The sequence below is a fragment of the Cupressus sempervirens genome, chromosome 3 (assembly GCF_028749045.1).
Source record: "Cupressus sempervirens isolate cs-2001-9-10 chromosome 3, ASM2874904v1, whole genome shotgun sequence".
Classification (NCBI taxonomy): domain Eukaryota; kingdom Viridiplantae; phylum Streptophyta; class Pinopsida; order Cupressales; family Cupressaceae; genus Cupressus; species Cupressus sempervirens.
In genome coordinates, this window is record NC_143120.1 from 147,242,348 (window position 1) to 147,314,436 (window position 72,089).

At 33.2% G+C, this 72,089-nt stretch overlaps 2 protein-coding genes and 1 pseudogene across 5 annotated transcripts; 1 reads left to right on the forward strand and 2 right to left on the reverse strand.

Annotated features, from left to right (window-relative positions):
* The first annotated feature begins 25,227 nt into the window (after positions 1-25,227).
* Positions 25,228-26,338, forward strand: LOC149565181 (protein LURP-one-related 10-like; annotated as a pseudogene).
* A 2,450-nt stretch (positions 26,339-28,788) lies between these two features.
* Positions 28,789-30,198, reverse strand: LOC149565182 (protein LURP-one-related 12-like). Of its 2 annotated transcripts, none has more exons than XM_089817043.1 (3): positions 29,928-30,197; positions 29,605-29,844; positions 28,789-29,118 (listed from the first exon to the last, which is right to left on the reverse strand). In XM_089817043.1, exons 1-3 carry the CDS (start codon positions 30,165-30,167, stop codon positions 28,870-28,872), a joined length of 729 nt encoding a protein of 242 aa, XP_089673169.1. In that variant the 5' UTR covers positions 30,168-30,197; the 3' UTR covers positions 28,789-28,869. The 2 variants fall into 2 exon arrangements, with proteins under 2 accessions (XP_089673169.1, XP_089673171.1); XM_089817045.1 differs by lacking the exon at positions 28,789-29,118 and adding an exon at positions 29,270-29,437 and having other exon boundaries at positions 29,928-30,198.
* A 15,283-nt stretch (positions 30,199-45,481) lies between these two features.
* LOC149565183 (protein LURP-one-related 12-like) lies at positions 45,482-47,079 on the reverse strand. 3 transcript variants are annotated; one of them, XR_016361484.1, is made up of 4 exons: positions 46,732-47,024; positions 46,409-46,648; positions 46,124-46,241; positions 45,590-45,917 (listed from the first exon to the last, which is right to left on the reverse strand). XR_016361484.1 is itself a non-coding variant. In XM_089817046.1 (3 exons), exons 1-3 carry the CDS (start codon positions 46,969-46,971, stop codon positions 45,669-45,671), a joined length of 729 nt encoding a protein of 242 aa, XP_089673172.1. In that variant the 5' UTR covers positions 46,972-47,079; the 3' UTR covers positions 45,482-45,668. The 3 variants fall into 3 exon arrangements, 2 of the variants coding, with proteins under 2 accessions (XP_089673172.1, XP_089673173.1); XM_089817046.1 differs by lacking the exon at positions 46,124-46,241 and having other exon boundaries at positions 45,482-45,917; positions 46,732-47,079; XM_089817047.1 differs by lacking the exon at positions 45,590-45,917 and having other exon boundaries at positions 46,122-46,241.
* Positions 47,080-72,089: the final 25,010 nt, after the last annotated feature.

Genomic DNA, 72,089 nt, shown 5'->3' on the forward strand with positions numbered 1-72,089 from the left:
AAATAAAAGTAGAGATTCAAAAGAACAACACACGTTTATAATCCACTTTTCAAATAGAGCAATAATTTTATTAATATCAAATCAGAGATAAAACTATTTTTTTTAACAATGCAGCAGCAACATTCTTTTATAAACAAACATTATTAGAATATGAACAGCCAAGAGGTTTGGAGGGAAAACTTGATTGTTAGATTTTATATTAACTGTTGAGTTTCATATCTTTACAATCCCCCACTTGAAATCCAACCACCAAACTAACAGTCTAAATCATGACATCTTAAGAGAAAATGACTTTAGGTTTCCCTGTTCAAGAACACTTCTGATTAATCTCTCCAAACTAAATCAAAATTAATAAAACTTACGATTTTCAGAATGTCAACACCAATAAGACCAAACCTCTTAAACCTATTTTTGTCATCTATATAGTCTAGCATATGTTCTTTCATTTTATCTTTTATTAGACCTGTAACTACTGCATCTGAAATACTCTCCTCATACTGATATGACAGAGGCTCTGTTATTGCCTCAAAATTAATGCTATTATACTTCTGTAAAACCCCAATTCGCTCCTCAAATTAAGCTGTTGTAATTGCATTTACCTCTAAGAATTGGCCATTTTCTTTCTCATTTCTCAAAATCGTTTCAATATATTCCTCCGAACCCTTGTACAATGCCCATTCTTTCTTCCAATAACACCCACAGCCTTCCAACATCTATCAATGCACTGTAAGCACTGAGCGCTGGGATCCAAAGAAAATATAGGAATGACATACCCAAATGATCTTACATCACCAAAATTTGAGTTAGGACTTGACCAACACAGTCTTGCTGTTATCAGGATGTCTGCAGACGAGCATACTATGATTAAAAATATATTTCTCTCCTTTAAAATCAACATACTGTCCAATTGCTAGCGGCTATTGTACTTGCTTAACCTCCTCCTGCATACCCAACACCTCCATCGTCTTATTTCTCTGTTCATACTCGTGTATATCAATGAACTCCAAAGACTTAAATCTTTCTATAGACTTCCCTCTCCTTCATGCCATATCAGAAATCAAACCCTGCACTTTTGAAAGCTGCAGAATTAGTGAACTCAAATCACTAATTAGTTCATTCTGTTTTTCATTTTTCTTTAATGGTTCAGTTATTATAATTTTTCATTTCTCATTCTCTACTTTTATTATATTTTTATCAGATTCTTCTAGAGGAGGCTGTGATAGTGATAAAAAACAAGTCTGCATTGGATGAATAATTCCCGCTTTACTCGGACTCTCTACTACATACGCGCCTCCCCTTTGGGATATCGAGGAGGGTTACAGCCAAATGTGTTATGGTCGAAAGGGGTAAAGACATTATAAATAGGCCAAAAATCAGTTTTGGAGGTCATTTGCATTGTTGGGGATTTTGAGGAGGGGATTAGGGTGTTTCGGCCGTAACCCTATTAGTCATACATGCATGGCACTTTCCCATGTCTACATGGCTACCAGGGCCGGAAGAGTTACTGCCAACACACTTTCAGCCGAAAGGGTACAACACATTATAAATAAGTCAAATATTAGTTTTGGAGGTCATTTGCATTGTTGTGGAATTGAATTCTGAAGATCATTATTTTATTTTATTTTTTTGTTTTGTCAAGTTGTTTTTATTTATTACATGTTAGTATTAGTTAAATTAATTGTATTTTAAGTGTTTTAGTAGTTAAATTAAATGTATTTTAAATATTTTAGTAGTTAGTTATTTAGATTAGTTAAATTTTTTTTATATAGTTAAATCATAAGTTAGATAGAGTACTATATAGTATTTTTTAATTAAATATCTACTTAATCATAAATGTAGATTTTACATCAAACATAGAAAACTCAAGTTGAGACGTAGATAACTAAATTAATTACATTTCAAAAAATATTAACATAGTAAACCTATATAGATAACTAATATGTAGTGAAATATTAGGCAGAACTAAACTATAATACCTTCTAGTTGTTCAAACTTGAAAATTTAAAATTTAACCAATTTCAAACTTAGAAAACGGAAACTACAATAACCTACATGTACATGAAATTTAGAAATCTTGTTCAAACCTCAAGATAGCTAAAAATTAGTTACATTTTAGAAAACATTAACATAAAAAACTTATGTACTTTAACATATAGTCAAAAGTTAGGTAGAAGAAAGTTAATTTCAAATTAGTTTTTTATCCCACATACACACATGCATATTTTTTATTCACATACATGAGCTATACATTAAGTTGATGTATATTTAATATGTATGTTAAATAAAATGATCTATATTTTTTAGTTACATTCAACTTTGTGTTTGTGTGTGTGTGTGTGTGTGTGTGTGTGTGTGTGTGTGTGTGTAGGGAGGCTACCATTCAAGGAGGGGGTTGTAATGCTGAGCCAAGTACAACACATAGAATGACATCATCTTCTGAGGAAAGACAACATTTATCTAGAGATACAGTTGCTACTTTATATCATGTTATAGAGTTTCTTGATTCTACAATTTTGGCTTCTACCACTCTCCTTAATAGGGAGAAGAATGTTTCTATGAGAGATGAGTTATTTTTTATGATTCAGATGATAGAGACATACAACCCATATGATGATATTAGTATTGCGACTTTTTACTCTTCCCTTTCTTACAATGTCGCTGGCACTGTGAAGTATAGAAAAATTGATATATAGGTTCCACTGCTATGGTGAAGAGTATATTTCCCTTTAATATAGATAGGTCTAGGGCTGGACGTTATTTGGCTACAAAGTGTATAAATCAACTTGTTGCACCATTTATATATCCTTGTTGGTTAGATGCACATCATAGGTGGCCACAGAAGGATGAGTTTCCTCTTTATTTCTACAAACAATTATTTGCATAATTTCATTTACATCATGATGTAGTTTATATAGATTTTCCAAGTCATGCTAAATAAGGCCTCGATAGATTATCAGAGAGATTTAGACTTGCGGACATGCCTACACCCATTAATAAATAGGTATTGGTGGGTACAAACCTTTTGGTCATGCCAAGGCTCCACATATGGTTGATGCGGGTATGACTATTCTAGATGATACAGTAAGGACTCAAATCTATTCTAGCATTTCCACGGTTGCTATGCAATTATAGGAGATTTCTTCAGATCAATGTGACAGATATATGTTACGATCTTGTGGTACCATTTGAATAGATGCATCCTCTAGCACAGGAGTTGATAATGTGTATGGGATAGTAGGTATACCATCTCCATGAGAGGTTTCTACTATATTAGATGTGGATGCATTGTGTTGTATGGCATCCTATTTAGCATCTGATCTTCTTGGTTTAGATCAAACATTACCAATAGCCACAAGGACTCCTCTTAGTGACATTGGTGAACAAATCAGCCATATTCCCTCATGCATAGCAAGATCGCAGGGTTCACAGAGATAGGAGGATATTCTTACACTTTCTACAACACTTGCTCCTATACATGGCCCTATAGCACCCACCCCCACACCTACTTAAGATCCTATAGCACCTGCTCCTACACAAGGCCCTACAACACCTGCCCCCCCACCTAATGAGGATCTTGTACCACTTCATACAACACCCCCCATACTTAGGCCCCCATAGTACAACAACATCTATTTACCACTATGCCTTCAAATGAGACAGTCAATTCGGACTAGGCTACTTTATCACTAGACAATTCAAATATTAGTCAAATTGGCAGAGCATTACATGATGCTATGGTAAATATAAATTTTTATGTTTAAATATATTTGTTGCTATAATTTACACTTATAAGTTTAACATACTTGAGCTTAAATACATGTACTTAGAGACATATATATATTCAAGTGATTTAATCTAACTTGTGTACATACATGTGTCCTATAGGATCTTAGTGATAATATGTTGCATTTTGGAGATCTTGAGACCCCAATAGATCCTGCATGACATGAGTCACAAGTATGTTACATTTTTAATATATATATATATATATATATATATATATATAATGTGCATGTACATAATTTTATAATAACAAATTTCTTTCATTTGACATAGGGTTCAAACCTAGATTGTAGAGCCCTTTGGGGTCATGGATCAAGAGGGGGATGTGGTTGATCTTACACACACACACGCGCACGTGCGCAATACTTTGATGTGGAGACCTCGATGTTGTTTATATGTTATTGGATACATTTGATGTGGTATTTTAGAGACATTTGATGTGGTATTTTGGAGACATTTTATATGGTATTTTGGATACATTTTACATAGGTCCATTATTTCATAGATGTGTTATTTTGTAGTTATGTTCATGTCTTATGTTCATGTTGAATGTATGTATGTTTTCAATATTCATATTTTTTTTTCATAGATCATGTGTTATTTTGTACATGAGTTACAACATTTAATCAATAAATTTAATACATATTTAAGAACATAAAGAGTACTAGTAAAGAATACATTTGTTACAACATTTAATCAATAAATTTAATACATATTTAAGAACATAAAGGGTACTAGTAAAGAATACATGTGTTACAACATTTAATCACTAAATTTAATACATATACTTGAACACAAAGAATACATATGAACATAAAGAATGTAATACGTGCTATAGAATCTAATACGAGTGCATTTAATTAGTAAAGGGGTTGTCTTAAGGGGAGCTCATAAAGGGAAGTCATAATGGGATGTCTTAAGGGGTTGTCTTAAGGGGAGGTCCTAATGGGAAGTCCTAATGGGATATCTTAAGGGGTTATCTTAAGGGGAGGTCCTAATGGGATGTCTTAAGGGGTTGTCTTAATGGGAGGTCCTAAGGGGAAGTCCTAATGGGATGTCTTAACGGGTTGTCTTAAGGCTAAGTCTTAAGTAGAGGTCCTAAGGGGAAGTCCAAATGGGATGTCTTAAGGGGTTGTCTTAAGGGGAGGTCCTAAGGGGAGGTCCTAATGGGATGTCTTAAGGGTTTGTCTTAGGGGAAGTCCTAAGGGGAAGTCCTAATGGGATGTCTTAAGGGGTTGCCTTAAGGGGAGGTCTTAAGGGGAGGTCCTAAGGGGAATTCCTAATGGGTTGTCTTGGGGGGAAGTCTAGAGGGGTTGTGTGTGTGTGTGTGTGTGTGTATCAAAGTATACAAAAAATATAAATAACAATGCTTGTTCATAATTTGTACCATATATTCAAGATTCATGATCAAATGTATATAAATTTATAAAATATATATCCAAAATGATGTGTATGTAGTAAATATGAAAGTATGAGAATTATATATACAAAATAAGTACAAATCGTTGAACTAGAGCTCCACAAACATTATATTGTTAGGATCCTCTCTATTTTTTATTATCACTAGAATCTTTTCATGTTCTTCAATAGAAAGTTTCCACTTTTGATTTCCACAATGTCCTCTTCTTTTTATTGCATCAAATTGAAACTTTGTCACTATGACATGGTTACTATATTGTAAAACCTTTACTCTAGGCATGTATTCAATAAATTCAATGCTACTATCGGTTATCTTGTTTTGTTGATAACATTTTTCTTCAAAAACAACTAATCCAATTGGATATGATTGTCCATTAGCATCTATAGTTCCTTCTAGCAACTTGTGTTTTTCTTTTGTTCATCTTAGAAGATAATAGTCTACATTTTCTACATTATCTTCTAAGGTTTGGATGGAAAAAATATCTCCTGCATGTACATAAAAGTAGATGTGTTTATAAATTAAAAAATTAAAAAAAATTTTAAAAATATATATATATATATAAGTTTATTTTCATGAACATACATGTATGTCATATATATATGTACATATTCGACAAACCTACCATAACTAAATCAAAAAAATGCTCATAATCAGCTAAATATATAGGATCATGAATGTTAATGTCAATGTCAATGTCAACATCTTCAAAATGAGGCTTTCTGACTATGTCCTTCAAATCCCAATATCAAACATATCCATTCACAATATTTTTATATACACTCATTGGATTCTCCTTCGTGTAGTCATTACAAAACATGATTTCTCTCATACTTTAATCACTGGAGGTTTGTGGTGTCCTGTAGTCACCACTTGATGTAAACTTCTAATACCAAAAATTGTTTGGCAATTGTAAGGATTAGACCAATCTATATCTATTACAAGTACAGATAATTTAATTAATGATCATGTTTTAGAATAAATATATAATTATAAACTTGAATAATAAGAATATACACATGCGTATTATATCAAATAAATATATATATAATAGTTACCTCACTTTACAAAAATAATGCTTATTGTATTCAATATCTCAATCTAGCAAAATGATCTTTGCACCCTTCAATAGTTTCATTCGCACTCTCTATCCTATTACGTCAATGTGTAACATAAATGTATATATAATTTAAAATACATTAAATCTGTGTGTGTGTGTGTGTGTGTGTGTGTGTAGATCTCTAGAGAGAATCTATACATATATATGTTATAAGTAGATCAAGAACACACTAAATGTATGTACATATGTACCTGCACATTCATGTTGTCAAAGTGCGCACTTTATGCATGCTCCTACCCCATTATGCTCCCCTTTTGCATGTCCACTTTCAAAGAAGTTCCACAGAAACCTAACATTGCTGCATGGCTAACCAATTAAATGCTTTTGTAGATTTAAATTATCCTGTGAGTTCATGAAATGAGATTAGAAATAATTATATACATCAAATTGAAATACATGTACAAATCAATATAAGTTTTAAATTTAAAGTTAAATAAAAATGGACACATGTACACTAACCTGCACAACCATCAGACCAGATCCATTGCTCTAAAATATTTATTCCACGATTTGTAAAATCTTCAGAGAACATTGGAAAAGAATGAGAGATATAGCTCGTATCATGAACTCTATAATCACTAATATAGAAATGAACCTCCTTTATGATAATGTGTTCATTTTCCTCCAAACTTTCTATCTCATACACCTCAAATTGTGCAAATCTATAAGTCACCTACACAAATATCACAACTTGTTTAGAATTTAAATTTTTCCCTTCAAGCTCTATTTGAGGTGAAAATCTATAGTTCTCAAAGAAATCTACAATTGAAAGAATACAACGACGTGGGAAACAATTTTTTAAATCACAAAATTGTTTAGCTTTTCATCGTGCGCCATGACAATGTTGGATATGTGGATATATCAATGGATGGAACTTGGTCATAAACTCATCATACCGCAATTCACTCTCCTTCAATACATTTTTTTTTGGATTCAATTCATGTCTTATTTTATATGTCTCATATTCATATCTCATCCATGAAACTGGTGTTGATTCATCAATATTCTCAATTTGTAGTAGAAATTTACATAAATCTCCACAATCTAGACATTGATTTATGATGCATTATACTTTGAACTCATCTAAATCTTCTAATTTATCAAATAATATAGACTTCACAAATTGTGATGTACTGCTAGGGATGACCAAATTTGGATCAAGTACTGCCATAAGTTATTTATATAATTGCAAGTATAGACTAAAATCAACATGGTTTCATCAACAACAAGTTTCGCGCATGTTATTTATGTGTACAAAGGAAGAACATAGTCTCTCAAAAATTCTCTGACATATTTTCACATTTGAAAATTCTTGCCTAAATGTTAGAAATAATTCACTTTGTGTTATATCTATAAAATATTTTGAATGTTCAATTTTCACCTATCTCTTGATCTTTAATTGGTACAGTATCATGTCTATTGGAAGAAACAAGAGATAGAGTGGTCCAAAATTCAATAACCTGTCTTTTTACATCTTCAAAAAATTTGTCTTTTCAAGGAACTCTGCAATTATTCACCCAATTATTCTCAATATTTTCATCTAGCATATTTCTTCTCCTATAGTAAATCAAAAATTGCATGTACTTGTTTTCTATGTGTCAATTTTCTACTAGATATAGTAGTCATCAACACTCTATGTACAGTACTCAAATCACCTCCTCAAGTTGTGCTATCAATTTTTCTATAAGTAGTTTACAAATTTTCAACTATTGTTTTATTAGCATTATGCACATGGTTTTTCTTGTTGTCAACACCCAACAACTCCAAAACAAGTCTCATATCTTTTCTCCTAAATAACTTGACAAATAATAGTGCCTTTCCAAATATACTTTTATTTTTGAAATATTCATCCCACATATTTTGGCAATTCCTTTTAATAGTGTTCTCTTTTACCATTTGTGTAGATGAAATTTGACTAAAAAGTAGGTCCTCATCCAAATCCATCAATTTTTCTACACCTAATAATATGTTTCTATCATTAGAACTACCAATTTGTTCATCTTCTTTAATCTCATCCTCTTCATAAATCTCGTCCTCTTCATGAATATCATCTTCTTCATTAACTTCAGTAGGTCAATTTTGATTATGTTTTGTATGACCTTTCATTTTGTCATCTCTTATTCTATCATATTTTCTTGATCTAGCATTTTTATTACCCATTCTATACTTTGACCTGTAGGAAAATATTTGAATTTAGATTACACTAGAAATATAATTCAATACTTCAATATAGAGTACATAAAAGTAACTAGGTGAAAAAAATACCTTATTGATGATCCTTTGTAATTATCGTTAAACTCTAGGAAACAATTGATAAAAAAAACTACAAAAAAAATTTATTTCTAAAATGCTCCTTTAAATTTTGCAAGTTAATGTGTAGTTATTATAAATTGAAATAAAAATTGAATTATTTTATATAAAACCACTAATGTAACCACTAATAGTTTTTCTGGGCCAATAGGAGTTACAGCCAAAAGGGTTTTGACTGTTACTGTCTATGTGTCATCCTAAGTAGTAGGCACACAAGAAAAATATGTAATTTCTCCAAAAAATTCACTTTCAATACTAATTTCTCCATGCAAAATGAAGTTTTTTCAAAAACTAAAAATACCATTTTGCAGATCTTGGATTTAAATTATGGTCATATAAATTTTGTAGTATTTTGATTATTTATAATATTCATATTTATAAAATATTACAAGTAGGTCTTTTAAGATACAAGAAGATGGTTGTTCAATTTTTTAAAAAAAGAAATAGTAAATCATGTTCAAAAAATAAAACCTTTATCTATACCTCTAGAGGAGAGAGCCATCTTTAAGAATATGTAATTTTTTTTTTTAAAATGTAGATTTGATAGAAAAAAGTCTAGCAGGAAAAAAATAGTCAATTTCTAACAAATTTGACTTTGAACACTTGAAACATATAAGTCCAAAATCAGATTTTTTTGGTCCACTAGGTATACATGTCAACTATAACATAGTTCAAAATCAAATCAAAATATGATCATTTGCATAGATTTGTTTGGTGGGAACAAAACTCTATATTTTAGCATTTAAAAAAAAATTAAAAAATAAACTTTTAAAATTAAAAAAGTGATAAAATTTTTACTCAATTAAAAAAAAAAAAATACAGGCATAAACTTCATCCAATTTTACACATTTCATTAGTTTACATCATCTTCAAATTCTAAACACAAATGTCCCTTTTATGTCATTAAAGTTGAGTAGTTTAACTTCTAATATCATTTTCCTTTATAAAATGTGACATAGGTTTGTGCTTTTACCCACCAATAACATCATTGAATTTCAAGGTATTTGAACTAAAAATAGAATTACTTACTTCCATAACCACACTATTCCAACTTTTTGGCAAAGAGGACAAGATTAACAAAGCCCGAACTTCTTCATCAAAACTAATTTTTATAGAAGGTTATCAGCTAGTTATAGTACTATAATTATTCAAATGTTCTCCCACAAATTTAACTTCAGCCATCTTTCATATTAACCAACCACTTAATAAGAAAAAAATTGTTTGATTATGAAGATTTTTCACACAATTTATCCAATATAGTTATCAATTTAGCAGCTACTTTTGATTTAGATATATTAAATGCCATAGATGGAGACAAGCACAATTGAATGCTATTAGTGATTTTTTATCTAAAATATCCCAATCTTCATCAGTCATGGCTACAAGTTTCATAGCCTTACCTTGTAATGGTCACCATAGATCCTTTTGGTATAAGAAATCATCCATCTGCATTTTTCATAATGCATAATTTTTCCCATTGAACCTTTCAACCTTTATTTCTTGAAGCACCATTGCTCCCACTGAAACTTGAATCACTCCTACTAAAAATGATCAAGCACAACATGCTCTAATACCAATTGTTAAAATTTTGAGCAACAAATAAAAAATAGAGATTCAAAAGAAGAATACAAGTTTATAATCCACTCTTCAAATAAAGCTATAATTTTATTAATATGAACTCAGAGATAAAACTTTTTTTTGACAATGCAATAGTTGTTAGAAACAATAGTCCACCAAGATAACTGAGAGGGGACAGGGGGGTGAATCAATTATCTGATAATTAAAATATTTAGCTTCTTTAAAAAAACTTAATCATTCAACCAAAGTAAACAACAACCATAATAAGATGTACATAGACAATTACACTAGATATGCTAACTAGGGAAACCCTTGATCAGAGGGAAAACCCCAATGGGAATGATGCCTGCAAGATGATGTACTGATATAAATATTCCTTGTTAGAGGATAGACCCTATTAGGAGTCTATTACAACATTTAGTACATAGAGTCCCTATTAGTATACTTTGAATCTCTTTTTGGAGATTCCAACCCTGTTAGGAGTTGTGCCAACCTTGTTAGGAGTTGTAGTACAATGTATGCAAGATGAACCTAATGCCCAAACATGCAATTTCAACTACGAGAAGAGCTCACTAGTCAAACATGCAATTTACTATTATGTTCTTCTTTCCTTTGTTATATCAACTAAATCAATCACTGTTAGACCTTATAGACTAGGTCATGAACCTCAAATTCAAATATCAAACATTTGAACACTCAGTAAAACCTCGACAATGAAGTTTCCTTCACTTCCACATTGCTCTGCATAAATTTGCATTCTGCTCTTACTGCTACTTATCATGAATCATCAACCATGAAATTCATACATACTTGATAAAGTAACATATCCTTCCTTTACACTAAGTCTTCAAAACAATTCCATGAGTGAGTTTTTATACTTTCTCAATTAATCATTATAGGACCACATTAAGAACATGTTACACTTAGTGATATCATCAATCTTTTGCCTTGCAACTTGAATAACTTTTTGTACACACAATATTATAATGTGAAAATTTAGCTACACCATCATCAACATGTCATCTTCATTTCCTCAACCTTGATCCTCAGAATATCAACTCTATTAAAAGATATAACAAGTTTACTAGAATATGCCTCTATAAAATCTATCTTAAAACATACATCACCAAATCTTACATAACTTCTTCTAGACTTATTATTTATTCTTATGATGTTAACTATGTATACTAAATACTCATAAGTATCTCCCATAATCTTAGATAGTTATAATACTCAACTAGCCATTCATACCAACTTGATCTTGTCATTGTTCTTTTCTTAGATACTACAATTTTTTTTTATAATGGCATCAATGACAAAATCAATCATGAATGTAACATATCTACAATACTCCCCCATAGGAATATCATCAGTATTCATGCTTGCAATAATCTACCCCTTAGGCATTGATGGTAACATAGATAAAAAAAAAATCTAGTTCCAAGAATACCAACAAAAGATTGTTCATCTTTTCAAATCCTCTTCATCAATCATTCTCCCCCATTGATATACCTCAATGTGCTTTCTATCAAACTACCATTCCATGTTGTACTTCTTCCAAACATATAAAATTTATGCCAAACTTCTCCCCCATTGACATCAATGTCAAAGGTTTTAGAAACAAACTTTATTGCATCAAACTCCTCAACAACTAATTCTTACTTAGCTCAAGTGTCGAAAGACACTATTCAAAATGACATCCAACAAGAGTCCTAGATGAATTTTTCCATTATAGATACTCCCCCATATAGGAATCATCATCATTCAATCCAGACAACAATTGTGCTCTATTACACTGGACGGATGCACTCTTGCATCTTCTACTTTGATGTAGGAATGGACATAACCCCAAACATACCTCATAAATACTCAAAAGTCTCTTTGGGAAGAGGCTTAGTGAATACATTTGCAATCTGCTATTTAGTGCTCACATATTCCAATCTAATTTCATTTTCTACAACTTTCTCTTTCAACATATGATACTCAATATAAATTTGGTTGGTCTTAGAATGCAACATTATATTCTTAGACATATTTATTGTTCTTGTGTTGTCACAATGTATAATAATAGGTTCATTGATTTCTATCCTTATATCTTTCAACGTTTGCTTCATCCAAATGATTTGGTTGCAATTTTTTTGTTGTTGTAACACATTCTACTTCTATTGTACTTTATAATGTACAATCATGTTTTTTTCTTATCCAAGAAACCAATCTTCCTCCAAGAAAGAAGGCTCCACCACTAGTGCTCTTTTTGTCATCTATACTACCTGGCCAATCTGCATCAATATAAGAACTTAGAGTGAAATCATTAGATTTTTCATACCATAATATGAACTTAGATGTTCCCTTCAGATATCTAAATATTCTTTTGATTGCTGCATAATGTGCTTCTCTAGGATCAACTTGGAATCTTGTAACAATTCCAACTACATTTTCTATATCTAGCCTTGTGTAAGTAAGATATTGTAATCCTCCAATCATAGATATGTACTTTTTCTTCTCATCAGTAGGTGTCTCATCCTTTGTAGATAACTTGCATCTAATTACCATAGGTGTTCCAACAAGTTTGCATATTTCCAAACCAAACATTTTCAGTAAATCCTTCAAGTACTTAGTCTAAGAAATAAAGATTCCTTCTTTATTCTATAGAATCTACAATCCTAGAAAATATTTCATCTCTCCTATCATACTCATTTCAAATTCTTTCTTCATCTCCTTAGCAAAGTTCTCACTCTCTTCATTATTTCATCCAAATATGATATCATCAAAAAATATTACCAAAATCATCAAACCATTATCAATTTCTTTTCAATAGAGATTACTATCTCCCATACCTTTTTTATATCGAAGCTTTATCAAGTGCTTGTCCAGCCTTTCCTACCAAGTTCTAGGTGCTTGTTTTAAGTCATACAATGCTTTCCTCAATCTGCATATTATGTCCTTGTCATCTATCAAAGAACATCCTTCAGGCTACTTAATGTACACTTCTTCTTCAAGTTCTCCATTCAGAAATGTTGATTTGATATCCATCTAATATACATTGAATTTCTTCTATGTTACATAGGCTAAGAATAATCTTACTACTTCTATTCTAGCCATTGGAGCATAAGTCTCCTCATAATCTATCCCTTCTTGCTATGACTAACCTTTGCATACCAATATTGCTTTGTTCCTTACAACTTCACCTTGTTCATTCATCTTTTTTCTAAATACCAATTTAGTTCCTATCATGTTCTTTTCTGCTAGTCTAGGAACCAATTCCCACGTCTCATTCTTTACTATCTGATCCAATTCCTCTTTCATAGCTTGTTTCCAATATTAATCATAACATGCTTCATCTGCATTCTTAGGCTCAACTTGAGATATCAAGCATAGTTCTTAATTGACTCCACTTCTTGTCATCACACCTTTGTGCTTGCTTTTGATGATCTACTTGGATGGGTGATTCTTTATCATATTCTTTCTTAAAGTAGGAGTTGTTATCTCAACTCTTGGATCTACTAAAGGTTCCAAGCTTTGTTCCTAACTTGGGTCTCCTTCATTCTACAAATAATTTTTAGTCTCAAGAAATACCTCATCATTCCTTGGCTTAGTAACAACATCATCATTAGAACTGTAATCAATTGTTCTCTATTTTATCCTAAATTCCTCATCAATTCTCACATTTTCACTTTCCATAATAGTTACCAAAGTTGTTTCTTCTGATACATGCTTTTCATTAACCAATCTAGACTAATTAACATAGTCTTTCAAGGATCTTTCCATAGTTACTCTAAATTCTTCAACTTTATTAGAGAGTAGATTCTTTCTATATTTTTTCAATTTCTTAGGACATCTACTTGAAAAATGACCAAACTCTTTACATGTCCAACAAACAAAAATTTTCATACCTTCTAGCTCTCTCTTTGTAATTAGATCAATACCTTCCTTTATCTTTATGTCCTTTTTTGATCTGGATCTATCTCCACATGTGCTACTATTCCATTGTATACAACAAAAGGATTTTGGATCTAAAAACTTAATATTTTGCTCTTTACACAAATCTAATAATTCACCAAGAATTTCCATCATTCAGGTGTTGAAATTTACTCTGTCAGATGTAGGACTATCTTTCCTAAACATGTTCACCATGGATCTCCTAAATTTGTTAAGATTTATCTTCAAGGACTTGATGCTCTGATACCAATTGTTAGAAACAATAGTCCACCAAGATAACTGAGAGAGCGGGGGTGTATCAATTATTTGACAATTAAAATATTTATCTTCTTTAAAAAAACTTAACCATTCAACCAAAGTAAACAAAAACCATAATAAGATGCACATAGAAAATTACACTAGATATGTTAATTGGGGAAACCCATGATCAAAGGGAAAACCTCAGTGCGAATGATGCCCACAAGATGATGTACTAATATGAATATTCCTTGTTAGAGGAAAGACCCTGTTAGGAGTCTATTACAATATTTAGTACCATAGAGTCCCTATTAGCAGACTTTGAATCTTTGTTAGGAGATTCCAACCCTATTAGGAGTTGTGCCAACCTTGTTAGGAGTTGTAGTACAATGTATGCAAGATGACCCTACTACCCAAACATGAAATTTCAACTACAAGAAGAGTTCAATACTCAAACATGCAATTTACTATTATGTTCTTCTTTCCTTTATTCTTTCAATTGAACCAATCATTTTTAGACCTTGTAGACTAGGTCACAAACCTCAGATCCAAATATCAAACCTTAGATCACTCAACAAAACCTTAGCAATCAAGTTTCCTTCACTTTCACACTGCTCTACATAACTTTTCATTTCATTCTTATTGTTGATTATCATCAATCATCAACCATGTCATTCATACATACTTGATAAAAGAAAATATCCTTCCTTTATGCCAAATCCTTAAAACAATTCCCTTAGTTGGTTGTTAGACCTTCTCAATTAATCATAAGAGGACCACATTAAGAACACATTATGCTTAGCAATCTCATCAATCTTCCTTAATATATGATGTTTAAGGGTGGTAAAATATTATACTCATTCCTTTTAGAACTTTTTTTGGACATGGTTAAATCTTCCCTACAAACTATACATTGACCAATTTTCAAAACTCAAAAACAACAAAAATTTTGGAAAAAAATCATTACATTTTCATGAATCTAAAAAAAATGTTTGACTTTGTTTTGTCTTTAGTGAATTTTATCTAGAAATTAGTTTGTCCCTTTGTTTTTTCCCCTTCTTTTACAAAAGTTGCCTTACTTACTCCTCAACTAAAATGACAAAAAAAAAAACATTATGCATTTTGTATACAAATGTAAATTTACAAAGCTTGGCAGGACAAAAACTTGAGAAAACAAATTACAGACAAATGAAAATATATTGAGTCTAAAGCTCATTCATAATGACATGGTGGAGGAGAGAAGGTGGAACCAACACAGCTTTATTTCCTTTCCAACATTTTTTATTTCAAATTTCAAAGGTTTTATTCTTTTTGTTTTTGTGGTAAATAAGGAGTGTGTTAGTGTAAATAATTAATTATTATTACAATTTACTTAAGTTTACTTAGGAATATGCATGGTCATATAAGTTATCTTGTTGACAACACAAGAGATAGCAACTTATTAGAGCACATGGTGTCTACAACATCTCTTTATGAGATACACCTATGTAAACTTATCCTTTCATCATCACACAAAATTTTGTGCTCAATGGAGGATAATCCACCTTTGGTGGACATGTGCTAAGTTGTAATCCTTATCTCTTGTGTGACTTCTAGACATATTGGTTGCCCTTATATATATGCACTCTCTATGATGTATTCATCCATTATCCAATATTCTTATTATTGTTATTATGATCATCCATTATTGGTCCATATTGTGCTAGTGCTTGAGCTTCTTGACCTTTGCATCATTTTACTCCAAGATAAATTCTTACATGGTATCAAAGCTAGAGGAGATCTCTTCACATAGCCATTGGAGACTATTTTTGCTTCACCTCTCGGAGGGCCACGATTTAGATCTGGAGTATCCATAGAAATTGGGAGTGTTTTGAGCAAGATCTGACCTCACCATTGCATCTGGAGGATCACCTCAGCAAATTTTGACTATAAATTTGCCTAGGCTAGGCTATAGTCAAATCTTAGGCAAAATTCTTTTTGAAAACCAGAACCTAAAGGCCCGATTTGCAAAATTGGTATGATCACTACAGATCTGTGCAATTAATTTTTCAAATATACATTTTTATTTGCTTCTCTGCATTTTTTTTTTAGATTTGCATTTTATTTCCAGAATTTTGGAAAAAAAATTGGCATTTTAGGCCAGTAGGAGAGCATTATTTTTGCAAGCAAACTGGGCGGTCAAACCCTGGCCACCTGTGGTTAGACACAGTCCACAAACCAAATTGACACAAGATCTAAATTAATTGTAGAGGCTACCGGTCAACACAAGAAGTTTACCACTAATGGCTCAGCAATCAACAAAGACCATGAATGACATACAAACTACTAGTAGCAACCACCGAAGATCAATTGACATTCATCACAATCCAACTAGCTCACAAGCCACTACTCTTACTAAAGAGTATGTTATTTAAGTACCACAAAGAGCATAAATACCATGCATGTGGGATGAAAATCTCACACCACCACCTGCACAACCACCTAGCGGTGCCTCTGCCTTCATCCAGTGACACCACATAGCTACACCTCCACCTTCCTTCCACCACATGGCTAGCACTCTGCTGCCACCAACATGGACCTCCACTAAATGCATCACATGGCTTCCAAGCCCAGTCAACAACTGCATGCGGTGACATAGGATTCGTCGAAGGACATGTCAACTTGCCTTATCATCTTGCTAGCAAGATAGCCACGCATCAAATCTATAGTTGATGAAATCATCTACCACATCATCGGCCATGTAAGGAGGCACATCACCATCCATACCATACGAACTACCATGCCAGTTGCATGGTTAGTCTTTTTGTTGATGGTATTAATTTGTGAGCCTAAATTTGATGGCCATATGATCGTCACTAGTAGGCCAAATTGCATTGCAGAGACAACCATTTGGATGTCAATCTTAACATAGTGTTTTGTTGGCGTCATTAGGGTAGACCCCTCACCATATGTAGTTTTAATTTGATAGTCCAACTTTGGGAGGTCATTTCTTAGTCATCCAGATTCTAGATCAGGTGTAATTTTTTATTTGTTTTGGGATAGAATTTTCTAAACTTTTTAGTGGTGTTTTTATTATCTAGTTTTGATGCATGGATTTGTCAAAAAAATTAGTTTTTAGTGACTGTACCTATCTAATCCTGCATTTTACAACTTTAAATGCTACGTACGAGCTCATCTGAACACATATTCAAGTGCCATTTTTTTTGAAAGTGCATATTTTTTCATCTAATTTCCAAATCTACGATTAGATTATAGGATTTTGTGGATAGAAACATCACTTTCAAAAATAGTTCTTTTTTTGCATTGTATTGCTTTGATCAAAATTCAAAATTGTTGTATATCTAAGATACATTGCTAAGTACCAGATTTGAACTCCAAGAGGAGGTTGTAAATTGAAAAATTAGAAGTTCATTTAGGCCCTAAATTGGCAAGTGGCTATTGTAATTGCACTAAGTATAAAGTGCCTAAAGCATTCATTTGGGGGGGGGGGGGGTTTCTTTGATTGAGTGAAAAGGGGAAGGTGTCTCTTGCTATTGTGTGCCTTTCTTCTTGCTATTATCTTTCTTTCCTTGCATTAAGGGAAACATTAAGGTTCCAAAATTAACACTACATAATTATGCCACATGGTTAGTTAAAAAATGACGTGAGCTAATGAATGAAGAAGTTTCTCAATATGTAGATGGATCTCTTCCTAAACACACATATGATAAATTAACTCAAAGTGATATATGTGCTTGGGAATTGGCAGACAGAAAATTCCTAGGAATCCTTAGGTTAGGGGTTGATGAGAAGATCTTTTATCAGATTATAAAATATGATACATCCAAGGAAACTTGGGATGCCCTTAAACAACTATATAGGAAAGTGACTGAGGAGGATGTCTACAAGATTGAAGATGAACTTATCTCCCTAGATCCTAAGAAATTTGATTCCATCCAGGATTTTATCATTAAGGTGAATGATTTGAGAACAAAACTTGATGAATGTGATAGTCCCATTAAGGATGAGAGGTTGATTTATCTATTTCAAAATAAGATGCCATCAAACTACTTCACATTTGTCTCTACTTTCAACACCTCAAAAGAAACCTTACAGACTTCTTACAAGAAACTCACTTTTGATGAATATGCCCAGTTGTTGGAAAATGAACAATCTAAGTTGATAAAAATGGGGATTCTCAAGTCTTCAAATTCTATGGCATTGGTGGGTAACAATGAGAGCTCAAAAAGTCCAACTAGTGAAAGTTCAAACAAAGGTAAGGTTTAAAAGAAGAATAGGAAAGATAACAAACAAGGGGACAGAAAAAAGTCGCCAACTAAATCTAATCAACAACAAGTCTTCTTCTAATACCAAAACAAATGACGGACAATAGTCAAGAAAAGAAGTGTGCCTATTGTAAAATAATTGATCATGATGAACATAAGTGTTATCACAAGCAGATTGATGAATTGAAAAACATCATAAAGAAGCACAATGTTCCATTTCCTAATGCTTATAATGAAAAGGGGTCTTCATCTTCATATTCTAAGAGAAAAGTGCAAGCTTTGCTCACACACACTATCATTCAGGGGGAATGGATTACTGACTCAAGTGCCATACATCACATGGGGGCTTCAAAGAGAGATTTTTCTTCAATGACACCTTCAGAGGTATCTCACATCTTTGTAGGGGATGATACTAAAGTGGAAGTTGAAGGAAAACGTGAAGTTGAGATGGAAAGTGGAGTGCTCAAGGATGTTCTCTATGTTCCTAATCTTACCTCCAACCTTCTTTCATTCTACCAAATCACTCACTATGGAGGTGAAAACAAGGTTGAATTTCTTCCATATTCAGTTGTTGTGAAAAGCATCAAAGATGATTTTATGGTTGCAATAGGTGAAGCTAAACATGATTCAAGGCTTTACACCTTTTCTTCCTTTGTGCCTAAATCTAATGCACAACCCTTGTTAATTCATTCAAATATAGAATGTAAACTATAGCATGAGAGATTTGGACATCTCAACTCTAGGTATTTTCAACAGCTTAGCAGCAAGAGCATTCTTCATGGTCTATCTCAAGTCTACTTCTCATATGATGTTTGTTCAAGTTACACACTTGGGAAGAATCTAGAAGAAAATTTTGACAATGGGAAGTCTTGAAGAGCACAAAGTGTTCTTGACCTAATTCATAGTGATGTGGCAAGCCCATTTCTAGTGCCAACATTTGGAAAGTCTCACTATGCACTCACCTTCATTGATGACTATTCTTTCTATACTTGGGTATTCTTCATGGCTCATAAGAGTGAAGTGTTTGAATTATTTCTCACCTCCAAGGATCAACTAGAAAAGCAACAAGAGAAAGCCATCAAGGTTCTTCAAATAGATAATGGAAGGGAGTATGTGAACTCAAGACTTATAGATTTTTGTACTCAAGGGGGAATTGACCTTCAGCATTTAGTACCATACACTCCGTAGAAAATTGGTGTTGCAGAAAGGAAGAATGGAACCCTCAAGGAGATGACCACTTGCATGCTACTACATAAGTCTCTTGATTAAGTTTTTTGGGTTGAAGCAATGAATTGTGCAAACTATATCCAAAATAGGAGTCCTCATAAAGATTTGGATGGTTTAACTCCTTTTGAAGCTTGGAATGAAAGGAAACCTATTGTAAAGCATTTTCAATTCTTTGGTTGTCTAGCATCGGCAGGAACACCTCCACAGAAACACAAGGCATTGGAACCTCAAAGTAAACCTTGCATCTTTGTTGGTTATGCAGACTCTCATAAACCCTACAAATTGATGGATCTAGAGAGACATGAAATTTTCTATGAGAGGAGTGTACACTTTGAAGAAAGTTTTCCAAGCTTTACTTCAACTCATCCTTCCTACTTCATTGAATAGAGTGACAGTGATGATAGTGACTTAGAAGATGTATGTCCATGACCCAAACAGAGGCAGCATACAAATCAGGTTGAGGAAATCCCTTATAATTCTACATCTTCTTCCACTAGACCAAAATGGGCTCAGCAAACATTGGATGCAGTAGGACCATTGGTAGGGAATCCTTACGATACTAGGAGGACAAGATCACAACACAACTCACTCCCTCATGCTTATATTGCAATTGCTTCCGATCCTCAATCATTCAAAGAAGCTTTAGGATTTTAGAATGGGATAAATCAATGGAGGAAGAATACAATTCTCTTATGAGAAACAACACATGGGACTTAGTCTCTCTTCCTAAGGGAAGAAAATTGGTTCAGTGTAAGTGGATCTCTAAGACCAAGTTTGCAGTGGATGGAAGTATTGATAAGCATAAGGCAAGACTTGTTGCAAAAGTTTTTTCTCAGGTGACTGATATTGACTACATTGAGACCTTTCCTCAAGTTTCAAAAAAGAACTCCATTCATTTGATAGTAGCTATAGCTACAGCTTAGAGATGGATTGTTCATCAGATGGATGTGAAGAGTGCATTATTGAATGGTGATCTTTATGAAGATATTTATATAGAGCAGCCATAGGGTTTTATTCAAGATTCTACTTTGGCTTGCAAGTTGCAAAAGTCTATCTATGGACTAAAACAAGCTTTAAGAGCTTGGTATGTCAAGATGGATTCTTTCCTTCTCTCAACATGGTTCACCAGATGTCATTCAAATTTGAATGTCTACATTCTTCACTGAGATGATTCTCACTTGCTACTTGTGTTTTATGTTGATGACTTAATCATTATAGGGAGTATAACATCCATCATTGATAGTGTCAAGTCTAATTTGAAAGACAGATTTTCCATGATAGACTTGGGTCTACTTCATTATTTCCTTGGTATTGAGATACAACAATCATCATCAAGGATCACGTTATCTCAACCCAAGTATGTTCTTAATCTACTTGCTCGATTTCACATGAGTGACTGCAAGGCTGCATCTACTCCATTTCTTTTAGGTGTTAAGTTAGAAGCAAAGTGTTCCACTCCACTTGTTGATGCTACTTTATATCGACTATTGGTTGGTAGTCTCATCTACTTGACACATACATGCCCTGACATATCATTTGCAATTGGCATGGTTTCTTGCTTCATGCAAGAGCCACATGAACTTCACTAGAAGGCAGCCAAACACATCTTACACTATATCCAGGGTACAGATACATATGGGATATGTTATGCAGCTAGTACTAGACTACAGTTAGTGGGTTATACATACTCAGACTATGCAAAGGATCTTTATTCTCACAAAAGAACTTCAAGATACATGTTTCATCTTGGTTTCAACCCCATTTGTTGGCAAAGTAAAAAGCATAACACTATTGCTTTTTCATCTACTGAGGCTAAGTATCGAGGACCTATCATTGTGGCTACAAAAGCTATTTGGTTACAACATATTCTAAAGGAGTTTGGTTTTGACATACCTAGAAACATAGTCATACATTGTGATAATCAGAGTGCCATTGAAATCTCAAAACATCTAGTGTAGAATCAATGCACAAAACACATTCAAGTTCATATGCACTACATCAAAGAGCTAATTCATGAGTAGGTCATTGCATTATAGTATTATCCTACTGAATAGTAAATTGTAGATATCTTCACCATGCCCTTTATTGAGGTCAAGTATCTTCATTTGTGAGATTTATTGGGGGTGTGGGATTTTTCACCAAGGAGGTCACATGACTCTTCCCTTATTTATTATAGTTATCTCTCTTTTTGGAGGAGGTTTTTCCCATGAGGTTTTCCCTCATCCTCCATTTTTAGATAGATTGAATTGCATTGTATCACATTGTATGTAGAGCGTTGTATTTGTAAATGGGTACCTAACATGGCCTAATAGCCAAGGCCCACATTGCATCTTGCATTTAGCTTTGTGAGCTTAAGTCCATTCCCCTAAGTTGCACTTAAGGGGGGGTATTAGTATAAATAATTAATTATTATTACACTTTACTTAAGTTTACTTAGGAATGTGCATAGTCATATGAGTTATCTTATTGACAACATAGGATTTAGCAACTTATTAGAGCACATGGTGTTTGCAACATCTCTTTATGAGATAGACCTATGTAAACTTATCCTCTCATCATCGCACAAACTCCTATGCTCAATGGAGGATAATCCACCTTTGGTGGACATGTGCTGAATTGTAATCCTTATCTCTTGTGTGACTTCTAGATATATTGGTTGCTCTTATATACATGCACCCTCTATGATGTATTCATCCATTATCCAATATTCTCATTATTGTTATTATGATCATCCATTATTGGTCCATATTTTGCTAGTGCTTGAGCTTCTTGATATTGGTGTCATTTTGCCCCAAGGAGAATTCTTACAGAGTGACATAAAGTTTGCTTTCAAACTTGACATTTACTTTTTATTCTTCATTTGACTACAATGTAGAAATATTGAAACGTGCTATCCAATCATTTATTGGTAGATTTTACTTTTGTTAGCAAAATATTTTGAGTTGTGATATGTATTGCTTCAGTGAATGATGCTAAAAATTCTTATGATGTTTTAAGATTTCTCTGTGTAAAATAATTTTTAAAAGATAATTAAACATATTTTATAGTAATGATAAGATATATTCTCCTCACCTTTTCTTGTGTTATTATGTGTGCTAGGAGGGGAACAAAATTCATCCATTACAATCCAATATAGAAATGGACATATTTCTATGGATGTCAATTTGTTAGAAATGGATAATTATATTAGTTAGCTTTTATTGTTAAGTTGCCTTGTGTCCTCAAGTTGTATTAGAGTGTTTGGTCCCATTAGAGTCTTTTCCATAGCATTGTGATGCTTATTTTATGTTTACTAAGGCTAGGAGTCTTTTGGAAGTACTTTGATATTTTTTAGAAGGTTCTAATATGTTAAAATTTTGTGTTTACATCATTCACCTTTCATGAGTAGTTATATCTATGTCACATAGCCACTTTATGATATTCTCAAGTAAAACATCCATGTTCTTCCATGTTCATTCAAGGAAAAATAGTTTGGTGTAAAGGTTTTATGTTTAAACTAACAATATTTTTTATTTCTTTGTATTGAATTGATTCTAGAGGTTAGCTCACTTAGTTATACTTTATTACTGAGCTAGACATAGGTTTTGTGCCTAAGAAAACATAGTTTCTTCAAGCTTATTTTTGTGGCTTCATTCATATGGTTAGGACTATTTCATGCCCTGATTCAATAGGTATGATATATTTTTAAACAAGTCCAACTTCATCAAATAAAAATTCAATATAAAAAAATTATTTATATATTTTAAGGTAAGAAATCTCATAAGAAGATTTGTAGAGGTAGTCATGTCCACATTATTGATGCATCAGTTCCTAATAGGCCCACAAGTAACCCACAACTTCACCTTGCTCCTTAATTCAATGACTCAAGAGCAATGAGGAACACATCCTCAAAAGACTAGCAAAACATCTTGACCTCTAGAATTCTTGCACAATAGAGACACCCACTTTCATTTGAGGATCTAACATGGATACTTGAATTCCTTGTATCTCTCTAGGATCATAGGTATCTTTAAAAACTTTCCCCAAATCCATTAAATGAAAAAAAAAAAAAAAAAGACATTTACTGACAAAAACCCTATGTACACAAAAAACCACAACATAAGGGTTATGCCACAACTTTGGATTAGTGGCTAAAGAGACCATGGAATATTTATTGAGACCTTTTCTAGTGATTTTATACAAAAAAATAAAGAAATTTTTTTCCCATTTATTCAACCCCAAAACATCATTTTGGTTAGATCCTTCAATTAGTCCTTTATTAACCCTAGTAGCCCAAGTAATCTGATCCAGCGAGACTTTGGATAATAAAGGTGACTCACTAATCATAGGGAAAACTAAGAACCATTTCAAATATTGATTTGGAAATTACAAAACATACTCCAATACCATGTTTGGGTCTCTTTAGTTGACCAATTGACCTAGTCGGATTGCTATGACCTAATAGGATAATTAACCTAATTTGTGAAACAAATACTCTTCAAATATTTCAAACAACCCATTATCCACTTGGAATATTTTTGGTCTCTAGACCACAAAATGTAACTAACTTTAATGCCTCAACCTCTTAAATTTAGTATACAATTCAATCCTCTCTCAAACACTTACTACCAATTTTGACACATAGGGATGTCAAATAGCAATTTAAACTTTTGGCTAAGGAAACCACAAAAGTTCTCTCTACAAGTTTAGATATCTTAAATATATCCCCTAAGTCAAACATTTTACTAAAATTTATAATTTTTTACCAATGGAAAGAAAAATAAGGGTATTTAAATGTCAAAACCCTAGGTAGTTATATTTTCAAACATATAGGCACCAATTGGCATATGAGTGTTAGTCTCACTAAGGCAATTTATATTGAAGAGATGTAATGGTATATTTTTTATGCATAATAAATTTCAGATCTTATGTTTCCATTGATGTCAACTTGCATGTTGGGTTGATAGGTCATTGGGAGTATTGTTCTAGCATATGGAGTGTGGAAATTAATAAATCTTTTAGTAGGAAATAGGATGTGTAGTTTGTATGGAAGATTCAAAGATGTCTCTTAACATGCTATGATCACACACATTGGAAACATGTTTGGACAAAGTTATGATTGACTTTTTGTCAATCTATTAAGAATAAAAGTCCTCACAACACAACTGAGAGAGAAGGTGAATTAATTTTGTAGTATTCATAAACTTTAAATTATACAACTATCCACAACTTCCCACACTCCTAGGCTCCCAAGGAAACAAATTGTCCACAACTTTTGTCCAATTCATTAATTAAACATATGCTTGTATGCTTTAAAAATAAAAGTTTATCATGTAGCCCATTGTGTGAAATTAATTGTACAAGAAATAAAAATGGCTTAAATTCATCCTCATCATTCCCCTAATGCTACTGAACTATACATTCTGGTAATGCATGCCCACAAGTACTAACAGTTTGGAAAAAGGCCTTATTTTTCAGTGGCATTGGTTTCATGATATACAATTCATTGTGAAACCTTCTTTTTAGAGTTGAAAATTGAACTTTTAATGTCACAACATAGCTCATTTTAATGGATGCCACTAGAAATCCGCTTATAGTTCTACGTAGGAATGTATATGTTTGGATTAATGTTTCTTGTTTTCCTTTTTTTTCACCTCTTGAAATTTCTTAATGTGTTTTTTGTTGAGAAGGTTGTAAGTCTCCACTTGAGATGGGAAGGTTTCATATGCAATGAATTTGATAGACCCACAAGGAGAAGGGTGTTTAACATAAAGTGTTCATCTATTATATTAGCAACCACATTTGTAGATATATTTGTGGGTTCCCCTTTGAAGGAGTATATGAGGAGGCATGTTGATTATCACATTGAGGCATATTTTAGAGAGAGGGCATGTGCAATTTACACTAGGAACCGTAGTCTGGTTGCTTAGGTTAGTTCATATGTTTTTTTTCAAATTTTACTTCACATTATTTATATTAATTTTTGAAAATTTAGATTTTGTAAGAGTTAATGTTTAATATTTTTAATTTGGAATATTTTTTTGATAGGTAAAAGGTTGAAGTCAAGATTAATTCTTATTATGTGTTGTGGTTAATTATTATTATTAAGATACTTGAAGACCTCCAAGGTAAGAGATTCACAATTTTTATTTATTTTATAAGCTCTTGTCTTTATTCACAATCTAACTTAATAATAATCCTAGTATTTTGCATACGATGGGGTCAGTGTATGCAGGTTAAGAGAAAATATGAAATTACAACATGATAGTGGACAAGGGTGTGTTTAGCTTGGTAGTTTATCCTGGTTTTGACCACACTTTGATTACAAGCTAGATTGTAATTTTAAATCTTATTAATCAATAATTTCTATCTAATCTTCTACTTTCTACACTCAATTATACCTTCAAATCATCCAGCTTTCTTGGGAAACTAGAGAAGGGTTGGAAAGGTGGGGATTCTAATGTAGACAAAAGCTCTTCCTAAAGGAAAAATTTGTCTTCTAGCACACTAAAATTGTAATTTTTTGCACAATTCACTCTAGTATTATATTATTATTAGTACTTGCTATAAGGAAATACTATTCTATTGACTTGTGCACTATTAATTAACTAATCTCTACCAATCATAACAAATTTTTTTTTTTTTTTCTCAAATTAAACATACTTCTATAAGACCACTTTTTAAGGGATTAAAAAAATCATTCCATAATAGACTTTGTTTCTTATTAGAAACATTTTCTTTGTAGAATTTACTATATTGATAATAAAATTTTTAGAATAGAAACTTGTACTTTTAATATTTCTCTGTCTCTATTATAATATCATGAATTAGAAATGATATTTATATTTTATTTTATCAATCATCTTATTGACTAAAATAATTAAGGTCTAATTTTCTCATATTCAACTTTTAGGGCAACTCTTATTATGATAAGAGATATTTATGCATAGTATTTATGATAATAATTATGAATAATTTATTTTATTTTATTATATATTAAAATTAATTGTTATAATTTAATTTTAACAATAATTATTGAATGATTTTATGATATTACTAATTGTCAAATTAAAATTATTAACCCATTAATATAGTTTTACATTATATTTTTAATTATAACATTAGTATAGATATCTTAAATAAATCTATCTAAAAAATGATGATAATATCCACTACAAAATAATTATAATTTAATTTGCTAAATCTAAAATTATTTATATTTCCTTTATATCCATTTATTTAGTTATTTTACTAATTTAAACTTTTTATTTTAATTTCTTAAAAAATAGATTATTTATATCTACAAATATTATGGATATTTTATGTTCTATTTATTAAATTATTTGTAAAAGTATATTCTATTTATAATAAGATTTAAACTTTTGACATGTAGATGGTTGTCAAATTTAACCTAGAAGAATAAAAGTTAACATTAACACGCTCACACCATCTCATCACCCCATTCTACCATTGTAGAATGCCTATCGAATTTATATTATAATTTAAAAAAATTAAAACATTGAAAAAATTAATATTTTAAATAATTAATTAAATAGTGGCACTGTTTTATTTTATTTTGGCTCTATAAGTATTGTATATTGGGCAAATTTTATAATCTATTTATTGAACTTAGAATAGAACTTAGTGCTACAAGAGCAATTTTTTTTTTTTTTAATGGAGATTCAACTTTTTGGCCTAGCCTCTTTGGTTAAGAACTAAGGTAATATAATATGATTGGCATTATTGTAATATTAGCCATAGTTTTGTTTTTTTAATCATACACCAAATTTGATGGTTGTATTGGTTGTTTTCCTACTTTTAAATTGTATATACTGACTAATATATATGATACTTAAGTTTATAGATCTATAAACTTTAAACAATATTTTTAAAACATATTATATAAAATTATTTCTAATTTAAAATATTATTATACAAAATATAAATTTAACTTTCTAAAATTAACATATCTTCTAATTTATATTTCTTTCTAAAATTTTTATATTATTATTGTAAAGAATATGAATTAAAAAACTTTAAAACATGAAATCTTTTGTAAACATTGCTAATTTATTCAGTCATGAACAAATTGTACACTTTTTATAAATCTTCCTTATAAAATCCCAACAAAGGGTTAAATATTATATTCAGGCACTATTTGATTAATGAAAACATTACTAGAACGTCTAAATCCAACTGTAATTGCCGAGAGGAAAAACACGCTTCTAGAATTTTGTGTGATGACACATATAAACCGGTAATTTTGTATTATCATGTTTTTCAATCTCCTTTACCCAAGTACATCCTGACGTAAACATGTCTATATGCAATCTCACTTATATGACCTATATGCAAAAGTCTCGAGATTAAATTTCCAAGGAAATTCTGAAGTCTAAACTTTAAAACTAAGAAAATCTTGAAAATAATGGACAGATCCCACGGCTCGCGTTTGTCAGCAATACCATGATAATATGTAGAATATAAGCATTCACAAGATTATGGTTATTATTTTTTTTCTTTTTTTTTTTTTTGACTTTTGTAAAAGCTACCAATAATTTACTGAGAAAAAATTTACAAATTAAAAAGATGACACTTGATAATAACAAAGTATCACATAGTGGATTGTATTTGTGTTAAATAGAATAGTTTAATTAAGTAAACTAGAACATACGTCAGAGATTTAAAATAATAATAATATCTCACACAGAATTATTTAGTGACTGATCAAAGATAATAATATGTAATTGACTTTGATAACATTATTGTAATAAAGAAGCAAGGTGGAAGTTGAATGTCACCATTGATCATACTAATCGATTTTCGGTATAAGAAAAGAAAATAAAATCCTTTGTTAGTGTTAATTTAGATGAGCAATTATAAAATCTGAACCTAGAAAAAATATTATACAATACCTAAATAGAGTCAAATTTAAAAAAAAAACACAAATTTATAATACTGCCGTGAGTTGTGCAGAAATTTACAATTTTAGTGCGCCCAAAAGACGAACTTTCCCTTCAGCAAGAGCTTTCGTTTACATTAGAAACCTCACCTTTCCTACCCATATCTAGTTTCCCAAGAAATCTATATGATCTGAGTGTAGAATTAAGTGAAGAAAGTAGAAAATTAGAAAGATACTCTCGGTTAATATGACTTAAAATTACAATCCAGCTTGTAATCAAAGCATGGTCAAAACCAGGATAGACCACCAAGCTAAACACGCCCTTGTCCACCATCATGCTGCAATTTTCACATTTTTTCTTCACCTGCACAGAACAACTCCCATCGTAAAAAATTTCTTTGTAAACAAATTAAAAAGGGATGCGGCTACCCTCTCTACAGTACAGTTGACTAATTTTCAAAAAATTGATAATATTATGAATTTTTCTGAAAATTTCAGCATTTGTTCTTCATGATCTGCATAGGTCGTAGTCGAAAACAACAAATAAGTTGGAAAAAAATCACTACCTCTTTCGTAAATCTGGCACAAAAAAAAGAAAAAGAGACTTTGTTTTGGCTTTAGTGTGTCCCATTTAAAAGTGCCTTGTGATGATCAACATGATTAGTAATGATCTAGTGTATGATCTACAATGACAGAAAGAGTGTGGAATGTGATGGTGTGAGTTAGCTTAAATTTAACGACCATTTACATTCAAAATTTCTATAGATAAATTTATTTAAGATATCTATACTAGTTATATTTTATTAAAAAATAGATTGTAATTTTTTCTCTTTATCAAAACCCCACATACCTGAGCAACCAGACTGCGGCTCCTAGTGTAAATTGCACATGCCCTGTCTCTGAAGGATCCCTCAATGTGATAATCAGCGTGCCTCCTCATATACTCCTTGAAAGAGGAGCCCACAAATATATCTATAGATGTGGTTGCAGATATAATAGATGAACATTTAATGCTGAACACCCTTCTTCTTGTGGGTCTCTCACCTTCATTGCATATGAAACCTTCCCATCTCTGGTGAAGACTTACAGCCTGCTCATCAAGCAACACATTAAGAATTCACACAAGGCATAAAACAAAGAAAACAATATTCTAAGCATAATACAACAATATACCTTCCTCCGTAGTAGTATAAGAGGATTTCCAGTGGAGTCCATTAAAATGAGCTGTCTTGTGACATTGGGAGTCCAATTCTCAACTCTAAAAAGAAGGTTTCCTGACGAATCATATATCATGAAACCAGTGCCACTAAAAAATAGGGCATTCTTCCAAACTGTTAATACTTGTGGGCATGCATTACAAGAATGGTGGTGTTGAGTAGCATTAGGGGAATGATGAGGATGAATCTGAGCCATTTTTCCCCCCCTGTGCAATCAATTGAACACAATGGGGTACATGATAAACTTAGCTTTTTAAAGCATACAAACATATGCTGAATTAATGGGTTGGATGAATGTTGTGGACACTTTGTTTCCACACCTGGGACGCTCTTTCAACGCGGGAGGAGGAGAGGGGTGAGGCCCACGTAGAAATGCCGGCATGAAAGACGGGAAACCATAAATATCTCCCACTCGTGGCGATAATCTCTCTGTTGGAATGTGACGGAACTTGGACTTGTCTATAATTTCAGCGAAATGTAGTTTTCAATTTCGACTCGGGTATTTATTTGTCTTTTCAGTTCTCTGAGGTTGGTAGCACATGTCTGTTTGGTCAATTATGTCTGCGCGGTTTAACATTTGTGTTGCTTCCTTTTCAAGGGCTTTGTTTATGGGATTTTTTTTTTTTTCAGTAAACAGCATAGTTATATAAAAGATGAAGCTTACAGTACAGAAATTTGCATGTGATGATCTTGCTATCTAATCAACTACTTAAGAGACGAGAGCTCCAAAGGAGCTGAAGTTCCTGTTTTTTTGAAGGAAATAGAATATGAATTTATGTTTGGTACAACGTAGAAGATTTTTTATGCCGAACATTTGTGTATGGTAATAGACCATTGTTATTCATTTATATCATATGTATTTGGTAATTTCGAGGCCATTTTCTTAGGCTCTGTTTGGCGAGAGGAATAGGAATACGTATTCTGGAATAGAAAATGGGGCTACGTATTCCTATTCTCTATTTGATTCAGCCAATATTTGATAGGAATTCACGGATCCCAAAATTTATGTTTTCTAAAATTTAAAAAAGTGGAATAGGAATATGTATTCCAATAACACCTATTTGGGTGGAATTGCAAAACCCCATTTTTGGGCAAAAATTGGAATACGTATTCTTATTTTACTTCGTATTTCAATTCCGTTTTGGTGCATCCAAACAAGGAATTCAAAAATTTTGGAACACGTATTCCAGAATATGTATTCCTATTCTGCTCGCCAAACGGGCCCTTAGTATATTGCATAAGTAATTGGCTATTTGGATTTAGGGGTCATTTTTCTTTGTTTTTATCATGTCATATTGCTTTGAAGGCCATATTCACCTAACATGGTAGATTTAGAAATAGCTTTGAAGGGCATGGGAGACAAGTGGTAAAATTTGTTACAAAATATTAAAAATGAGGAAATTATAAAGAAAAGAATGTTTAAAACTTTTATTAGAATTATTTAAAAAACAAATTTTAATTCTTATGCCGATCACAATTTTTCATTTTTATTGTTAAAAATCTATTTTATAAATTCATCCATTTCTATGTTTTAAAAAATATTGAATTTATTTAAATAAATTTGATTAATAAAAAAGAAATAAAAGACTATTTTATTAATTATTTCAATTAGAAATTAGAAATTGAATGGTATGATTTTATTTCCAATAAGATAATGACACAGGCAATTGTACAAATTTTGACCATTGGACGAATGTAGTTGCATAGGAAATGGAAAAAAAAACAATAAAATAATAATAAGGAAGAGGGATACAAGTTCACTAAGGAAATTTTAGCTATATGAATAATTTAAAAAAAATTGTATGTTGTATTGTTTATTAGTAAACAAAATAATAAAAAGTATTTATTTTACTAGCAATTGTAAAGATCTATCAATGTTGAAAAATAAATATAGATATTGATATAATATACATAAAATAATTCTACATAATCTTATATTGTTTGATCTATGTATTCAATACCAAAATAAATAGAGCGATAATTGAAAGGTTGTAGGAACTTCCTTAGATAAATACACAATATAGTCTACTACTGGCAAGAAGGCTTTGGAAGCCATATTCCACCTCGAGACATTCATTCTTGTTTAACTCCTGTCCACCTTGGATATTTTCTGCCCATTGAATGCAACATGCATCTTTTTTGTCCAGCCAAACTGTCGAGCCTTTTATGAACCCCATTATTCATCGTGCAATGCACTTTGAGATCGCTTTGTGAGAATTGGATTTGACGCTCATCTATTTTGAATTATTCTTGGGGATTGGATGAGATAGATCTAATCTAAAAATATTTTACATGTTTGTAGCTTTGTTGGTAAATAGATTTGTCGCAGTAGAATTTGCCCAAGGGAGTGTGTGGCAAACCACTCACACTAGTTGGATAGGCCCTTGGTATGCGGCCTTCCTCTGCGTTTAGAGGGGCAGCTTCATTGTATGATATGATTTTTGAAAAGGATTTTCAAATAAAGAATTTAAAACTTTAAAGATTAGGGGAAAGTCATTCAAGACGAATGCACCACACACCCTCACAACCTTCTTCGATAAACAAGATTGATAACAAAGGCGATCAAGAACTATGCTTGAAGGCAACCAATATTACCAAGTACATTCATTATCATTCGTAAACACTCACATAGCACCATGAGAATGTCTACTACTACATATAACAATTTTGATTTTAAAATAAGAAACCCAAAGCACATCTCATTTCATTTCCTTGCACCAAGAAAGCAGTAGAGATTTTTCAATTTTAGAGATAAAAAGTGTACATACTTTCCAAATAGGCATTCCAAGAAGAAATAGGCAGAATCTTTATCATATTCAAGGGCAAATAAATAATAACCACTAAGTTGGCTGATAAACCATACACCTTGGTTGATAGACAAAAGGGTTTGGTAGATGAAGATTTTGAAGCCCTTCGGAAGTTAGATTTTAAGCCAGTTACTCCAAAGAAGAAGAAAAAAGTCAAGTCTATTAGTAGGTCTTCTTCACCAATTAAGGCTACTGTTTCTCCTGCGGCCTTTTAGGCTTTGATTCTGCCAGGTACTCTTGTACCTTTAGCTATAAATTTGTAGCCCTTGAATCTTATTCTTCCAACTATGGCACATCAAGCACTGCAGCCACCAATCCCATGGGGAGCTGCTATTGGTCCTCTAGATTTAGGGAACCAATTACATGACATACCCTTTGGTTCTCAAAAAATTCTTCCCAAGTTTTGTGGTGACAGAAAAGTCACTACTGCTCAGCATATAAGTGCATTCTTTACAGCAAGCAATGTTCTTGCAATTCAACATGAAGATTTTTTTGTTTGCCTTTTTGTTGAAACACTCACTGAAGCTGCAGCTGAATGGTTTGGACAGCTACCAGCTGGATTAATTATGTCATGGGTAACTTTGATTCAATCTTTCAAGAGTAGATTTAAGGCTACTAAAGATGAACATTTGCTCCTTTCCCAGTTGACTCAGATGAAGAAGGAAATTCATGAGCCAATGCGAGAATTCATTGCTCGTTTTAATCAGATGGTGAATCGAATCCCTATCAACAAAAGACCCACTGAAGAAAATCAAATGACTTTCTTCATCAGTGCTCAACCTTCTGAGGTAAGCTTTCAAATACGAAGGACAAGACCTACTAATCTAGCAGCCGTGCAAACTTTGGCTAACGAGGTGGAAGATGACTTGCTTAGTTCAGGAAAATGGAGTCATGATCTACAAAAGGGAAAAGGTCAGCAAACCCCTGTCTCTACCACTGATCCTTTATATCAAAAATTGCCTAATGATCTGTTACAACTCAAAAAGCAGTTGCCTTCTAATCCTCCACCTCTATATCAATATATTCCAAGGAGGAATTATATGCCATATCAACAAAATAGACAAACTAAGTGGCTACCCCAATCAACACCAAGATTATCCATCGAACATCCCTCATCATCTGGTAAATAGGCTGCTATGTGTGATTTTCATCTAACAACAGATCATGACGGTACAAGTTGTCTTGAGATGACCAGATTCATGCAAATGCATTTAACAAAAGAGAAAATAGAAGAATATGTAGCTCCTGAAGATGTAACAGAACCCGCTGGTGCGACCTCTTCTATAAACTTTCTAGAATATGAATCTGATGATGAGAAAGCTGAAGATATCAACAATCATTCTTGCAATGCGACTACACCAACTTGGAGACAAATATTAGAAGAGAAGTGGGTGAAAGAAGCAAAGGATAAAGCTTCTGATGAGACTGCTAAGTGAATTCTATCTCGAAAGCATACTCTGGAAGAACCTTCACAAGTGAAGGAAGCAGATAATTATAAAACCTCCCCCATTTTTGAAGATTCTTTTGATTTTATTGATCATTGTAAAAAGACCAAAGTGCAAATTTCTCAATTGGAATACCTTAAGGCAAACCCTCATCAATTAGAAAGGTTGATTCAATGTGTTGGTAAAGGAAAAGGTTTGCCTAAGATCACTATCAACCATGAGTCAAAAGTCTCTCTAGAAGCAAAAGATAATTTGGAAGGTCCCATGACTAAGAAAGAATTTTTTGTTGCAGTGTCCTTGTCAGATAAACCTGACCCTTTCTATGTTTATCTTTATATAGCTGGATGCAAGTTAAGTAATTGTATTATTGATTCTGGTGCATCCGATAATGTTTTGCCTTCAAAGGCAGCCCATGCCTTAGTACTTTCTTTGAATAAACCATCTAGAAAAGTGTACTCCATGGAAGTGAAACAAGTCTCATTGGTTGGCTTGTTAAAAGATGCTCAAGTAGCACTTGCAGTGCATCCTGAGAAGAAGTTAAAATTGAATATCCTGGTTGCTGATATTCTTGCCAGTTATGGGATGCTTTTGAGTAGAAGTTTTTGTAAAGACCTTGGTGGTGAGATCAAGATGGACATGTCACATGCTCTTATCCCGATTGGAGATAAAAAGGTTAAGCTTAATCCTAAACCTAAAGCTAAATATATAGTCTTAAAATCAAATGATCCAAGAGCTGAAATATTGTATGTTGATACTAGGCATGGAACGTATATGATGACATCCACTGAGGAAGATGTAGCTGAGCTTCTTATGCCTAATATAACTAATGAATTATTGTCAATGGAGTTTGATGGAAGTTCTTCTTCTTCTGGTTCAGGTGCTAGGATAGTGTTGATATCACCAAAAGGAGAGAAATTCTTGAAAGCTTATAAGTTGGCTTTTGAAACCACCAATAATACCATGGAATATGAAGCTCTCCTACTTGGTCTCAAGTATGCAAGAGAAAAGGGAATCAAACGACTCAAGGTATTAGGAGATGCAAAATTAGTTGTCAACCAGGTACGTAGACAATATCAAACAAAGAATGCAAAATTGAAGGCATATAGGAATAGAGTGTGGGATGAGATTGAGCATTTTGATGCTTTTTCTTTATTTTCTATTCCTCATGAACAAAATTCCAAAGCAGACTATCTTGCAGTCTCTGCCTCTCTCCTTATTCCTCACCCTGAGTTCAACACAGATGTTTACACAATAGATATGATTCATAGACCCAGTGTGCCTGATAATGATCAACACTGGCAAGTTTTTGATGATGATGGGAAAATCATTGCATTTCTTGAGGGAAGGCCTCCATTTTCAAACTTGAAATTTGAAGGATCATGTAATCATAATGGAACACCAGGAGATGACCCTAAAGTTATTCAATTGGTAGATAATTTTATCCCAAGAGGATTAGTCACCCTAGAAAGTCTTTTTGATAAAGAAGATAAAAGGAAAGAAAAATTTGAGGACACTAAACCTTCTAATTGTTCGAGTTATGAGAAAGTAAATATTGGTTCTAAGGAAAATCCAAAGATGATCCTAATAGGGAATAGTTTGACGTTGGAAGAGAAAGAAGCATTCATGAAATTATTGAGAGCCTACCAAGACGTTTTTGCTTGGGGTTATGAAGATCTAAAGGAATTCATGAACGAGAAATTTAAACATCAGATTCCTTTGAAACTTGGTTCAACTCCCTTTCGAAAAAAGAAAAGGCAATTCAATCCTAAGGTAGCTGACACTATTTTCAATGAATTTGATAAGATGCTTAAAGCAAAGATTATTCATCCCATTCACCATTCAACATGGGTAGCCAATATTTTTCGTATCAGAAAGAAGAATGGTGAGATAAGAATATGTGTAGACTTTTGCGATTTGAATGAGGCGTCACTTAAAGATAATTATGGGCTCCTTATTATGGATCATATTCTGCAATTGGTATCCATCTCAGAACTCATGTCAATGCTAGATGGCTTCTCCGGTTATAACTAGATCAATGTCGCACCAGAAGATCAACATAAAATAGCTTTTATCACTCCATGGGGTACGTTTTCCTACAATCATATGCCTTTTGGTTTGATAAATGTTGGGGCAACCTTTCAATAGGAAATGGATCATTCATTTATAGATCTCAAGAATAAAATTATTGGGATGTATCTTGATGATCTTACAATATTTTCAAAACAGAGAAGAGATCATGTGCATCATCTCGAAGCTATCTTGCATCGATGTTGAACTCATGGCATCTCACTCAATCCTAAGAAGTCTATATTTGGGGTGGCAAAAGGTAAACTACTAGGGCATATTGTCTCTAAAGAGGGTATTCGAATAGATCCTGAATGAGTGACAGCTATCCAACAATTGTCACTTCCCATGAGTAAACCAGGAGTTAGGTCTTTCTTTGGGAAAATTAACTTCATAAGGAGGTTCATACCAGATTTCTCTGAGATTACAAAGTCAATTGTGGATATGATGAAAGGGAATACTAGTTTTAAGTGGACAAAAGAAGGTAAGGCTTCTTTTGAACAAATCAAGACTGAGATTGCCCATGCCCCTACCCTTTCTTATCCAGATTTTTCTAAGGATTTTAATTTGTATTGTTATGCATCTGAGAACATTTTATCTGCTATACTTACCCAATTTGACAAAGACAATACCGAGGCCCCAATAGCATTTATGAGTATCCCTCTTAAGAAACATGAATTGAAATACTCTTTGATCGAGAAGAATGCTTGTGCTCTAGTCAAAGCAATGAAATAATTCAAGTTTTACATCCTAAACTCTCACTCCAAGGTATTTGTTCCTGATTCAGCAGTGAAGACTATTCTGACACAACAGGAAATTGGTGTGAACAAAAGGGCCTCCTGGATAGCTAAAGTACAAGAATATGATCTCGATATCAAACCTACAAAGCTTGTCAGAGGAAAAGGTTTGTGTAAGGCAATTGCAGAAGGATCTTCTAAAGGTGAAGAAGAAACAGAGGAAGAAATGCCTTTAGTTTTATTCATTAGCAATGTTGATGACTGGTTTTCAAATATTGCCTATTTTTTGACATATGGAGAATCTCCTGCTCATTTATCACCTAAAGAGAAGAGGACCTTGAAATTGAAATCTGCAAAGTATGTTCTCTAGGGTGACGCTTTATACAAAAAAGGGATAGATGGTACCTTTCTGAGGTGTGTAGATTCTGAGAAAAAGAAAGAATTGCTTCAATTGTTTCATAATGAAGCGTGTGGAGGTCATTACTCAACATCAGTAACGGCTTACAAAATTTTAAGGAATTGTTTTTACTGGCCTGAGATGTTCAAGGATGCAGAAGAATGGGTTAAGAAGTGTGATTCTTGTCAGTATTTCAAAGGAAGAGTTCAATTAGTAGCATTGCCATTAAAGCCGGTAGTGATTGAAGAACCCTTTCAATAGTGGGGTTTAGATTTCATTGGTCCTATCCATCCTTCTTCCACTGCCAGAAACACTCACATTTTGATGGAAACTGACTATTTTACAAAGTGGGTCGAAGCTATCCCAGTCAAACAAATAACTTCAAAAGTGGTGTGTAGTTTTATTAGGAAAAATATTTTGGTTAGGTTTGGAGTTCCTAACAAAATCGTTACTGACAATGCTACCAACTTCTCCTCCCAAGAGATCTCCTCTTTTTGCTATCAATATGGAATCATTCTCTCTCACTCCTCAGATTATTTTGCCCAAGGGAATGGTCAGGCAGAATAGAGTAATAAAAATATTATGACCATTGTGCGAAAATTGATAGATGTCAATCAGAGATCTTGGCATAAACATCTGTATGATGCACTTTGGGTAGATTGAACCACTAAGAAGAGAGCAACAAGATTTTCTGCCTTTGAGATACTATATGGAATTGAACCAACTCTTCCTCTTCCTCTAGAATTATCTGCCTTGAAGTTACAAGATGCTATTGAGAATCATGAATTCAAAGATGATCTTGAAAAATGAATATTATATTTGACCAAGTTGGAAGAAGAGAGGGATCTAGTTGTGAATAGAATTCAAGAACATCAAGCCCGTGTTAAGAAGTTATTTGATAAGAAAGCTAAGAAGAGGGTGTTTCAAGAAGGTGATCTTGTCTTGCTTTGGGATAAACATCGAGAACCAAAGGGCTTACATGGAAAATTTGACTCCTTATGGAGAGGCCCTTTCCAGATTAAAGAGGTATGCAGAAAGAACTCTTTTATTTTGTCATACTTAAGTGGTACTCAATTGCCCTTGCCTTACAATGGGCAACATTTGAAACATTATCATCAATAAGGTGTCCAGTCTGCCACCTTGTACATATCTTAGCTAGGAGTTTTTGTTGTGCCCTCTTTTCTTTTCAGTTCAGTTGTGTTCCTATTTTTGTTGTGCTTAGTCCCTTTTTCCTGGATTTATCTCCTTTGGTGTGACTCTATAGCCCTTGTGATAAAGCACTATCATTTCTTAACTTTGTGTTCATTTAGTGTCCTGTATAGTCCTTGTCCCCAGATAGAGCCAACTGTTACCCAAACATTTTACAGATGGTTTAATTATATTAATTATTTAGTAAGAGAGAGATTAGTCCTATTGAAAAATCAAACTTTCTCTCTCCCCATACTTTTCTCTCTCCACATACTAAAACCTTTAGAGAGAAGTACGAGTTAAGGTTTTAGTTTGGGTTTTCACTCTCTCTCTCTTCCAACTTTTCTCTCTCCACATACTTTTCTCTCTCCATGTACTAGAACCTTTTAGAGAGAAGTACATGGTTTGAGTCAGGGTTTGAGTTTTCACACTCAATTTTTCTCTCTCCATGTACTAGCCATACTCTCTCTCCCCGTACTCTAACTTTTTTCCCTAATCTTAACCTATACCAAAAATCTAAACAAGAACTGAAGGCAAAGACAAAGACATTTCTATATGCAAGAGTATTTAGTGGTTATAGAAAGTATTGGTTGAGGAATAGATGCAAAACAAAGTGTGAAGGATGAGATTTGAAATAGTAAGAAATGTTGCGGATGTCTAGCCACCCATAGCTAGACAAGCCGCATGAAATCAATTTGACTAAGTGTTCTAGTCTTTAGCCTATTGTCAATGGTTCCCTAGTCACTTGAAAATCTATGCACTACTTATCTACCTCCTAACAGAACAAAGAAACGTGCGCATAAGTGATGGAGAGAAGTATCAAACTGTTTGATTAAATGCCTAAATTAATACTCTCTGAATGTTTTAAGGTCAATCACCCACGTCTCATATGAAGGAATCAATTTATTGGTCCTCAGGTCATATGATTAGCTTCACTTTAACTCTGAAATTCTCTAACTTCATGCTGCTAGAGTCCACAAAGAAAACAATGTTCGATGCCAAAGTAAGATGAGATTTGAGTGAAGTCATAGTCACAGATAAAGGATAGTACAAAAAATGTTTGTCTTGATACCACTTCCGACAACTTCATGGGAATGATCACGGATGGGGAGATTAATCTTTGAAATGTTTACGATTTCATAGTGATAATTATGGTAGCAATAGTAATAATGCATGTGAATTAATTGACATTTCTTCACCTGTGATAACTAATGGAAGCTATGTGAGTTACTTGAAAGAAAAGAAAAGGGGGAGCCAATTATTGTTAATAGCAAAATGTGGTGGACTGTGGCATGGGAATATAGCCATAGCAAATAGAAGATGGAGGATACATTCATTTCTAATCCAAGACATTTAAAAAGAGCATAGACATTGAGGTTAAAACAACAAGAAAGGCAATGGGTTTGACTTGTTTGATGGAATGCACATTTAGAATATGTCTGAACTATTTGACAAAATTCTTCAATCTCCAACACTCAAGTAACCTCTAGCTTTTCCCCCCCATAGTATCCATAGAAAGAATTCAATGTCACTAATTGGTTCAAAGAGTTGGCAAAATGATGGAGCGAATACATTCAAGACCAATGTGCTCATATGGTCAAACCCAATATCATCAATTGATTAGAATGAGTGCAACTTATGAGAAGACATATGGGCAGATATGCATGGATAGTATAAAAGGATAGACAAGCATGTGAGTGGGACATTTGAAGATAATTTGAAGACATAAATGAGGCAATCCCACCATTAGGAAGAAGCGCATATTTTTTTAAAGGTGCCTACTATCTGTTTGACAAAATGAGCAACCTCGAATACTAACAAAAGCACTTCTAAACTGCCGCACAAGAATACATAGAGCAGTCACAAAGAAAGCTCATAAAGAGGTATGTTCTTCTTAGGCAAGTCGATGAATGTAATGAGAAAATTAGGTAGCAGGTGTGGAATTTTCAAATTTGTCAAAGCTGTTGTTACCGATCACCATTCTCATCACTGTAATCTGATGCAAAGTGGTCTGTGACCAAATGGGAGCGAAACTATAAATATTTTAGGAGAATTGTTCGATGAAATGCTTATGTGGCACATGAGAGTTGGATTCTTCAAAGTGAAGTAAAGATTTTCATGAAGTTTTATCATTATTTGAAGAAAATACAACACCAAGTTTAATACAAAGCAAAGTGACCATTGACTCCACATTATCACCAGAATAGCCCTTGATAGGTGATAATATGAGGTATAATTTTTAGGGTAAGGAGCCTCCTGTGATACTAAAAAGAACGCTCCCCGAAATATCTGACACAAAAAGATGGGGCATTTAGAAATTGTAGGCTTTTGGAAGATGATGAGCAAAGAAGATAAATCAACCCTGGCACGTCGAATGCTGGAAAGTGGTCTAGCCCATGTAGGAGGACATCCACTCGCAGTTCAATGTGTGGAATTGGTTTTAGAATGTATCAAGGCATATGATCAGAATTTGAGGGACATCAAGACTGCAGGAGGTAATGTCGTGGCAAGGTTGGACCCAATATCTATATCCATCATGTTCAAATTGCCAGTAAGAGAGGAGTTCATAGAAATTTCTAAAGAAGGTGCCTAGGGTTATTTCCATTAGAATAAGAAAACATGTCTCAATGTTATTGCTAAAAGTTTGCTCAATCAACCCAGGCAAGGACAATCACAGTTGCCAAGGATGTTATGTAGGAATATCTTTAATGAAAACATTTTTGATATGATAGTTCTTCTCAATAGAGTGGTGGGAAATCAAACGGTTGAAGATTTTCAAGATTGGATGCTTTTGTATATTAATACCATCACCACTGGAAAACAATTTATAGATTGGGGAGAAATGATTAGCGATGCCCTCCATCACCAACTAACAAGATTTAATGCAAATCAAGGGTTTTACATGTCCTCGTATCTAATATACGCAATTGCAAGTATGAAGTCATGGCCCGATCTAAATCCTTATGGGGAGTATAGCTTAACCACTCAAATTTATAACTATTACCCCCAGTTGCATTTGAAACAGAGTAATGCACACTTTCGCAGGGTGAATGATGCTTTTTCTATGCTCACTGCTAGGGAGCTACAAGGAGATATAGGACTTCAAATTTCTCCTGAAGTAGCCAGTCTCATTAGTACTTATGGTAGCTTCTTCATACAATACCCTTGATTCACTTACATTCACATCGGAGGTTTTCAAGATTGTGCTCTCATGTTGCCTTGCTTCGTAGATGACAGGTTAGTACTTTTAGAAGTCTGCAAGCAAATTGGTCAAGTAAACAAAAAGTGCAAGAACAAAAGATCAATCCCTTTAGGAATAGGCATTGGACATTATAGTTGTTTATCTTCTTTAGATGCTCAAAATATTGAGAGATCCATGGTGAACATAACTCTACACTCTTTCTAGAGTCGCTTTCCATTTGATGGGAGCGAGTATATTAAAAATAACTTGGCACTTGGACTTGACTATCTTCATTTCCCTACAATGGAAGATTATTGGGCGAATTGTGAGAATGATTTCGAAGTTGGAAAAAGGGACTGGATGAGATTTACAATACAACAAATTATTGATTACAAAATGGGATGAGATATGATAGGCATAACAGAGGATGGGTCAGACTTGATTGATCCTTACTTCTTTGAGTGGATACAATTACTGGAATTGCCATATATTAATTGGTCACTGCTAGAACTAAAAGACCCCAAGGAAAGGACTTTCTTTGTGATTCAATGAACTGAGACTTGGTTAAAGAATAAAGTCAAAGAAGCCACTGCTACTAAGTCATCAGGAAGAAGTAGTGTAAATAATAATAATAATGTTTCTCAAGAAGGAACATTAGTTTCGGCCATTTCGTCTTCTATTCCTACATCCTCGAGCTCTTTACATAGCACACAAGGGGGAGATGATGGTGAAGATCTAGATAAATGAGTTGATCTAGTTTCAGCATGTGAACTCAATGTGGTCACTGGGAAGAAGAGATCAAAACCCAAGGAGAAGACCTTAAAGCCAATCCAACAAATGATTGACGAAGCTCCTGAGATGAATACTTTACCATCATTTGTAGATGAGATGATTCAATCCATAGCATCTCCTGCACACTCATTGTCTCCTGAAAGCATATAAGCAATCCAAGATGAGCCAGTTGTAGAAAATGTATATAACTTGAACTTATCATCTATAGTCTTATAGGTTCCTTCAGTAATCAACCCATCTGCTAGTATTTCAACATCTTGGTTACAACAAAGTTTAGAGAGAAAGAAGAAAAGGATGATTAAATTGGAAGTGCCCAATCTAGATGTTGTAGTTGACTTAATGCACAGAAGTACAAAGATAAAGAAGACTAAAATGGATTCCAGACTAGGAGTGAACCCTACTTCAGGTAATTTATCTGTTGAAATTGCACAACCAGTCATAGAGGACATAAACAAGGCAAATGAATCTGATTTTAGCATCACTAAAGTAGATCTAGGCCAAACTCCCTGTGAAGGGAAAGAACACAATTTTCAAGTGTTAGCTGCTATCCTAATAGAACAATCAACGAGAGATAAGCAAGTTAAGAATCAACTCAAGTGTCAAGTCCGAGCTCTTTCCTCATGCATCAAATTGATGGTTGGTGACTCGTTTCCAAATCCTAGTTCATCCATAGAATGTACAGAAGATCCGAAGATGTTTGATGAAGAAATCATTCAAAACATAGGAGAATGCCAAACTTATGGTAAGATGGTGAAAGCGTGGGTTCAAAGCATGAAAGAATAGGCATTAGGCTTATTTCAAGATGTTCAGGGTACATTTACCAAAGTGGATCATATACAACAAAGCATTCAAAAAGAAGTGAAAACTCTCAAGGAACAACAAACATTCTGGAGAAAAATTGATGCCAATTTAGTAGAGATTAAAGGCATGGACAGCAATATATTCGAGTCACTAAAGTTAATCAGCACTGGAGAAGAAAATAAAATTGATGTATGGCTGGAAAACATTCGATGGAAGAATGATAGTATGAATGAACAATTGAGTGAAGGTGAACAATTCTTAAACTCATGCAAGTTACTGAAAAAGAAGGCCTTGGGGGATATACCGATGATCGTAGAAGGTATTCCTATTAGTGAACACACTCAAAATCTAGACATATCTTCCATTTTGGAATGCATAGAGACAAAAATCAACACCGAACTCGGTAGTAAGAAAAGTTCAGATGCTAGTGTTATGACGAGATTGAGTAGCCTCTCAGTAGCATTGAACTCCTGTACTCAAAACTTGCCAAGTTGTATCACAAAATTGGATAAAATTAGAAAGAGACATGAGCTATGTAAGCTAAAGATGCAAAGTTTAATCATCATTAAGAACAAAACTTTGGCTCAAGTCATCAAATCATTCAGAACATACAAGGCAAATTTGACTCAGTTGCTGGCAGCACTTACAGATCAAGGAACAAGTTTAGGGAATTAAAAGTTAGAAGTATTTATGTCTAAAGTTGTCTTAGAATTTTATTAATGTACTTTGTAAAAAGATCAACTTTAGAATTAACTCTAGTTTTGATTTTTCTAACTATAGTTAAGCTTCAAAGGTTAGAGTTGGTTACGAACCATCTTCAAGTAGTCCAAACTCTAACTTTTTGGGTAGTTACAAACTCGAAAAGTTGGTTATTTTAGATTGGCTATAAATTCCTAAAATTCAATGTAATAAGGGACATTTTGGACTTGGATATAGGGGAACACTTATGCACTGATCATAAAACAATTTTTGGAAAGTGTGTACAATGGTTGTTTTTGTGTAATCAGTTATTTCTTTCTTTCTTGGTGCAAGAAATAAAAGGAAGTACATTTAGCGTTCTCTCTCCAAGGAATCTGGATTGTTAAAGTGTTGATTCATCTATGATTACTTTCATGGTATGATGTGAGTATTTGTGGATGGTTGAACTAGCATTGTGTTGGTGAAAGTTCTCAAGCGTAGTTCTTGATAGCTCTCATTAATAGTTTACATCATTTTTATGAAAACGTTGAAGGTGTGTGGTGCATTCGCTATCAATGGTTTTCCTTCCTATTCTCTAAGTCCTTCATCTTTATTGAAAAATCCAAAATTTCATCTTACGAGGGAGCTGCCCCTCTAAACGTAGAGGAAGGCCAGATAACAAGGGCATATCCAACTGTTGTGAACGGTTTGCCACATACACTCTGTTGGGCGATTTCAACTGTGAAAAATCTGTTTACCAACAAAAACATTACTAGAAAGTCTAAATCCAACTGTAATTGCCAAGAGGAAAAGCACACTTCTAGAATTTTGTGTGATGACACATATAAACCGATATTTTGTATTATCATGTTTTTCAATCTCCTTTACCCAAGTACATCTGACGTAAACATGTCTATATGCAATCTCACTTATATGACTTATATGCAAAAGTCTCGAGATTAAATTTCCAAGGAAATTCTGAAAGTCTAAACTTTAAAACTAAGAAAATCTTTAAAATAATGGACAGATCCCACGGCTCGCGTTTGTCAGCAATACCATGATAATCTGTAGAATATAAGCATTCACAAGATTATGGTCATTATTTTTGGGATTTTTTTAATTTTTTTGGCTTTTGTAAAAGCTACCAATAATTCACTGAGATAAAATTTACAAATTGAAAAGATGACACTTGATAATAACAAAGTGTCACATAGTAGCTTGTATTTGTGTTAAATATAATAGTTTAATTAAGTAAACTAGGACATACATTATAGATTTAAAATAATAATAATATCTTACACAATTATTTAGTGACTGGTCAAAGATAGTAATATGTAATTGACTTTGATAACATTATAGTAATAGAGAAGCAAGGTCGAAGTTGAATGTCACCATTTATCATGCTAATCGATTCTCAGTATAAGAAAAGAAAATAAAATCCTTTGTTAGTGTTAATTTAGATAAGCAATTATAAAATCTGAACCTAGAAAAAACATTATACAATACCTAAATAGAATCAAATTTTTTTAAAAACACAAATTTATAATACTGCCGTGAGTTGTGCAGAAATTTACAATTTTAGTGCACCCAAAAGATGAACTTTCCCTTCAGCAAGAGCTTTCGTTTACATTAGAACCCTCACCTTTCCTACCCATATCTAGTTTCCCAAGAAATCTATATGATCTGAGTGTAGAATTAAGTGAAGAAAGTAGAAAATTAGAAAGATACTCTCGGTTAATATGACTTAAAATTACAATCCAGCTTGTAATCAAAGCCTGGTCAAAACCAGGATAGACCACCAAGCTAAACACGCCCTTGTCCACCATCATGCCGCAATTTTCACCTTTTTTCTTCACCTGCACAGAACAACTCCTGTCGTAAGAATTTTCTTTGTAAACAAATTTAAAAGGGATGCGGCTACCCTTTCTACAAACGGTACAGTTGACTAATTTTCAAAAAATTGATAACATTATGAATTTTTCTGAAAATTTCAGCATTTGTTCTTCATGATCTGCATAGGTAGTAGTCAAAAACAACAAATAAGTTGGAAAAAAATCACTACCTTTTTCGTAAATCTGGCACCAAAAAAAAAAAAAAAAGACTTTGTTTTGGCTTTAGTGTGTCCCATTTAAAAGTGCCTTGTGATGATCAACATGATGAGTAATGATCTAGTGTATGATCTACAATGACAGAAAGAATGTGGAGTGTGATGGTATGAGTTAGCTTAAATCTAATGACCATTTACGTTCAAAATTTCTATAGATAAATTTATTTAAGATATCTATACTAGTTATATTTTATTAAAAAATAGATTGTAATTTTTTCTCTTCATCAAAACCCCACATACCTGAGCAACCAGACTGCGGCTCCTAGTGTAAATTGCACATGCCCTGTCTCTGAAGGATCCCTCAATGTGATAATCAGCGTGCCTCCTCATATACTCCTTGAAAGAGGAGCCCACAAATATATCTATAGATGTGGTTGCAGATATAATAGATGAACATTTAATGCTGAACACCCTTCTTCTTGTGGGTCTCTCACCTTCATTGCATATGAAACCTTCCCATTTCTGGTGAAGACTGACAGCCTGCTCATCAAGCAACACATTAAGAATTCACACAAGGCATAAAACAAAGAAAACAATATTCTAAGCATAATACAACAATATACCTTCCTCCGTAGTAGTATAAGAGGATTTCCAGTGGAGTCCATTAAAATGAGCTGTCTTGTGACATTGGGAGTCCAATTCCCAACTCTAAAAAGAAGGTTTCCTGACGAATCATATATCATGAAACCAGTGCCACTAAAAAATAGGGCATTTTTCCAAACTGTTAATACTTGTGGGCATGCATTACAAGAATGGTGTTGTTGAGTAGCATTAGGGGAATGATGAGGATGAATCTGAGCCATTTTTCCCCCCCTGTGCAATCAATTGAACACAATGGGGTACATGATAAACTTAGCTTTTTAAAGCATACAAGCATATGCTGAATTAATGGGTTGGATGAATGTTGTGGACACTTTGTTTCCACACCTGGGACGCTCTTTCAACGCGGGAGGAGGAGAGGGGTGAGGCCCACGTAGAAATGCCAGCATGAAAGACGGGAAACCATAAATATCTCCCACTCGTGGCGATAATCTCTCCGTTGGAATGTGAGGGAACTTGGACTTGTCTATAATTTCAGCGAAATGTAATTTTCAATTTAGGACTCGGGTATTTATTTGTCTTTTTAGCTCTCTGAGGTTGGTAGCACATGTCTGTCTGGTCAATTATGTCTGCGCGGTTTAACATTTGTGTTGCTTCCTTTTCAAGGGCTTTCTTTATGGGAATATTTTTTTTCAGAAACCAGCATAGTTTTTTAAAAGATGAAGCTTACAGTACAGAAATTGGCATGTGATGATCTTGCTATCTAATAAACTACTTAAGAGACGAGCTCCAAAGGAGCTAAAGTCCGTGTGTTTTGAAGGAAATAGAATATGAATTTACGTTTTGCACAACGTAGAAGATTTTTTATGCCTAACATTTGTGTATGGTAATAGACCATTGTTATTCATCTATATCATATGTATTTGCTAATTTTGAGGCCATTTTCTTAGGGTCTGTTTGGCGAGCGGAATAGGAATACGTATTTTAGGAATAGAAAATGGGGCTATGTATTCCTATTCTCTATTTGGTTCAGCCAATATTTGATGGGAATTCACGGATCTCAAAATTTATGTTTTCTAAAATTAAAAAAAGTGGAATAGGAATTCGTATTCCAATAACACCTATTTGGGTGGAATTGCAAAACCTCATTTTTGGGCCAAAATTGGAATACGTATTCCTATTTTACTTCGTATTCCAATTCTGTTTTGGTGCATCCAAACAAGGAATTCAAAATTTTTGGAACACGTATTACAGAATATGTATTTCTATTCCGCTCGCCAACGGGCCCTTAGTATATTGCATAAGTAGTTGGCTATTTGGATTTAGGGATCATTTTTCTTTGTTTTTATCATGTTATATTGCTTTGAAGGCCATATTCACCTAACATGGTAGATTTAGAAATAGGTTAGAAGGGCATGGGAGACAAGTGGTAAAATTTGTTAAAAAATATTAAAAATGAGGAAATTATAAAGAAAAAAATGTTTAAAACTTTTATTAGAATTATTTAAAGAACATATTTTAATTCTTATGCTGATCACAATTTTTCATTTTTATTGTTAAAATCTATTTTATAAATTCATCCATTTTTATGTTTTAAAAAATATTGAATTTGTTTAAATAAATTTGATTAATAAAATACTATTTTATTAATTATTTCAATTAGAAATTAGAAATTGAATGGTATGATTTTATTTCCAATAAGATAATGTCACATGCAATTGTACAAATTTTGACCATTGGACAAATGTAGTTGCATAGGAAATGAAAAAAACAAACAATAAAATAATAATAAGGAAGAGAGCTACAAGTTCAGTGAGGAAATTTTAGCTATATGAATAATTTAAAAAAAATTGTATGTTGTATTGTTTAATAGTAAACAAAATTATTAGTTTGTAAATAACAATTTAGATTTTATAAGATAAAATAGTTATTTAAATTTTACATCTACTAATATAAGCAATAAATTCAACCATAGATAAATTATATTTACTCTCTAAATTCTATTAATTAAAAATTATAAAATAATAATAATAAGTATTTATTTTACTAGCAATTGTAAAGATCTATCAATGTTGAAAAATAAATATAGATATAGATATAATATACATAAAATAATTCTACATAATCTTATATTGTTTGATCTATGTATTCAATACCAGAATAAATAGAGCCATAATTGAAAGGTTGTCGAAACTTCCTTAGATAAATACACAATACGGTCTACTACTGGCAAGAAGGCTCTGGAAGCCATATTCCACCTCAAGACATTCATTCTTGTTTAACACCTGTCCACCTTGGATATTTTCTGCCTATTGAATGCAACGCGCATCTTTTTTGTCCGGCCAAACTATCGAGCCTTTTATGAAGCCCATTGTTCATCGTGCAATGCACTTTGAGATCGCCTTGTGAGAATTGGATTTGACACTCATCTATTTTGAATTATTCTTGGGGATTGGATGAGACGGATCTAATCTAAAAATATTTTACATGTTTGTACTTCGAAGATTAAGAATGCAGGGTTGCTCCCTGTTATTGGCATGATTTTTGTTCCATGACAGAGTCACAGAATGAATTGTCGGGGGAAAAATTAATTATTTGAGACTATAGGAAATAAAACAAATGATGGGGTTTTGCAGCACAAGTGCAACAAGACTCACCTACTCTCTTTGTTAAAGAGTATCTTGAACAAATTGACAAGACATTCTACGACAAAAGAAAACTCGAAGGAATGATTTTGGGCATGGGCCACTGGTGATAATAAAAAACTCGGGGAGAACATGAAGAAACAATAATTCTTTTGAGAAAACACAATGTTTGATGTTATTATTATCAATTTTCTTCTGGGGTTTGTAAGTAGTACTACTGCAGATCAGCACAAAAGGCGGGCAAGGCTATTGCTGTAAAGAAAAATGTTGATTAATAATATTCATATTTAGGGGTTTTGTCTCAGGACTGCCATTTCCCACGGTTCTTCTCCATGAAAGTCATTGCTGACGGTATTTGTGCCCACGCTACTGCTCAAAGTCTTTCGTAAGTAGTATTTGTTCGGTTAAATCGACCTGAGTTCAATGGAAGAAGTGACATACAATCTAATAAATTTCCATCAATGATGAGACTGATTGAAGAACATTCTAGAGCTTTGTTTTTTTATCTCAGAAAATCAATTCTACCCCTGGCAAAAATGGAGTTGGCCAATGGAAAAATAGAAATTGTTGATTAAATTTTTTTAAAAAAATAAATCACTTTTTAACTTTAGTTTTGTAATGACATATGTTTCAAAAATTAATTATGTACCACCACTGGGAACATTAGTTCCCTACCTTATAGATAAGGCAAGGACTAATAATATTTATCATTGTGAAATGATCAATTGTTCTAGCCTATTTTGCATTAGGTATCTCGTGTTCTGTTTATCACATTGTAATGATTACCAAGAGTTGCTACAAGTAAAAGATCTCATGAGAGATGTTTCATTGTACAATTATATTATCAATTCTTATTACTACATCTCTAGCAATAGCCAACTTTTGCAAGCCGAGGTATTCCTTTATGGGATTTGTACACTCACGTGCACATGCATGTATTTGTATAGAAATATGTATACAAAATACTATTATTATGTTAATCCTTTCTTTAAATATGTACATACATACATAGGAGGGAGGGAGGGAGGGAGGGAATAAATGAACATAATTGTAATAAATTGCACTACAATGTGTACAAGTCAAAGAGACTACAAAGGGAATATAAAGATCTTCCAACATGTTCCTATTCATCCATTATAGACCTACTACTAATTAAGTAGTAACAATAATTGAATCATGCAATACATGAATTGGAGACTATGAAATATACATATAATAGAGAAAGAGGCAAAGTAGGAACATAAGAATCCATTAAAGACAATGATACACATTGTTGAGGGGGAGTTTGTTTTAGCATGAGACACTCTCCTCTAATTATCAAAGAGATAAACAAATAAATGGAGATATGTTAGGGGGGAACAAGTAACAAATAAGGACAACACACAATACTCAGACATTTGATATGGTTCAAATAAAATTTCAATTTGAGGTTTATAGGTTTTTTGGGAGTTTAACTAGAAAAATTATAGGAAGAAGCTATCCTTCTCACATGAGAGGTTAAACACATTATGATGAATTGCATATACTATATTTTTATGGGTTGAATAAAAAAAATTATGAATGAAACACTAGCTTAGATTAAAATGATTTGAATTAGAGCTTGGGATAGTTGAAACAAATAATGTTCAATAATTTTTATGCCTCCTAAAATGGGAACTAGAGGCCATGATGTGCATGTATAAAGACATGTATTTTCTTTATATAGACATATATCATTTCCAAAACATATAAAAATTTATCATAACACAATGCACATGCTAATATGGAAAGGAATGTAAGACACTATAGACAAGTGTAATAAGATAATTAGGATATTTTCTAATATTAATGCCTTGAAAGATCAATATCTTTGAATCGCCAATGCACATATTGTGGATCATATTTTCAGCACTACACAAAATCTAACCAAAGTGATTAAAGACCTAAAAGAGGATAATAAAAAATAAATTATAAGATCTCTAGGTTTTGTCCCCTATATTTGTTGTTGATATTTTGTTATCCTTCAATATTTTGTTTGTTGATGGTTTCTTTTCCTTGGAGTATTTTCTTTTAATAGGGATTTAGGTCCCTTCAAAACTTATTTTTTGTTGATAAACAAAAATCACATATGGGTTAGGGTCCATGTGGTAGTGAGAATATGAGCAGCACGGGCTAATGTAAATTCTTAAAATTTCAAATTCTTCATTTGGGTGCACCAAATCAGAATTGTGAATAGGAATATGTATTCCAATTTTGGCCTAAAAATGAGCATTTGCAATTCCACCTAAATAGGTGGAATTGGAATATGTATGCATATTCCAATTTTATTTATTTTAGAAAACATAAACTTTTGGGTTCGTGAATTCCCCATCAAATTGTGACTGAACCAAACAAGATTAGGAATAAGTATTCTTATCTAGTTTTCTAGAATAACAATTCTAGAATACATATTCCTATTCCCATATTCTTATTTCTGCAGCCAAACAGACCCTTATAGATTATATTTAGTACCTAGGTAGAGTTTAGTTTCATATAAGCCCATGAGAGTGTTGGCTAATAATAAAAATGATGATTTTTGTAACAGAAAACTATTAGAGTTGATGAATGGATCTCATAGCTCTACAAATTCACTTGCAAGAGAAATGTATATAGATGATAAAAATTAAGATAATTAGATTCATTTGACAACCTAAGAATTATACTAATACATAAAATTTTGTGAATGGTTATAATGACTAATTAATCATACAAAAAGGAAACAAAATCCCGAAATCTAATACTCTAGGTTGGGACTAAAAAGACAACAATAATTGTCCTTATCCTACAAAATGACAAAATAATCTCTATTTAGATAAATTCAATAGGAGATAAAATAACTAATAACTTTTTCTAAAGTGAATTAAAAGTATTTTATTGATTAATGAGGTAGCCAACATGTTCCTCTAGAGATCTGCTTGAGTATATAGCATGTGGATGAGCTAAACGAATAATAAAAAAATATAAAGATGTATCCATTAGTGGATCCAAACTACAATTCTAGATTAGATACCTAGGCAAAGATAAATGAAGGAAATAATGAGAATATGATATAGGAGAAAAGTTCTCCATAATAGAGAGAAAATACAATTATTTTGATAGAAAAAGATGGAAATAAAGAGGACTCAATACGACACTCCTAGACCACTAAGACTACCTCTTTCATCTATCATGTATAATCAATTTTTTCACCCCACTCTATCCTTTATCTTGCAGGTAGGTAGGGGACACAATTTTATTAGGGTCCCCATGATCTCCCCTAATATTGGTAGCCTCCAGGGTGTGGGTTTCACCTTTGAGAGTATCAGAGACATGGGAGGGCATAGGGCTCAAATGGCTATTCATAGGGTTGCATTTGTGATGTAGAGAGAATTTGAGGGTACACCTACTAGAGGTAATCTAGATCTCTACAAATAAACACATAGTGGAAACACAAAAACAAGATACACAATTTGATACCAAATACAACTCTTTACTCATAAAATAATTGTTTAAATGCAATGTGCTCGATTGTAAGGCCTTTCAGGTTTTGGGAAAATACAATAGCAATTAAAAAATTAGTTCTACAAGATCCCTCAAGATCCAATCTCAACACTAGCTACTCCAAATCTAGACTAGTAGAAACCTTCAAGGAAGATCTAAGCTTTTTCTCCCAAGCCCACCAAGAAATCTCCTTGTTTCCAAAGCCTCACCTACTAGCCCTTCTCGAAATTCACTCTTTTTCCACATCCTCTTGTCATAGCTGGATGATAATAATATGACTTATGACTCCACAAGGCCCCCTACCTATAACCAATTAAGCCGCATATCTCCCTAACCAATTACGAATTAAATAAATCCTTACATTAAATACACGCCTCAAGCCACAAGTCAGCTCACAACAGAAATTAAATACGTATAACCCAAATTAAATGCATAAGTCAGCTAACCAAAGTCAACTCGGTTACACAAAACCAACACCTAACCAAGCATCAGAGAAAACTATGCCGAGTGTTAGCATTCCACCAAACATAATCGATCTCCTTCATTGACCAAGCTCCAGTATGTATTGAGTCCTCTAGAAGAAACCAACCCCCTTTGTAATGCCCCACTAGGGAACCTAAAAGAAATTAACCTATAGTTTCACTATGTTTTGCAAACATATTTTTAACAGTATGCTGAGGATGCAAATGAGATAGTTGTGCATGGATTGCGATTGAAGGGTGCAAGATAGCTTGGAGGAAATACATTCAATTAACCTGAGATGTGGAGTGCAATTGTAAATCAAATGAAGTGATCATTGGTGAGGTCGAGTATGCATGGATTGCCGAGCTTAGTCACCAGTTGTCAACCAAAAGATGCTTGGTGATTCAAAAAGAGTTGAGAAGGGGATGATGTTGGATCTAGTTTCTAGGATAGCTTGATTTCTAGAATGTCTATTCATCTTTATGTTAAGGAAAATTGAATAGGCAAGTTCTAGGATTCATTCTAGTGGATCTTGGCAAGGCATTTAGATGGGCTAAAGTATAATCATGAAGATCACAAGAATTATCAGTGTGAGCCGACTTGTGAGGTCAGATGGCATATTGTAAATAGTTGAGGTATTTATGAATAATAAATCTGAGTTTTCCCTATTTGATTCTTGTCTTTATCTTGAATTCTTGTTATTACTAATTTTAATGGTGTAATTCATGAATTGGCAAATCTGGGTTGATTATCTTTCTACATACCTTTTGAGATAGGTGTAGTCTGTAATGGAGCTAAGGGAAATTTTGAATGTCTCGGATCTTGTTGAGTTTTGCATAATGATTTCCTCTTTGAAATCTTTCTCTCTTCTCTATGTTTGTATGGATCTATTTTCTAAACTTAATTCAAGTTGAAACCCTTGTGTTAAAATTATTATTCTTTGAAATTTTGAGAATTGAAACCCTTGCTTGGTAAATTTTGGGGATTCATATTTTGTTTGTTTGGAATTGGGATAGGGTTGGTAAACAAAACCATGATTTTATGTGATGAATTTGATTGATAGTAAGCAATCTTCCTATTAGATCTATAAGTGAAATATTTTTTTTTTTTTAATTATATTTTATATAAAACTTACCACATTAAATAGTAAATTTACTGTCATACAAATTTATATAAAAAATGGAAAATTCTTTTTTCAAGAAAATCAAAATTCGTGTGGGAGGTGGTTTTTTTAAAATATAAATACTAAGAATTGGGAGGCAAACCACCACCACCTCCTCCTCTCTTCCTTCTCTCCTTCATTGGTGGTCCCTTTTAAAGGGGTTGCATGTGGCAAATCTATTGTCACAGCAATAGGTACTATTGACATAGTACACTGCTGTTGCATCAACAAGGCTCCCTCAATAGCACTTCAGCCAATAGGCTTTAAAACTTAGTTGGGTAAGTCTTTTTTTATAGTTTTTAAAATTATTATTTAAATATATAAATCAATTATATATATTCATTTTAATATATTAAATATTAATTGTAATAAATACTATTATTATTATTAATTATTGTTTAATTAATAGATTAGTAATGATTTTATTAATAATTTAATATAATTTTTCTATTAATAAATAGATAATTATTATCATTAATAATTTAATTTTTATTGATTGAATTTTATTAATATTTAATTGATGTTTTTAATTAATTTATTATTAAAATGTATTTATACAGTAAATTGATAATTGTAAATTGGGAAAATTGATTATTTTTAATAAACTCGAGATTTGTTTATATGGTTCAGTTATATGAAAATGATTTCTAATACTAGGGGATTTTATTATTTTTGATAATCTAAAAACCTTAGTAATTTTGAAACTTTGGAAATGGAAAATTGAAACCTTGTTTGAATATTGAACCATTGTGATTTGAAAACCAAATGAACTATAAAAATACTTGTTAAATTTCTTGATGTGATATATGGTTTACTACTTTGGGTTTCAGATTTTGACATATTACATTGAACAGTCATGATGTTTACTAGAAGCTTGGGGAATTTTGTTATGGTTATTATTTGGTCACGATCTTTTATACACGACCATTGTGATGTATTTATGTGATTCTATAATGTGTTTTGATCGGTTTCTTATTAAGTGCTTTCAAGTCACTTATGTAGAACTGAGGTGAATGGTGTGATTTCTTGGTGTAACCTTTGAGTTTCAATCATTTATCTTTCAATACTTTCCAATAGGTTGTATAGAACTGATGTGATTACTGTTGCTTTCTTGTTGTAACCTTTGAGTTTTCGATCAATTTTTTTATTGGTGCTTTCCAATTGCTTGCATAGGACTAACGTGAATATTGTGAATTATCTATAGGTGTTTTCTAGTTGCTTGCATAGGACTAAGGTGAATATTGTGATTTACTTTAGGTAATTTCCAGTTGCTCATAAAGGATTGAGATGAAAATTGTGAATTTATGAGTTGCACTTTTCATGACCTTAGGCTAGGTAATCTATGTGTATGTTGGGAAGTGGCTTGCAATGGAGGTTGAAGCCCTAAAGAGGCTACCTAGGAAACCCATTGTAAGTTATTTTTAAATAAGTGACAACATTTTGTTAAATGGGTTTAAAATGAATTAATAAGAGTCAACATTTTTTTCGTCACCCATGCCTTGAGTGCTAGTATAGGCTAGGATGGGAGTAGAGAGGATTCTTGGTTATGACCTTGCCTTATTAGTATGTCTTTTCTATATGAAAGGATATTAATGCTACATAGAGACACTAGGGGGCTGGAGTCTAGAGAGCCTACTAGGGTATCCTTTGAGTTGGCTCATGTGATGACACTTGCCCACTTGCATAGTAGATTTCCTACACATCTTTGTTGCCTCTGGGTTTATTTGTTACTTTTGTCTTGGTACCTTTGAGGTAGATTGCTATTAGGTTTTCCTTGACCTAAATGTTGGTTATGACTTGTTGATTGATATTTGTGTAATGTGTTCTTTAGGGTATTTTCTTATTCGCCTTCTTATTTGTATAGGTCTTGATAATAATCCATATATAATATCCCTTCTCAACAGTTTATATATATATATATATATATATATATATATATATATATAGAGAGAGAGAGAGAGAGAGAGAGAGAGAGAGAGAGAGAGATGTCTTTTCATAATATAATAATTATATTAAATATTGATAACATAGATCATACATTATATTAATAATAATATTAGTAATATCATTATTCTTAACATTATTACATAGTATATTTTCTTTATATATTATTTATAATAATATTTAATTCTCAATTATATTATAATATTATCCTTGAATATGTCCATTTCATAATATAACCCATGTAGGTACATTATAAAATTATTATTTTTATTTGATATTACTTATAATCAAAATCTTTATTTGTTATAATTCTTAAATATCTCATAGATTATTATATATTATCATTATACATATTATATTTAAATATATCAAAATATATGTATTAAATGATTTTATATCATATATTTATCTATATTAATCTCATATTATTATTATTTAGCTCTTATTAAAATCTATAATTGGGGACATCACAATTTGTATGGGACTCGAGATTATCTTCTCAGTATGGCGAGAGTTGGCCATTTAGGTTCAACAAGGTCGGGTGGTAGTGTTTCTTATACCTTTGAGATCCAACAACTGGATGTCATTGCTAGATGTACTTGTGCAGTTGTTCCTTTCATTTTGATCTTGGGTTTTTTTATTAATGGTTAATATTCTGTTGTATTATACTTGATTATCTGGAGATCATATGAGATGATTGTATTTATTCACGATGTATATTCTTTGGTCTTTTCATACCCTGTGACTTGTACATCAGATGATAATTCATTCTAGTTATGCCAAGTGGCATTTTATGTAATTGTATACATTATATCATTGGATTCATACTTGTGATTATTCTATGATGTGGTTTTGTTGTGTATCAGATTTAGTATTAATAAAATTTATACATGTAATTCAACATCATGGAACCCTTAAGAGATTTAATTTGTTTATGGATGCTTGTATGTGTGTGAGTTATTGCATCTGCTATGCTATCTCTTGTTATTTAATCTTTCCTAAAAAACAATGTTTGAAATACTTAGTGAAACTTTAGGTTAATTTCTTTTGGGTTCTAACATCAAGAGGACAAAAGATAACTAGGGCCAAAGGCACACCCATGTATCAAAGCCACCTACAAGAGTAAACAAAGTAGAAAAAAACACAAAGTATAGCAACCAAAGGAGATAGAATAGCCACAATGCTTTATAGATTCATCAAATCATTAATATACATGCCTAACTATAAGGCCTTCTAGGTTACAACCAACATTACAATTTAGACTTCAATCTTAATTGATAAACTTTGTATTCCAACTATTCTTCTGCTCTTTCTCATTGACTCTCCCTAAGACTCTACACAAGACCCCTTTAAAAACTAGCATGGCTAGAAGTTGACTTGTTACAAATTATCAAATAAATAATCCCTTCCATTAAATACAAACCAAGCCACAAGTTGGATCTCAAAAAATACACATCCAAAACTAAATAAGCAAGGTTGATCTAAACTGGGACCAAACATAGACAACTCCATCAAAGTAGACCCAAAAAAATACTAGCACTCGGTAGTGCTAAGAACTCAGTATCAACTACAAAGTCAGAAAACAGAACAAACTCAAAAACATCGAGAACTTGAGAAACACCATGAATATGGTGAACACTAAGAACTTAGCAAGCATTGTGAACTCCACAAACACCATGAACTCAAAAAACACTAGGAACTCGGCAAACACCATGAACTCAACAAGCACCATAAATTTTGCAAACATTGTAAACTTGACAAACACCATGAACTTGGAAAACACTAGTAACTTGGTAGACACCAAGAAATTGACAACCATTGCAAACTCGACATTCTTAGTAACTTGATAATACAAGGCATTGCAACTTGACAAAAACTAAGGAACAAGGTAAATATGTAGGATAGCAATGCAACCCAGGATGTTCCTGCATAAGACAACCAAGGTTGAAAGAAATGATTCTCTTAAATCACTGAGATGTCACAACCTAAGCTGGATCCAACTTAGATTGGAAAATCCATGTAGCGTCTTCAATTAGTCTATTTTTCCATTTTACCATGTATTCATAGTAATCTTTTCCTTTTGTACTCTTACCAACTTTCTAACCCAATATCTATTCAACCTCTTCAATCTACTTCTTAAGATAATTATTTGATATAGCAACCTCATCATCTGACTCATGATACTTATACAAATCAACAATATTGAATATAGGAGATATATCCATGTCATCAAGTAACTCAACTTCATAAGCATTACCATTGTCAAAATTTCTCAAGATCTTACAAGGCCCAAACTTCTACATCTTCAACTTACTGTATATTCCAATAGGGAATCTTCCTTTCTTCAAATAAACCATCACCTTATCACTAACTTCAAAAACATAATGTCTTCTAGACTTAGCAGAATTCTTCTTATACTTTAGATTACTTTATTCCAACCTTAACTTCATTTCTTCATGCAAAGACTTCATAAAATCAAAAAATTCTTTCCCTACAACACTTCTTTTCTCTTCAATAGAAACATCCCTTAAATCTAATATCCCTTTAGATTGCATTCCAGTAACAATCACAAAAGGTACTTTCCCTATACTCCTATTCATATAATTACCATATGCAAACTCAACTTAGGCCAATACTAGCTCCCAATTACTTGGCTTATCTCCAACTAAACATCTCTGCAAATTACCCAAAATTCTATTCACAACCTTTGTTTATCCATCTTCCTATGGATAGAATGTAGAACTAAACATAAACTTAGTACCCATCTTCTTCCACAAAGTCTTCCAATAGTAACCAACAAACTTACTATCTCTATCATAAATAATACTTCTTGGTAATCCATGCAATCTAACAATCTCTTTGAAGAAAATCTTAGCAACATGCTCAACATCTAATCTCTTCTTACAAGGTATGAAATGAGCCATTTTAGAATATCTATCTACAACAATAAATTTAGAATCATACCCCTTGTTGTCTTAGGTAGTCCAAGAAAAAAATTCATATTAATGTCACTCCAAGGTTTCTCATGAACAGAAATAGGTGTATACAAACTAGTATTTTGACTTACTCCTTTTGCAACTTGATGAACTCCACAACTCTTTACAAACTTATGAAAATCCTTATACATCTATGGCGAATAATATCCTTTAGCAAAATTAATGTCTTATCAATTCCAAAGTGTCTAGCCAATCCACCACTATGCTTTTCCTTAATCAAATTCAACCTCATAGATCTCTTAGGAATACACAACTAAATTCTCTTCAACAATATACCTTCTTCAATAAAATATTCATTAAATTTACATGGTTTTTTAGTCAAACTAAGTAATCTACACTCTATCCACATCTTTGAATAATCAGAACCAATTTCATACAACTCCTTCATCTCATCAAAATCAAGAACTTCAAGCTTCATCTTGGTCAACAAAGAATGTCTTCTATTCAATGCATCAGTAACTTAGTTGGTGACTCCACGCTTATGCTTAATCACAAATGTGAAACTTGGAAAGTACTCAACCCACTTCATATGCCTCTGATTCAACTTATGTTGACTTCCCAAGTATTGTAAGGCTTTATGATCAATATATAACACAAATTCCTTAGGAATCAAATAATGTCTCCACTTCTTCAATGCTTGAACAATAGCATAAAACTATTCATCATACACATAATACTTTCTTTTAGCATCATTCAACTTCTCACTAAAGAAAGCAATAGGTTTACCTTCTTGACTTAATACAACTCCTATTGCACTACCACTTGCATCACATTTTAGTTGAAATACCTTATTGAAATTAGGCAAAGTCAATATAGGTAACTCAGAAACCTTTTGTTTCAAAGTCTCAAAATTGTTATCAGCTCTGTTGGTGTTTGAAACTACTGAACAATAAAAAGCTCAATACCAAAATAATAATACTCATATAATCTAAGGGTTAGCTACTTCCTATCAAAAATTATGTGTGTAAACCATTTGGAACCAACTTCAACAAAATCAAGACCAGATTTCTTCTATTTAGGCTCTATAGAACCAAGGTGGGTATACCTAAGGGATGACTTAGAATGAATGTTTTTGTATGAGAATTACATTAGTTTCGTGTTCTGATTCTCATCTTCATTTTCTAACACATAGATAGCTTATCCATTTCTTGATATTTTAGATGATATACATCCCTTATGAATAGATTTGGTCAAAATTCTCCTTAAGTTTACAAATATTTTTGGAAATAGAAGCCACCTAAGACTTAGAAATTAGATATAAATGAGTGAGCTAACCACCTTTGAAATAGTAAGTAAAATTGATTTTGATTTTAAACATGATGCTCACTCACGATCTACCTATCTGCAAACTAGATTAATTAGATTAATGCCTATTCCATTGGGATTTGAAGTCTAGTCCAATTTATAGATCTGATTTGTTACATTACAACTAATATTATCAGCAATTCTTATTGGAATTCATTCTTATAGAAATCCTTTCTATTACCATAGCAATCCCACCAAATTCATCAAATCCTTTACTTAATTCATTAAATTAATAGCAGTAATGAACTGACTTACAACCTAAGTGAGTTACATTCATTTTGACAAGCTTTACTCACACAATATCAGAGCAACCAAGTAACAACAAAGGAGAGAAAATTCAACAAAAATAGATATGGGGACAGCTAATTTTTGTATTAATTTTCCTTGAAAATTGTATACTATTGTAGTAAAACTCAAAATGATTCTAAAAAGACACAAGGATCATATGATATCAATGCATTCTCAGAGAAATTTATAGAGAAGACACATCATGAAATTTGCTACCATAATTGGACCAAAACATCCTCAATGTAAAACTAAAATTGCATTAGAAATCAAACCCATCTCTAGCCTTGGAAACTCACTTATATAGTGTGAGATGCAACATGCTTCAGGCATAGAGAACTGATAGGTGTCCTTTTACAAAAGATATTTACATACAACATTCACAAAAAGACAAAACTATTTGTAACAGAAAGACTTATACATCATAATATTCTTTTGGTAGGCCCCTCTTCTGTTACATCTTTTTGAAAATGACAAACTCCAATATTTGACCCTTTATTCATCTAATTCTTTAGAGTAAGTGGCTATTAGGCTCAAAAGTGATGTGTCATGTTATACTACGTGCAAGCTCACCTCGACTCAAGGGTTTTTAATGTTCTCATCATGAACTATTAGAGTAACAGTTACATCTACATCTTCCTCTACCCTGTTATCTTCTACCATCTATTCTACAACACAAATTTTTCCTTGCATTTGTTGAAATCAGTGTCATCAGGCCAATCAAATTTCAAGATTTCCCTTTGTATCGTTATAACAGAATTTCGAACTGCTTCTATCTCAACAAGGTCCTTTTTTATGGCTTTATAGAATAACTGCACTTTAACCAAATAAGCAAGTAGATCACTATCAAAGAAAACCCCAGGGACCACTAATTTCCCAATGTCAACTTTGCAGATGTTGCTCAAAGGGGTATCTAGGTTTCTCTTAGCAAACCATTTTATAAATAATTCTAGTCCTCCCATAGAAACCTGGGTGACTCTTACCCAATTAGCTCTATCATAAAAACCCTCTACTACAACTAACCTAGGGTTCTTTGGAATAAGCTCTCTCCCCTTGGTTATTTCATTTATAGATAGTGTGAATTTTTCAAGAAAATCATCATGTACAGACCTCTTAAGGTAATCAGTTTGTCTAGAGAATTCCTTTCGTGGACACATTTTTGCAGATTTTAAACTTTCACAACACCAATTTCTTAATTTTCACAAGTTAAAAATCACTTACCCATTGATTTTCCCTTCTTTTCTATAAATTTATTCTACAAATTACTGAAATCCCCAAGAAATTCCATGCGCTAGCTTTGGAAATCTTTATATTATGAGAAACCTACAATTGTGTGGCTCAGTAATGGAAATTTTTTTAGTTTTGGCCATTGCATTAAGACCACATGAAAGAATTCTTAATAATATTAATTCCTTTAGCTGTTAATTTCATGTCTTGTTTTCAAGTTTAAATTTTACCTCTTGATCCTACAACATCGGACCACTTGATTTGAAAAAAGAAAATTGTTTTAAAATTTCAGAGCCCCTAGCCACGTTTCAAACAAGCGCTTCCCTGCATTATTTAAAATTTGAGAATCTTCTTCATGTGCAACGGTGGATCAAAATATTCATCTTTTATGATCCAATCATTTAACTTGACAAATAAAATAATGCCTTTTAACCAATGTGCTTTGACAAGTCTAACTACTACATTAACTGTTAGAGTTTCCGCACCCATAACATCATCACTCCCAACTTGGCATACATGTCACATTCTATCAATGAAAACACTTGAATCTATCAGAGTTCTAGAACCTAGCGTGACTCAACAGTCTTCCCAAAACCCAGTCCCACTATACCACATGGTGCAAAGGCACTTACCCACATTATTTAAAAGTCAAGCAATTTCTTAATGTGGGTAAGCACTGGCCATTCATCTTCAAAAGATCTACAATCGTGAGGATTCAAACATCTTTGATAGACAACTTTTTTGACTGGTCCCACTAGCATTAATCATTAGCATCTCTTTATAGCCTGGCACAACTTAGCACATATCCTTCACAGTTGGTCCCACCTTGCCATGCATCAGATTAGCACTTCCCTGCATTATTTAAAATTCATGCAACTTAATAAAGTGGGTAAGCACTGAGCATGGATCTTACACAGATCAATGATCATGAAATCTTGCATCCCTATAACATTGAATTAGCTGGATTGATCAATAAAAAACTTCCTTTTTAATCCAACTCACTTCACAACTGCCATGAAAGACATGTCATTACTACCCTCTAAAAAAGGCAGGCCCATGATGTCATGTTGTGCCATCCATCACAAAGGTGCTTCCCCGCTTTGTATAATTCTCATGCATTTTCTTAATGTGAGAAAGCATTGGCATTTGATCTTAACAAGATCAATGGTGCATCGAAACTAAACATAAAGTACTACCATCATTAAAATACCAACCAATGACATTGCAGGAATTTTAGAATGTGCATTAAAGGTACTGACAATTCTGCAAAAAGGCTTTGACCAACTCTGACAAACCATAAACTTTGTGGTGCACTAAAGTTCCATCATTAGCAAGGGCTACGTGGCACAAAGGTGCTTGTCCACTTTATTTAAAGACCTTGCATTTCAATATTACAGGGATACACCATCTGTTGATCTGACTAAGATTGATGGTTGATCAAAAAGGTATTGCAGTTAATATTTTTCAATAAAAAAACAAAAATAATTGTGATCAAAAGCAAGGTTATAAAAGGTTTATCAAAAATTAATGAAGTCATCCTTGCACAAGTAAAACCTTAATGTAAATGTGTCCCACCTAAAAATAGTTTGAAATAGTATTTTCAAAAGTTTTCAAAAGATAGGGTAAAACAAGATAAGGCATTAGGGTTTTTTGATGAATTTTACCGAGGGTCTTGACCTAATTTCAAAAATTTCAAGGCACATACTAAGGGTTTTTCACTATTGAATGCACAAAATAGGAATGGTGAAAAACCAAGCCATCAATGGCTCTATCTAGGGACAATGAATAAGCAAAATTCATATGAGAGCTCAGAATCTCTAGGGAAAGTAGACCACAAGCTTGAAATTTTAATTACTAACAACTTTGAGAGGGCAACAAACACAGGGAAAAGCTATGCATAGGAAACCACACAAAGACCAAAGGATTTACAAATGTAAAGAAAAACCCTAGACTATTGTTCATGGAAGAAACAAGTATTTTTAAGGAAAAATACCTCTTCAAGAACTATCCATGAACTGGCAGTTCAAGAATATTGTCTGACAAATCTTTGAGAATATAAGAGTCTTCTCCTCATGTATTTTCAATCAAATAGGGATGGGTGACCTCCCGGAAAGTCTCGGTGCTTCACCCCTGTGAGCATCACCTAGATCCAATGAGTGCTAAGTGTTCCATTTATTCTCATGAGAGATGGATTCATGTTGAATCACTACTCATGAAATATGGGTCAATGAGTTTGACTCAAAAATCACACAGTTAAATCTTGATAGCAATATCACAATTTGACTTGCTATGGAAATCATCTCCTACTTATCAGCTATAATTGTTGCCAGCAGATCATAAAATGTTGGCCATTCAATTCTATCTATTAAATACATTATAGCCTGTCTTATTTTTTCTTCATATTGATTATTTAATTCTTCATGCATTGCATATAATTTATTCTTCTCTTCCTCAAATTGCTCTATAGTGTAGAATTCAGGGCTCTATGGGCTATCTGGTATCTCAATGATGGGGGTGGATTTGAAAGGTTCAATTGGTGGCCGAGGATATACAGTTCTTTACCTACTAGACTCTCCAAACTTTCTCTTCCCAAGCTGCTTATTCTTTTGAGATACTTGGTTTTCCAGTAATTATATCTACTTAAACCTTTCCTCAGATGCCTTTAGCACTTCTTCAAATTTGGCATTGAGCTCCAAGAATCTATCCTGTTCTTCTCCTACCACCACATTCCCAAGTTTCACCACTTCTAAAGCCATTCCAATTTTTTTTTGACTACTTACTTCACTAGCCCTATATACTATAAGAGCACTAGTATGTTCTGTACTAGAAATTTCATGTAACCTAGTCTTATCTCTCTTCTCTATGGTTCCAATCTTCCACAATAGTTCAGCTATACCTATCTTTAATGGTACATGGAAAGGAAATACATGAGGTTTTCCCAAAAAACCATACACTCTTATCATTTTAGAAACATTATATGGGATTATATCCCCCCAATTGTGACTAACCAAGAGTCCTTTTGCACGATCTTTGGGTCTAATTAATTCTAACACTGATTGTGGGATTCTAGGGCTATCCCCTATCAAAATCAATTTGAGCCCAGATGAAAAATACCTATCAAAGCTTATGTAACTGGTGTTTCTAGGCTTCAAAGTCATATCAACGCTCCACAATTGGACTAGATTCTTCTCTCCATCCCTTGTCAATTCTAGTTCCATACCTTTAGAGAAAAAGGTAACTCCCTTAAACAGAGATATTTGCATGAGAAACGAGTACCAACAAAAGGGTTTGTTTACCTTTCCCTATGATATCCCCACCAAACCATTATGAATTTCTTGTGTAAGGAAAGTGGAAAAATCAAGAATACTACTCATTCTGGATTGTAATGTTTGAGCCATGATAAGAACAATAGAGCCTTTGATGTGTTCCTCCTCATCCATCCCAAAAGTTTTGCAAAGGGTGAAATATAACGCTTGAGCCCTAGGAGTGAAATATTTCCTCATTAATGGCTCTAGACTATTGGTTGTAACTAAGGGTAATGTACCAATCATAGAAAAATGTTGTTGTAGAGGCCCTGTCCTTAGGTATGTTCTCTGTGCATCATACCTTGCCTAAAGGTCATCCATGTCAATGACCTCATGCATAACACAGTTAGGGTTAAGGTTGAAAACCTCCCTAATTAGTTCAGGAGAAACCTTGAAAAGATTTTCTCCTACACAATTCTTCACAAATCTAGTAATTTGATTATACTTCTTAGCCAAATCAGCAAGTAGATCACTATCAAAGAAAACCCCAAGGACCACTAATTTCACAATGTCGAATTCCTAGACATTGCTCAAAGGGGCATTTAGGTTTCTCTCAGCAAACCATTTTAAAAATAATTCCATACCTCCCATAGAAACCCATGCATCTCTTACCCAATTAACTCTATCATAAAAACCCTCTGCTACACCTAACCTAGGGTTCTTTGGAATAAGCTCTCTCCCCTTGGTTATTTCATTTACAGATAATGGGAATTGTTCAAGAAAATCATCATGTACAGACCTCTTAAGGTAATCAGTTTGTCTAGAGAATTCCTTTTGTGGAGGTATCTTTTTAGATTTTGAACTTTCACAACACTAATTTCTTAATTTTCACAAGTTACAGATCACTTACCCGCTGAATTGCCCTTCTTTTATGTAAATTTCTTCTACAAATTGCTGAAATCCTTGTAAAATTCCAAGCCCTAGCTCTAGAAATCTTTACACTGAGAAATCTGCAAGTGTGTAGATCAGTAATGGTGATTTTTCAATTTATACCATTGCATTAAGACCACACAAAAGAACTTTGAATTGTATTAATTCCTTTAGCTATTAATTTCATGTTGTGCCATCAAGTTTGAATTTTACCTGTTGATCCTACAACATTGGACGGCTTGATTTGAAATAAGCATATTGCTTTAAAATTTCAAATCCCTCAGCCACATGTCAAATAGGTGCTTCTTCACATTATTTAAAATTTGAGCATCTTCTTCATATGGGTAAGTGATGTCTTTCAATATTACCTAGATCAACGGTGTATCAAAATCTTCATCTTTTATGATCCAATCATTTAACTTGACAAATAAAATAACACCTTTTAACCAACATGCTCTGACAAGTTTGATTTCTACATTAACTGTTAGAGTTTTTATGCCCATGACATTATCACTACCGACTTGGCATACATTTCATATTCTACCAATGAACACGCTTGAATTTATTATAGTTCTACAACCTAGGATGACTCTGTAGTTTTCCCAAAACTTGGTCCCACTCTACCACATGATGCAAAGGTGTTTTCTCACATTTTTAAAAGTCGAGTAGTTTCTTAATGCAAGTAACCACTGGCCACTCATCTTCAAAAGATTTATGGTAAAGTGGATTCAAACATTTTTGATAGACAACATTTTTGACTGGTCCCACTAGCATTACACATCAACATCTCTTTACAGCCTGGCACAAATCAACACTTATCCTTCACAGTTGGTCCCACCTTGCCATGTGTTAGATTAGCACTTCCCCAGATTATTTATGTTGGTTTAAAGAATAATTTTGATAGTTGAGTGTCAATACACTTAACCATTTTTCACTATACATGCCAAGAAAAGAGTAAGTGCCGAGTGATATCAAGTGTCGAGTGATCTAGAATGATCAAGTGCCAAGTGATATCAGGTGTCGAGTGATACAATTTTGTTTAGGTGCCGAGCTATCCATGAAATAGCATGTGACAAGCATCAATAATGCTTCATGAGCCAAGTAACTCAGAATATCAGCATAAGAGTTTGTAATTGCACAAACTATGATGTAAACCATTTTTGTAGCCGACACAAGGTAAATCTTGAAAGATCTAGAGATAAGAATGAAACTTTTTACATTGCAATCTGCATGCAGCCAATTGGAAAATTGGAAAGGCATGCAACCAATTAGAAAAAGGGAAGTATTGAGTGGGAAATTGAGATTCAATGTGGATCCTAGATCCATACCTAACCCTAAGTCTTCGAAGTCTTTTTAAGGAAGACAAAAGTCTCACTATAACAAGGATGGGGGAGAAAACAGTGTTAATGGGAAAACATAGTGGAATTTAGTGAAAGGAGACATAGAGGGTAAGAGCAGGAATTCAATATTCAGTTGATCAGAACAAAGCAAAAGAGACAAACAGAAATCAGATCTCAAAGGATCAAAATCAAAGAAAGAGCTAGAACAAGTGCCTGCATTTAGCAATCAAGGATTGTAAACTATCAGGTTTATAATACCTAATACTCTCTTACCATTGTATTAGAAAGGAAACCCTATGTAAATAGGTTCGCTTAATAGCTATTTGTAGATCCTTATAAAAAGGTGATTAAATCCTTTAACAAGGTGACACTTCATGTAAAGTGTTTGTAAATCCTTTAACCAGGTCACTATTGACATAGTGTACAGCCTCTAACAGGGCAGACCTTTAATAGGGAAGACCATTAGAAGTGGTTGAACAATATTGCTACAGTAATTTTGTGGGTATTTTCCCCACCCCAATTTTACCTTCTTATTTCTAGAGGGTTTCTAGGTTACCAAACTCTAGTGTTATGTGTTGTTGATGCATGTATTAGTTTCATGTTTATTTGATGTGTTTACATGCACGCAATTTACTTTAAGATAAAAGTTTTATTGGTTAAAGAGTGATGCTTCTAACTCACCCCCCGACCCCCAACACCCCCCCCCCCCCCATAAGTATTCTTTCCATATTTGAATATTCCAACAATTGGTATTAGAGCATCAAGGTTCTCACAAGAAGAAGTCTAACAACTTGAAGAAAAAGATCTAAAGATGGAAGTCTTCAAACTTGGGAAGATTATTGACAATCAAGTGATTGATGTGCAACTGGCTCTACACAAAGTAGAGGAAGCAAGGGAGGAACTGAGAAAATCCTTGAAAAGAAGGAAGGATTTAGCCATAGCTAAAAATGAGATAAACTACAAGGAGATTGATACCACAAATATATTTGCCAATACTAAAGAATTTAATGCAGCAATAGCAGAACTGATGGAGAAAAACAAAGATCAAGCAAATGAGATAAGATCTCTCAAGATGGAACATGAATCACAGGCCATAATGTTATGTGAAATCCCTGAACAAAAGAAAAGAGCAATTGAGGAAAAAGTCATGATGGAAGATGACAAAAGAAATCTTGCAAACAGGCTAGAAGAAAAGAGTACTAAATTAACAAGGATCTCAAACATGCAGATGGATACACTTGGCCAAATGATGAACCTTCATCATGAAATCAATGTGAAAGATATTGAGATCTCTACACTGAAGATGCAGAATGAAAAATTGTAGAATGACTTGAGGAGAGAAAAGGAAATTTCAAAGAGCTTCAACAAACCCAATGAAGCCATCAAGTATTTTGAGCAATTGCTGAAATCCCCAAGATCAACCCATGATACATTAGGACTTGGATACAACAGCACTAAAGTTGGAGAATCATCAAAGAGTGCTAAAAAAAGAAGCAACAAAGGTAAGGATTCAAAACCCACTTGTCATTACTGTAATAAGAAGGGGCATAATGTTTGTAGGAGTAGGAGAATCAATTAGCCAAACAGACATAAAAGCAAGAGTTACTGTCACAAGTGCAAAATGCAAGGATATATGACACAAGATTGCAAATCCAATGTCACAAGGACACAAAGATTTGATGGACATTGTCATAATTGCAAGAAATATGGACATAGGGCATTTGAATGCAGATCAAAGCCTATGTGGATATCAAATCAGCCAGCAAAAACAAAAGGGAATGAAATTCATTATCATTGGGATTACAACACCAAGTACAATTGTCATTACTGTCAAGAATATGGACATGCTCCTAAAAATTGCATAAGAACACATTTCAGGGGAAACTATAAAAGATGGTTGAGTCAAACCACATGTTTCAGTTGCTTGAAAATTGGTCATATCAGCAGGAATTGCCCAACATGGTCAAAGGCACCAAGTTTTGAGTTCAACAATTGGAAAGGTAAAGATAGATGTTGAACACATCAGAAGTGAGATGAATAAGACATGGAAGAAGAAAGATGAGTGTAGCACATCAAGTGTAGAGATCACTTCACCTAATGGGTCAAGTTATCACACTTCATCTAATTAAGAAAGAATGGGTGTGTGGGACTAATATGCTAAGTTATATCATACATCAGTTCCAAGACATAGAAGAACTGCAAAGAAGAAATCAGCATAAGCAAAGATGCTAAGTCAAAATTGAGAGTCTTGCAAAATCTGCTGAAGTTGTCTTTAGGTGCTGAGTTGCTAATAGTGACCAAGTTGATAGTTGATGCTGAGCTGTGAAATATCAATGGGAGTTGAACAAAGTGAAACACAATGGGTGCCGAGTAGATAGTTGTCAACACACTAAGCATTAATTGCTCTATTTTGAAGGGTACATAGGTCAATTTTTGATCTTTTCTCACCATTCAAATGCGAAGCAAAGACGAAAAGAGTGCAAAAGATCAAGGGCAGCTTAGAAGGGATTTGCAAGGATTTCAACAGTGCTTCAACATAAGTTTCATTGATTTGAGGTATTTTACTTGTGTGTCGAGCTACGCAGTGTTTATAAACTTGTTTAAACTGTAAACCCTAGTCTAGCAAACAATTGCATCTAGGTCTAGAACCAATAAGGGCAAAGAGAGTCATCAAATACAGTTGGTTAGTAATGAAGTCAAGCAACCAGAGTTCAAGCCCATTCCAGAAGTTGCATTCAAGAATGATCCTGCAGGTGCATCATCCGTTATTTATGATAAAGTTGTCATGGTCCAAGATGTTCGTAGATGTTATAACTACAAAATTGGAGCCATAGGAGTTCTAGAAATTTATAATGCATATGACAAGCTATGTGAGAACAAAATACTGAAATATGAGTTCTCAATAATCGAGAGAAAGGGATTGACCAAAACCCTAGAGTTTCCAATTGTTTTCAAAGTTGAATGGGTATGCATAGTTTTGAGCAAAATACATGATAGAGCCTTTTGGTTAGAAATAGGGCCAGTGAAATTTACCAAGAAAATTGTTCATAGGGTTACTGGTATTCCAACCCTAGATTGACCAAAGACCCTACGTAGTGACAAAAAGGAAGTAATAGAGAGAAACATGGGTGCTAAATGGAACAATAGGGGAATGATTATTGATAAAATCATAGAATCCCTACTAGATTTTTCTGTGAGAATCATTTCACACAAATTCTATTAGTCAAGAAGGTTAAACAATGTGCCTTGTATAGCAGTTGATGTTGCATACAAATTGGTCAAAAAGGATCATACCTATAATCTAGCAGAGCTCATGTTTCAACAGATTAATGAGAATTTGGGAGCTATAAGGAAGAGCAAGGGAGCTCAATGCAAATTTGGATCAGTTTCGGTGTTCATGTTTTTCTATCTGATGAAAGAATTTCGTTTTGTGGGTAAGGTGAAATGGAATCCAGATAAAATAATTGTTGAATAGATCAATGTATATATTGAATGAATGGGTGATAATTTTGATGCCCAAATGACTAGCTACTTTGAGGACTTCAAACAATCCATGAAACAAAGAATGAGGATTCTAGTCTCATTGATTGAGAAATATGAAAAAGACATTTGTTTTCTTGTAGATATTGATTATACTTATATACAGGTAGTCATACCTAGAGTGAGATGTCTTAGGCCACTAGGTTATGAACTCGATATTGATCAAGCCTCTGTAGCAATAACAGCTCTCCTTGCAGAGGAAGTTGACAAGAATGCAAAAGCCTTTAGAACTTACGATGTTGTAAAATCAAGGGTGGTAATAGATTTGAAGAATGCCTCAGCAGTAAAGAAGAAAGAAAAATTGGTAAGGAAAATCAAGCGAAAATTTGGTGTTGAAGGAGAAGGAACAGCAGAAGAGGAAGAAGAAGACACTGAAGATGAGGGAGATGAACCTCAAGGTCTGACTCAAGGTTAGGAGAAGATAAAGAGGAAAGTGTTGAGGAAGAAGAAGCCAAGGAAGCACAAGTTAGATCCAAGGTCACAAAAAGAAAGGCCAAAACTCCTCCTACTCCTCAACCTAAGGAAAAGAAAGTAGCTACTCCTACACCAAAGAGACCTACTACAAGGGCTGCAGCACAAAAATCCCAAGAGGAGGCAAAAGAGAAGAAGAAAGCTTCAAAGAAGACTGCTGCCAAGCCAAAGAAGAAAAAAAAATTTGTTGCCCAACCTCAAACAGATGAAGAGAAGACTAAGTCAGAGGACAACAACCAATTTCAAGTGGTAAGTCACAAACCTCAGACTACTATTGATAAATTATGCTCAAAGATTAAGAATGATGATTTGAAAGGTTTAAAGAACCTAA

What these genes read in the sequence shown, in the direction of transcription:
- LOC149565182 (XM_089817043.1), bottom strand. Translation starts at nt 30,167, where the DNA reads ATGGCTCAGATTCATCCTCATCATTCCCCTAATGCTACTCAACACCAC. An exon ending in TTATACTACTACGGAGGAAG is followed by an intron (nt 29,845 to 29,927) that starts GTATATTGTTGT and finishes CTTGATGAGCAG; the next exon opens with GCTGTAAGTCTTCACCAGAG. An exon ending in GCCGCAGTCTGGTTGCTCAG is followed by an intron (nt 29,119 to 29,604) that starts GTATGTGGGGTT and finishes TGTTCTGTGCAG; the next exon opens with GTGAAGAAAAAATGTGAAAA.
- LOC149565183 (XM_089817046.1), bottom strand. Translation starts at nt 46,971, where the DNA reads ATGGCTCAGATTCATCCTCATCATTCCCCTAATGCTACTCAACAACAC. An exon ending in TTATACTACTACGGAGGAAG is followed by an intron (nt 46,649 to 46,731) that starts GTATATTGTTGT and finishes CTTGATGAGCAG; the next exon opens with GCTGTCAGTCTTCACCAGAA. An exon ending in GCCGCAGTCTGGTTGCTCAG is followed by an intron (nt 45,918 to 46,408) that starts GTATGTGGGGTT and finishes TGTTCTGTGCAG; the next exon opens with GTGAAGAAAAAAGGTGAAAA.